Here is a 72,089-nt window from a genome sequence, read left to right on the forward strand (position 1 = left end):
AATTTCTTCAAAACTGTTCTGATAAAGAAACAAACTCATCTGTGAGTAAATTTTAAATAAATTTTCATTTTTGGCAAGCCATTCCTTTAATATCAATTCATCATGTATAATACAGAGGGTTATTGAACTCATGCTTTTTGACTCGTGCTTTTTAGCCTAATTGAGTTTTTGAATGTACTAATTTTTTGTTGAGATCTATATTAATCATGAAATAATTAGAATTTGCACATGATTTAAAACTAATTTGTTAAACACTAGAAGTGTTTTAGTTGCATTTTCCATTTTTATCATCTTGTTTGTCCTAATGTGTCATTAACCCTTATACACATATACATGCATTTGTGAAATTTCATGTATTTATTTTTACACTGGTGCCCAACAGTAGCCTTCCTTCTTTTGCAAATAGATTTACCAACTAATGATTAACAAAATTCCACAACAGAACAGCTTGAACCTTTAAATCTGTGTTTGACTGCACACACACTTAGTTTTTTCTTTTATAACAACACTGACGTTCTTGTCACCATAAAACACCAAAAATGTGCTTGATATATGTTTTTGGAGCATTGGCCATAACAAGTGGAGTTTTTAGCCAAGACACGACAACCTTACTGCCAGAGACTCGAGGTAAGCTTTATTTGTTCAGAAAACCGACTCTTATTCTCTCATGCACAGACACCTCTACACACACACAAACTCCTACATACACACATACAGCGTGTTGGATCTGTCCAAGCCTGTCTCTTTTCCTCCTCACCTCCCTCAATAGACCTGTTTGTAGCAGTGGGTTCATCTGTGAAGATACCATGCTCTGACGGAGAAGAAAAAGGGGTGGAGTGGAGATTCAACAGTTCAGTGCTTGTCTCAAGCCCTGTTCTCTCCATACAGAACAGCAGTTTGAAGGACCATGGCATCTACACCTGCCACCAACCGAATGGAGATCTGATACAAACAGTATCTCTACACCTGGGATGTAGGTTTATGCATATTTTCCTTTATTGCTGTACATGTCAGTATGGTAAAATGTCTCACTATTTTCCTATGAGACTTTAAAGAGCTTTAATTGAAATTTCATCCTGTGTAACGTTTGCTCTATTCAGATCCCCCTTCTCCTCCGGATGTGTATTGTTGGTCTCCAAGTTACCCTAAAAGGGCAATATGCTCTTGGACAATGACTCCAGACCCAATACTTCCAACACTTTATATTGCTACATACAGGTATCTTACACTCTTAAAAATACAGGTTCTTTAATAATGGCATTAATAATTCCATGAAGAACCTGTAACATCCATTGCATCCAAGTTTCCATTGCACAAAATGTTCTTTATAGTGGAAAAAATGTACTTTACATTATTAAAATGTTTAACCTTTATTTTTAAGATTATACAGTATATTAAATGCTTTGTTAAAACAAGTTTGAATTGTAAATTATTGTCTTTTAATGCTACATATTGTATAATAGTTTGATGCTTTAAAAAGTATGTGAAAGCACCATAAAATATCAGTAAATAGTCCATATGACTTGTGCTCTATATTTCAAGTCTTCTGAAGAATGTGCGATAGCGTCTGATTCACGATTGAATCATTCAGACTGGTTTTGTGACCCAAATTGATTCATTGAAAAGATCCATTTCAAAAGAATGATTTGTTCATGAATCAGACGTTTGGATTATAATGAGCATTGTGAGTTTGAATATTGAGCTGTACTTTAAATTGTACACCTGTTGTAAATTGCTCTAATTGTATATGTCACCTTATTTTTGATGGTTTTAAAAATAAAGTATAATTGTTCAGAATATTTGCTAAAGTTCTTCTCAATTCTGATTTAGGAGCTTTTCAGACCCGCTGTCAAGTGCCCGTCAATGCAAGAAATGGGGAGAACAAGACAGGCAATGTGCGTTAGAGGAACTTGAGATCTTTGCAAGTGAACCAGCTCTCATCAACATTACAGCTATTAACGCTCTGGGTAGCACAACACGCATATGGCCAATTATTTTTGAGCAGATAGGTGAGATTTTCCACTGGTTTGTCTTTATTTTTTTAAATGTTATAATATTATAATAAAACCTAATCATATGAATATGAAAAATTCTGACGTTCTAAATAGAAATAAGTATTTACCGCCAAAAATATCAGTTTAAGCTTTAGCTGGTCTATGTCAGAGAACCTTACTGCTGTGTGATGAAACAGCTGCTTTTGCAGTATTTTAAAGGTTTTATGTTTACATCTTGATGCATATGCCATGAGCTCATATTGAGTGTTTCAATTCTTGTCCTTGGCTGGTCTGTAGTGAAACCTGATCCTCCAGTGAATGTGAGCGTGATGGTAATGCCAGGCAGGAAGCTGTCTGTGCAGTGGGGTCCACCACCCACTTGGCCGGATCCTGTCAACTTTCTCCTTAAATACACAGTGAAATTCCACTGGGGCAAACCTGAGACAGCTAGAACAGTGAGTTTCGTGTGTAAACCATGTTCAACGGTGTTAAAAACATTCCTAGCTATAAAGTACTGAAACAAAAGGCACCAAACAGAACGCAGTATTTGAAAAGTCACCTCATGCTACAGGAAGGACATACTGTATGGTGGTCTTTTAATACTATAACATTCTTTGTTTTCTAGCTTGGCCCTTATGAGTCTAATAAAATGGTCTTGAGTGGTCTGGTGGCAGGAAGGACTTACTACATCCAAATATCTGCAAAGGACTTCCTGGATGATGGACAGATCAGTGATTGGAGTGAACCAATAAGTGCCACTATACCCATCAACTGATGTGGTGAATCATTACATTACACTAAATGTGTTAGAATTATTATTAGTTCTTATTATGTCACTAAAGGATAACTTTGTTTATAAAGGCAATGACAACCAATATACAAGCTCAATTAGCAGAATCGTGTTAATTAAAAAAAATAGTAAACACCCAGCATGGCTCCACTTGCATGTAATCACTAAGCCTGTTAAAAATGTTCTTATCTAATCTTTACTATCTAACTGATTTGTGAAACACATTTTCAAGCAGCACAAAATAATAATAATAATGTAACAAAGCTGTACAGAAATGTAATAAAAAATGCTTTAAAAGAGGTATGCTGGTGTTTCTTATTATATTATAATTATAAACTGTGTTTTTTTTATTTATACACTATTATAGTATTTAATGAATTGAATTTGCTTTAATAAATTTTCATTTTAATTTTAGTTTAGGGTTTTAGTAAGTTTATGTACTTTGTATTAGTTTTTGTTTTTTAAATATTTTTTAATAGCTTTAGTTAATTTTTTATTTCAGTTTTGGCTAATTTAGTATTTTAGTTAAGGTATTAAGTTCAGTTAGAAATTCAACATTTCTAATTTTTGTTTATGTTTGTTAAAATTCTTCATCTGTTATTTCTATTTTATTTTATTAATATGAATTGTTATTGTTTTAGTTTTATTAGTTTTCATATTCAACTTTGTGTCTATTTATACTAAGTACTAATAGCCGGCCTTGTTGGCAAAGGCTATTTACACTAACTCCCACCAACGTGTGATTGGGATAGTCAAGACAGAAAAAACGCTCTTTCAGCGTCAGTTTCAGTGGATTAGATGGCAAGGCGCGTGCTTTTTGACGCGATCGGCCCGAGTTCATACCTTTGCCGAACATTTTTCTCCCTTTTCAAATGTCATATCACATCGGAAAGGCATTTATTTTCAATAAAAATGAAGGAAATAATCAAAAAGTTAAAAATAAAGTATGGGGTAGAGTTAGGGTATAGGTGTAGGGAGGGCTTTAGCATCCCAATAAGGTGGCATCCATTTAATAATTTGAATTAAAACTATAATTTACACTCAATACATTATTATTGAATACTGTTTTATAATTACTACAATACTGAGGTGCAGATAAATGCCACTATTTGCAATTAATATAAACAGCAGAAACTCTTGCTATTTTAACATAGTGTAAATAGAATCTATAGCTATTTGCACTTAGTTTAAATAGCATATAGTTAAAAATGCTGCTATTTTCACTTGGTGCAAATAGCATCTCTCACAAAAAAAAAAATGCTATTTGCACTTAGTGAAAATAGAATCTAATTGCGATTTACACTTAGTGCAAATAGCCGCTGTTTTTTTAATATTAATTGCAAGACATTTTAAGTTAGTTGCCAAGGCAACATTTCTAAATTTAATTTAAGTTTGTTGTGGCTAAGGTTTTTCATCTGATATTTATATTATATTTTCATTTCTTTCAGCTTTATTTAGATTAACAAAAAACAAAAACAATGTTTTGTTAACAATAACAATGATTATAGACACATTCAGAAAAGTATTAAAGAAAAAATTAACACAAAAACGAAAGATTAAACTTTTTATTTTATGGGTGAACTATCCCTTTAAAAAATAACTGATGTAAATGAAAGTGAAAAATGCTCAACATCTCTTTACACAAAACCAGATGTCAGGTAATGAAGAGTGTGAGAACTCTATTTTTCCCTTAAAATAATTAGTTTTTGACATACAGCCAAATCTTTTTTATAGATACCCACAAAGCAGTGCATCAAACCCTTCAGTCTAATACGTCAACAATCAGAGGGGTTACAAACTCCGAGTGACGAACACCCATGGAGAAAGACGGTGCACGATGCAGGTGTGCCGTCACCTTTTCTGGGCTGTGTGTGCCTGGGCCAGGCTTCTGAGTGGCATCGTTGGGAATATTACAACGGCTTTGCAGGGAGAAAGAAGGCTGTCTGTTCAGGTAAATGCTCGGCTCTGTGCTGTTGTATCGGCCGGGTCCTGGGGTCATGGACAGGTCCTCCGATGGGCCACCTGCTTTCCTGCGAGCTGACATGGTGAAGCTGGCACTGGCGGGTTTGTGGGGAACATGAGAGCCGAAGAGGTTGGGTAAGGTGTAGCGGTTGGGGGCCGGTACAGGATCCACAATGCGGTAGCGTGTGCGGAAGGCCATGGTGTAAGAAGGAGGTCTGTGGTGAAGGTTCAAAGGTGGAGCTTTCTCAGGACTGTAGGCTCCGGGTCCAGGAGCCTGGAATGTATCAGCTGATCAAAAACAGAGAATCAGCAACTTCTTCATATGATTATGCATCCCCTCTTAAAAGTTAAAGTGAATATGACATTAAATGATGCTATTTACTTTCTGAATACACATTACCATTCGTACTATGCATGATTCATCCAAAAAGTGCATGTGCATATTATTTCAAAAAGAAAAACTAAACTGTTTTTTCAGATGACATTACCAATTTCTCTCAGTGAAGTTTTTAACATTCTGGCAATGCCCATTTTCAATATATATATATATATATATATATATATACAACCAGTCCCAGATGGATCAAATTTAAACCCAACCCAGGTTTTTTTTTCTTATAGAGTGAGACAGTGCCCACTTTTTTTTTCAGCAACCTCAACAATACAAACATATTTGAATATCTGATAAAAAGATAAGTCTGTGTAGTTAATGGCTTTACTGAGGGAAAGAACTACAATCCCATGATGCAGTATAGCTAAAGACAAAATTAAAATAAAAGCAATGGATAAATATAAAACTACTGATTTGAAGATGTTGATTATATATATATATAAAAACAAGTAGCTTGAGAGTGTAGAGAGAGGGACTCTATCATTTGCAGTGCTTAATGGGAGTGAGTGGGCTGTACATTTTTTGATGCAATTTGCTTGTTTCAAATTCTTTGAGGAATCATGGGAAATGCAGCTTCTCACCAAGGAATCAGCTGTTAAACATGATTTAAAAAAAAGTTGAAATAATGCAGTCTGATGGTTCCAACAAAAGCATATAATCTTTAAAAATTTACCTTTAAAAATGAATTCCCCTATGGAGAAAATGAATGAGATTTTTACTTATGGAACCTATTGACTATCCTGTTTTATTAATGAATATGTAACATTACAGAAGTAAAATGTGTTGCGTATGCCATTGCATGTTGACTTCATACACATCAGATCTGTGTAATAAAAAAGGTGAAAACTCTAGCATCAGATCAGATGAAAACCCACCTGTCGTCTTTTTTCTGCCCAGCATGGAGTACGATGGGGTACCGTCTCTGCCAAAGCGTGTCATTTTGGCATCTACACGATATTGCGGCCCTGGACTGGAATCCACAGACACCACTATTCAAAAGCAATATTATGAGAAAACACACAAGTGTTTATTGAATTGCATTTGGCAGACACTGGTATGCAAAGCAACATCACTCTCAGAAAAGAAAAAAAAAACTGGTAGAAAAGCTATCACTGGGATGGTAAAAGGTACCATTTAGGTACTAATATCAGGTAATAATATGTCATTTAAGATATTAATCTTTAAGGTATTAATATGCACCCTTATAATCAAGGTACAAATGTGTATCTTTTTGAAAGGGTAACGTCTCAGTGTCAGGTTTTGTATCATTTTTTCTGAGAGTGTAGAATATTTTCATGCATTCCCTGCAGTCGAATCTCCAACTATCCCGTCACTGTCATGCTCTACTATTTGAGCTAGAGAAATGCTATTTAAATGCTAGTTAATTAAAATAAAACTTGGCTTAAAATCAAGCATGTGGATTTTATTAGCTTAATATGCAAGTGAAATAACATTAATCATTATATTGCATGGTGTTGTTTGTGATATAAAGTCCATATGTGCTAGGATTTTTGTATGAATACTTTGATCAGACTGGGTGTTCTCAGTTCCTTCCATGAGGAAGCAGGCGTTACATGTCACTAATTAGGCGTGTAAGTATTTGAGTGTGTGTGTGTGTGTGTGTGTGAATCCACCTAATATTTCAGTACTGCATAATAGACACTAATTAATCTATGAAATGATCAGTTCATTTGAGTGCCATGTTGATATATATCCATGGTGTTAAAAGCATTCTCAGAAAATCAAACCCAGCATTAGCTGAGTGGATCATGTAATCTGTCAGTGTGAGAAGTGTTTGATTTCATGTGGTGTCACTCACTGTTGCTGCTCATGCGGCTGTGGAAGGAATAGGCCGGGCTGCTGGGTTTGGTGTAGTCGTGGTTGATGTAACCGATAGTGGGTGGAAGAGCATAACGCCCCGGCCCGGGCCCTGCAGCCATAAACAAAAACACAGAGTGTGGAGCCTGTTAGCATTTATTACTGAAATTGTGTTGGGTAATTAATGGAAAATAGTTTGTGAATACAATATCGGTTAACATTATAGGGTAAAAAAAAAATGCTGGTTGTATTTATAAGTAGAATTATTATCATTAACTAAAATACGGTGACCGCGAGGTGACATGTTCGGTTCACTTAGTTTTCGAACATGTCACCGCTCGCTGTCACCATACTAAAACTAGAACTATTAAAAGCAATTTTGTGAATTGAAATAAAACTATAAAATGTAAATGAGATGAAAAATTAAATTAGAAAAGTTGAAGCACTAAAATTACAAACTGAAAATAAATAAAACATTTAAATTAAATGAAAGTAATTAAACACACACATATATATATATATATATATATATATATATATATATACATACACACACACACACACAAAAATAATGATAAAAATGAAAGTATTATACTGTAATTATGGTTATTAGCATTAACTAAAACATTTCTGTTACTTAAAAAAAATATATAAAATACATTAACTTAAACTAAACAAAAATTAGAAAAGTTGCCTTTGCAACTAACTGAAATAATTTAGTTGAAGCATTAAAATGACTGAAAACAAATATAAACAAAAAATGAAATAAGAATGAACAAAACCTAAATAGAATTATTTAAAAAATAATTATAAAAATGACAAAATGTAACAAAATGACTAAAAATGAAGTTAGGGTTTATACGGTATAGTACAGTTATTATCATTAACTAAAACTAGCACTATTAAAACATTTTTGTTCATTGAAATTCAGCTTAAATAAAATAAACTATAAATATGAGATAAAAATCTTAGACCAAACAAAAATGTGAAATGTTGCCTTGGCAACTAATTGAAATAACTTTCAAATTAAAGTTCAAGCAATAAAAAAAACTAAAACTGAAATGCAAATACATTAATTCAATTATAATAATAAAATAAATGAAATTGTAATAAAATTAAAACAAAGAAAACATAACAAAATGACTAAAAATTTAAAATGAAAACCAAATAAAAATAAATAAATGTAAAAATATATAAATAAATGAAAATTCTAAATATGAATAAAACTATAATAGTACATAAATAATACTAAGGGATTGTAATTGATAACAGATGAGAACAAGTATGTCTGCTTAGGCTGATTAGTTTTCTTAGTCAATATAAGGTATACATCTGCTGCTAACTATGTTCCTCAGAGTCATTTCCTTTTTTATTAAATCTAAAATAAAACTATGGAATGTGATTCATGTGAGACATAAAAGGTCACACATGCTGTGCACATTTCTAAAATCCAGGAGAACCTTGGCTGTAAACTTTCATTTGAAATCGTATGAATTTTGCTACATAGTTAAATGTCATACAACCTTTTCAAAGCTTTGGCCAAAACAAGAAAAGAACAGACAAAAGACGTTCTATTCTCAGAATGATACAAGCAGGTGTTGCAATAAAAGACCTAACTGACAGTTTCTTTCGTCAAACTGCCAATCCAGTCTCAAGGGCCAAATAGGAGCATGCAGTGTGTGTTTGAACTACTTACAGAGCCCTGTGCTAAAATAAATCATCAGATCTCCTCACTTTGCTGAATAATTCTTTCCACACAATCATTTGCCCAAATGAATCCACTGAAATGAGCGGTCACAAACTCACCTCTTTCCCTGCCAGCAATGATGGGGCGCCGCCTCACCACTTCCCCCATGCTGCGTATATTTTCTGGCGAGCTTAAAGAGCTGACAGCAAAATCGGCAGCAAGAGTGCTCAAGGAGGTCCAGGAAAGGTTGAAGTTTCAGTTCAGACACACTGGAGAGATACAACTGCGGCCTGAATTATGAATGACTCTTACAAGCGCAAGAAACCTTATCCTTGTCCAGGCTACAAGAACATCCATCTCAATATCTTTATGCTTTACAGATTTCCAAACATCCATCAACGACTATAAAGGACAACTACAGTTAGACCTTGGCAACTTGTCTGTAAACGGCAGCTAATGAACTAATTACATAATGTAAAATAGACAGGCGACAACTATTTGAAATGACTAATATTGTAGGACCACTTTATTCTTTCGAGATAAGATTATATAGGCTATTAATAGCTGCCTCAGATGTAAATACTGAGAGATATTCTGTAATTTCTGTCATCAGCTTGTGATATAAAAATATTTTTTTGTCACATTCATATTTATAGAGTACCTTTTAGCTATAGAAAAGTATATAAAATCGTTTTTCCCCAATGGTCTTTTGTAATGTTATTTTATAAATTAATTTTTATTTAAAAATAAAAATTTTAAATTTACTAGGCCTGGAAATCACACTTTTGAAAGTTCCTGATATTTCTAGGAGTGCAGGAACCCTTCAAAATATGAATTATTAAATGTTTTAAAGAATGAATTAATGTATTTAAGTATGAATGTGGTGGAAATATTTCAAATCACAAGTTAATGGAATGAAGTATAGAATATTCTCCCATGCTCCTAGTAAAATTTATTTTTTTAATAATAATATAATTATATCAACAATAATTTAAAAAGTCACGGAAAGGAGATGGAATATAATATACATTATATATATATATATATATATATGAAAAAAACTTTGCTGTCTCAATCTCGCTGTTCCCATGGCCACCTTCAACCAGTCCTCAAAACAAATGAAACTTCTGGAAAGCTGCTCTCGTTTCTGTGGCATAGTTTTACAGTAGGATGTTCCATATCAAGTTTCTCTGTAACATTAATTGCTCTGATTTAACATTCTGAAGCTACTTTAAACAAACAATGCATTGCTTTAAAACAATCTGTTTCTCTTAGGCAGCTCAAACTGACCGAATACTGTACAAAATGTAATTAGCATGCTAAGAAAGTGTGTCTTGTGAAAGCTGAGACGCCATCCCTGACCAGTGAGCGGACATTAAACATTAACCTGCTCTATCTCTGGACTGGAGGCCGCGTGTAGAAGCAGGTAACACTACAGATGACCTCTGGCATGCAGCCAGAGAGGACTATAAGGAGGTGCAGGTCAAGTTACTCTGGAGTTGAAAAATGAATATAAATTTGCATCCAAACACATCACCTGGTTTTCATATAGCTGCTACATTAACTCATAATCAACATGGATACCTTGACAGCTTTAAATAAAAGCAGGGAATGTTATTCTGCAACTTGATATCGAGCATATTATTGATTTCTGTAGCATGAAAGTGCCTGAGGACTCACTTTACAAACACTTATTCGTGAAACAATAAGCAGTACAGGGATTACAGTTACAGTAAGGGTCATTGTTACAACCCTTAGAAGAGCATAGGCCGTATTTTAAGTCACGTGTTTTGAAATCACAGGGATGAAATGTTAAGGACTCTAAACCCAGTGGCCTAAAGCTTTTTATTTTTTCCTCTTTGTGGGTGTCACTTAGGGAAAAGTGAAATACTGACCGTGGAAGAGGCCAGTGTAAGAGCACTAATTTAACCAGACAACAGCTCGTACACACATTAATCTTTTCCCCTGTAGAGGATCGTGCTCTGGCAAAACACTTCTGCTTCGTGCAATTGTGGGTTTTTTGCTATTTCTGTATCTGTTTGTACTTTTTTCTTGTACTGCACCTCCTAAAACGTCCGAAAATACAAACAATTAAAAAAAACAAGTTCAAAATCAGTAGTTTCCTTGTTTTCATAAGTAATTAAAGATACATAACTGTGAAAAATAGCAATGGAGTTGTTTTCAGAGAATATACTAAATGCTGTAAAAAAAAAAAAAAAAAGTATATATACATATTAAAAAATCCTAATCAGAACCTTTTTTATTTAAGCATACATACAACGGAAAATATATAACAAAAACTCAAATTCTGAAGTATATTCTCTGAAAACAAGTAGATTTATCTTGCTTTAGAAATGCAAAGATATTTTTACAAAGCAACAAAATACAGATTCAGATACCTTTTTTTTTATTTGGTCAAAAAGAACAGTTCATAGGTTTTATCTTAAAGAAGGATTTTATGAACAATATTAGGGTTTAACAATTCAGTCAATAATAATATAATCTACCTACACATAACTTAAGAGTCAAAACATAACTTTAAATTTAAATATGCTGATACAATTCAGTACAAAAATAAAAGCAGTAAAATGTCTCAATATATAAAATTATTTTCAAACAGTTCAATGCTACAAACACAGTTACAGTTTGGTAACTGCAAAACACATATATAACCATGAGAAACAACATTAGTTGGCCAAAACTTCCTCTCTATTTATTAAAAGTCCATTTTCTGAGTCCACTGGGTTCCAACATGTTAACTACGTCTGTAGCTCCTCCTTTACAACTGCAGCGCGACTTATTAAGTGAGAGGCTTATTTCTATGTATTGATATGTTCAGCATTGCATTGCATTGCATTACAACTTTTGATAAGGCATGTACCGGTTACTTAAAGAAACAGGAGACTAAAAAGTGGCAAGATGTTCTATGAGGTATACCTGTCAGATTTTTAGGTAAACTGCTGTAGTCACTCAAACATTCATGAAAGGTACCTTTGGTAAAACTGGATGGTCTTAACATTTATCCAGTTGTCTTGAAGTTATACAAAACGCTGGCTGAAAAAACATTCAGACATTTTCCATTTGTCCATGAGGAACCTCTTTAACATACAGGTCGACTAAAGTTAGCAAGATCTGAAAACGTCACGGGTCCACATATAGACCATGTGTCACGTCGGCTAAGCATGGCTCGTGCATAGTCATCAGTAAATGTGCAAATTATGACCTTTAATTAATTGCTCCCTGACACGATCAAGAACTTGTCTCCATGGATAGCGAGGATATAGTCCACCTGATCTCTGTGGCTATTATCAAAGACAGTTTGTTTTCCTGTATAATAAGGCATTTTAGAGAACTGCACAATTTAATCTGTGTCCGAGGGACAAAATGCCCATCACTTTTTGTTGATTGAAAATCCCGTTTTGAGTCCAGCTGTACTTTAAGTTTCTTGCACTGAGCCAAGCAGCAGTCTGGAAAATGTGAATTCTTCCACAGTGTGCTGTTGTTGTTAAATGTTCTGCCCTCCAGGAGCGAGGTGCTATGATTTATCTCCTTGAAGAACCTGAAAGCAGACAATATTACAGTAATCAGATAAACGCCCACAGAACATGAAAGGCTTCAAATAGCCATTCAAAAACAATCCGAGATCACGGTTTCGCCGCGGATAGTGATGGCAAAAAATTAGAGTTAAAAAGCATATTTGTGACCCTGGACCACAAAACCAGTCATAAGTCGCTGGGGTATATTTGCAGCAGTAGCCAAAAATACATTGTATGGGTCAAAATTATCGATTTTTCTTTTAGCCAAACATCATTAGGATATTAAGTAAAGATCATGTTCCATGAAGAAATTTCCTACTGTAAAAATTTATCAAAACTTAATTTTTGATTAGCAGTATGCATTGCTAAGAACTTCATTTTGGCAACTTTAAATGAAATTTTTTTCAATATTTTGATTTTTTTGCTTCATCAGATTCCAGATTTTCAAATAGTTGTATCTCAGCCAAATATTGTCCTGTCCTAACAAACCATACATCAATGGAAAGCTTATTTATTCAGATTTTTTTTTTTAATTTACACTCATGACTGTCACATTTGCGGTTTAGGGATTTGGATATTCTTAGTGTAATTGCTACGGGTTTATCTCTTGTTGGTCTTGTCATGACATACCGGCGGATCATCCAATATGAAGTCAGATCTTTCCAGATGCTGACAAGCATTTGGGTCGTGTTTTTTCATATAAAGCACAGACCACAACACACTAGAGACACATGAAAGAAGCGAGTATATTCTCTCGAGTGAAGGACAATCCCTGTCATTTCCAAAACAAGATTACTGTGGAATCTGACAGAACCGAATACATATGTTGAATGATACCCAGCGTACAGAGCTTCATTACTCGAGTTTATTTAAATTTACTACGACAGTTTATGAAAAGTTACCTGAAATCATACGAGTCGCCTCATGTTATTTACTTCTGTGGTTCCCGAGCAAAACACAGGAAACTCAGTACAATAACACCAGAAGCACTTTAATTCAATTAGCTCAGGCAACTCCAATAACTCAAGGGCTTGGATCCAGTCTCACAATATTATGAGAGCAAATATTCCTGGCATAACAGTTGAAGAAACTAAAGCTGAAGAAAACCAGACACCTAAATGGTGATTAATGGGGTTTGGGTTCAAAAACAAGTAGAATGTGAATAAAAAGCTCCTTACCTACCTGGTTGCGGGTTTTGTGAGATTTCTGCAGCCAGACCCGCCACTGATCATAAAGTTTGATACTCATCCCGCTGCAACCGTAGGCGTGTTTGCGCACCCAGCCAAAGAACTGCTTCAAATCCCGCCGCAACGTGGAGTTCTGCTGCCCCACCTTCGAGTCACATGACCCTGTCAGCAGCCGCTCTGCGGGGCGAAAGACAAAAATCAACACGTCCATCCAAGGAGACAAGCGCCTATCGTTCACGCATCAAGCTTTTCACAGATACAGGCCGCAGTTTACACAGCCAACCAAACACAAGTTGGGATAAAAATAAATCCTTTTCCATTTGAAATAAACAGCAGGTTTCTGAGGTCTAGATGTGGGCTGCTCCAAAAGAGTTAATGTGCAGAGGAGTTAATCTGTTAATCTTCAAAAACAATCCTCTGAAAAAATATATCCAACACTCCCCCGTGGTTCTCTGGCAAGCCACAAAATGAGGAGATGTATGACTAAAGTAATGTGTTGCATCTGCTAGTTGGTGTCTGCTGGACTGAGCATCGTCTTGGAAATATGTATCTGATTATAGGATGGACTGCATGACACATTTAAAATATGAAAATATGATGAAGGACAGCGAAGGCAACATCTCAATCCAAGTATCGCTGCTACCATCTAACTAGTGTCGCTGGTTATATTTATTTATTTTCTATGTTGCTTTTGGCCTTTCTGCCATTTTTAATAATACAAACATTAAATAAGACCAGAAATAATTGGGAGAGGGATTTGTATATAATGCAAGCTGGAATCAAACTCATGTTTCCCACATGAGACCCATTGCACTACAAGACTGCTAGGCCGTGATTTTGATCAGTCCACGTTTAAAATAATTATACTTTCATAAACTGCATGAATGGATATTCCAATACAATGTAATAGCGGAAAAGCAAAATGCATTGTGAATTTTTTTTCTGAAAATATTATTTATATTACACGAACATTGATTTCACAAAGCCGAAGTGTCTAAACAGCTTAGCCAAGTTAAAAATGTTGGTTAATGCTTTTATAAAATTAACCGGTAACACTTCATCGTATCCCATTAGTTACGTTTTGTTAACTTCAACTAACAATAAGCAATCCTTCAACGTTACTTCTTAAAATTTAGATAATGCAAATCAAATTGTTCATTGTTATTTCATGTTAAACTATATTATCAGGTACAACTTTTGATTTTAATAATGATACAATTAATAAATGTTTAAATTAACAATAAGATTAAAAATGCTTTAAACGTATTTTTCAAAATTTTTATTGTTCACTAATGTAGTGAACTAAGGTTTTAATAATAATTATCAAAATAACCATGACTTTCACCATATAAGATAGTTCATTAGCTACAGGGTTTTTTGTGGTTGCCAAGCATGCAAAATAAATAAATAAAAACATTTTAACAGAACGCGTGATCATCTGTGTGCATTTACATTTATCTGCATTTTACAATGGCTTTGAACATGGATCAGGGTTTATACCAATCAACAAAAAGCAAATTTGGGATGTCTTATTTTTAGAGTTCAAAATTCAGAAATAGTATTCTTTAAGTGTAAACCAAAGCTATGAAACCTTACAAAAAAACAAAGTGATTTCATTGTACTTTGATATTTACCATTGAACTTACAGGGTACTTAAATACAAGGCATTAGCATAGTAAACTTTCAAAATTAGATTCCGCTATGTACCTTCTTTTGCAAGAATCTCTTAAATTATATTTCTCTTACCACTGTGTGGTGTTGAAGCTGCAGTTGGGTGACTCCAGTCACTCCAAATGCCTGCTTTCCTAGATCCCAGAATCCCAACCGGATTACAGCGCACCTGCACGAAATACACCGTACCTGGCCGCAACCCTGCGAGCCTGCAGGAAGTCTGGTTCCCAACATCATCCACCACCTGCAGAGAAAGACACCCAAAACAGTCTGTTACATCAAACACCTACAGCGGCCACATACCACACACACACTGTTACCCTACCGGGCATATTTAATGTTCTCTATAAGAAGAAAAAAAAAAGCCATTCACTTTCAAAATCCTTAAGCAAGTTCACGCAAGCTCATCTACAAAGAAGAAGAACAAAGAAATTTCCCCCTTTTGTGCTCCTAGGGGATATACAACATATATCAGAGACAAAGACAGGAGGTAAATAACAGGGACACACACATAAATAATCGGCCTGCCTTCTGGCTCTACATATACACGACGAGCACCAACACTACCCTGAGAGAAAATCTGTTATCTATTGAGTAATTGCACGGGCGCAGACAGCATCAACGACAGGCAGACAGTGCCATGCCAGCCTCGGTGCTTCTCGATGCCTGTGCATTAAAGCAGAGGTATATGGGATTCGAATGCAGGAATGTTGAAACGGCCTGGGCCCCCTGTAATTATTTACAATCCCAGTACCCCTGAATCAGTCCCTTTCCAGTCCACAGTCCATTTGCAGACTCACATTTCAAAAACTACAAACACGGTTAATATGCATGGCTCAGTAATCCGAGGACCATCATTACTATTGGAACGTGATGAGTGGCAGAATGTTAACATCGTCATGTTGCCATGTAACAGGCATGCTGGGTAATTATTTCCCTTCGCACAGACTGTGTAAGCAATCTGTGGGGTTGAGGACGGCCCGGGTGATAATACAGCTCTCTAAACGCATTTTGAAAACAATAGGTCGTCTTCTGTGATGTGCTTTTGATGGTCACTGTCATATTTTGACTTTGTTAACTATGTAGGACTGTGCATCTGACAGCACAATGATGGGTAAGGGGGAAAAAAAATTATGTAACCCAACTCTGCCCAGCTTCATAAGGAAACCTGCCAACTGATTGGATCCATATGAGCGAAATGGAGACAGCGAAAGCTTAAGTTTATTTGAAGCCCTAAAGTTTAGCCGGACTCTTCCGTGGCCAGAGGACTGGAAACCATGTGCTGTTCTGCTACAGCTGGAAATGACGTTTCGGACAAGTAATACAAACACCCCAAATTCTACTGAAACATGGCTGTTATCTTTAGAACCCCTCTAATTAATCATTGCGCCACTCTGTAAATGCTTTAAAATCGAGAAACTGACACTAACTCAAATGGATACACAGTTTGCATTACAAAAACAAGTGGGTGTGGAAGTGGGAAGATGGTAATAGTGATCAGGATAATGGCGTGTGCTCACTGATCGAGAACGCTACTGTACCTTCCAGTCGCTGCTTTCCTCCAGTCTGTATCTGATCTGGTATTTGGCCTGAAAGAGGAAGTCTTTTAGTGCAGGCGGTGTCCCCCAGCGCACAGTCAGCTGGTCCTCCAGGTCGCCCACTCGGCTCACGGCCACATCAGTCGGTGGGTCTGTCGTCACTGAGAGGAAACGACACAAACAACATGTGATAAGGTTGGAGACGCTGCAACAAAAGACCTCATTGTAACATATTCTTGAAATCTTGAACAGGAATTTGAAACGGAATGACACGGAAAAGGAGTTTACTGAACTGCAATTCGACACGGGGTTCTAGAAAATGAAGTTTTCTTCCACCCTGATCCACAAGTGTTAATTTATTAAATATTACGAAATATCTATCATTTACTCATCCATGCATACATTCAATACTGAAAACCTTTTTAATTTGTATTCAGTTTCATTACTTTATGCATTAATTATGCCTTGTAATGTACCTTATAATGCACTGTACAATCTCATGAATAATTGTATCCATCTATCTATCTATCTATCTATCTATCTATCTATGAATTTCAGCTCTGTATGACAAAATGGTTCAAATAATGTCAAGTCAGTCTCCACAAATAAGTACAGGAAACAATATAATTACTGTTCTGGTCTCATGGATATCTCATTCACTCGCTACAAATTAGTGATGCCATTAACCCTGCACATTTTGTCTTGTGATTACTTCATTACAAAAAATAGGATATTGTCTCAAGTTTGTTATTACGAAAAAAAACATCCTGTGTGGCTTTTGCCATTTTTTGTGTGCAAAATGCACCGGCTGATCAGTGAACGAACTTTGTGTGGTCTGCAAGCCGAGACTAGAGACTTTTGATCTTGTGATTCAACTGAGATTAAATATATGCTGCTTCCCGATATTCTAGCTGACTAACTGTTCTGTATTTTTCCGCTTCGCTTGCATTCTGTTCAGGCTGCTATAAAATGATATAGCATTGATAGTGCTTGAAATTCCAAGTAATTGTAGTCTGCTTGGATCTCAAAGCTGTTGTTTAATTAACTGGCAACATGGATGAGCATTGTCTCTGTTGCTAAGGAGGTGGAGGCACTAGGTGTGGTGTCTGTGTCATAACTATGGCATGTTTTGAGGAGCACCCACCTTCCACTTATTCTTTTTCCATTCAAAATCACCCTGCCTCCCACTTCAGGTGCAGTTACACTGATTTACACTCACAGGATGTAAGAGTTTATAACCTTTCTCATCTCCTTTTTGAGGATGGAGGGCTTCAGTTTGTGTTCAGGCTATTGTAATTTAATTTCAAATACTTTCTAATGTCTTGCCAAGACAAAATGCCCCCCGACTTAAGTCCTAACAATACTAATTCCATTTTTATGAAGATGTTTGTTGTTTAAAAGATTATGGGCAAGCTTGGCCTGCACTCAAAGCACATAATATCTTAAGGATTCAACAAAACAGACTTCCCCCTATTCCAGTCACATTGCTAAACAGTAGCCCCAGGCAGGTCACGGTACTGGGATTAGCGGAAAACTTCATAAAAATTCCACTCGTCTGTAAAGGAGGGGGCTGCAAAGCTTTGCAGGTATGTGTGAGGAGGTGGGTAGATACTGTATGAGGCAAAGGGATACTGATGACGCTGCGATGGACCGCTGCAATTCGTCAGGCCTCCACCCAGTTTTTACAAGGAGTGGCGCTCTCACGTTGCACATGGTCCTCCATGAGGAGAACACCTGGGGCTTGTCCCTAAAAAGGGGTCAAAGGTCAAGCACACTCACCCACGTCTAAGATATCCAAGTAGATGATGTCAGATGTTGCGGTTCCGAGTTGGTTGGAGGCCTCCACCCATATCTCGTAGGGCGTGAAGAGGGCGAGGTCGCGGGGGATGTAGCATGTATATGGTTCTCCCGTGCTATAATCCTCACACTCCTTTTCTCGTCCATACCACCTACAGGTGCGTGAACAAGGTTTATTTTCTGATGCATAACTAGACACAATACGTTTGTACGCCTACAGGTTCCCTATATGGAGGCTTTTAAATTATAGAGGCAATGGATAAGCCATATAGTCTCAAATGTGGGAATGATACCTTCATTAAAACTTATTGCTCCTGGTTTGGGAATGGGGATGTGAAAATTGCTGTGTGGAATTTGCATTCCATCTGCTCACTGGGCATTAAAGCCTATTATTAATTTAAAACAAATATATAAAGAAATATAAAAATAACAAATAAAATATAAAAGACAATACTAAAACACAAAATTATCCTAAATATTTTTGAAGTATTTAGAAGTAAATGATTTTATAGGATTTTCCCTCTGAAAAAAAAAAAGAAAGTGTATGGCATCTGCCCATCAGGAGGGATTAGCACAGATGGTTGGTTTGAGACATCCTTAAACATCCTTCCACTGTCCTCCAAAGAATGGGCATGTAAGAACATGACATATACAAACAAGATAAGGCGTGAATTTGGGAAGAGGCACTGACATGATTGTGAATGACCTGTGGCACTGACCTGAGCTTATATTTGAGTGTGTATTTTGTCTTGATGAAGGTTTCCCCCTGGCCCCCAGGGGCCCATCTACAAGTGAGGTCTTTAGTGTTCCTGGACCAGCAGGTAAGATTCACAGGTTTCTCAGGAGGCACTAAAAAAACAGACAAGGACAATGAGTTTTCACTTAGCTGTCAAAGGGAGTTAGTGCAAAGTGACTCATGCCTCTTATAACATCTCATTACAGGTACATGCTGTAAATGCTCAGTTAGTACAGAAAATCTGTCAAAAATAGTTGTTTGGTTTGAAGTCAACATGAAACAGTACATGAATTACAAGAAATAAAAATTACAAAAATGAAGGAAGAGAATTTATTCAACTGAAAATATATATTAGAATTTTATTTAAAAAAAAAATAAAGAGAGAGAGAGAGAGAGAGAGAGAGAGAGAGAGAGAGATGCATTCAACTAAAATTATATATTCTATATTTTGTATAATATAACTACTCATAATAAGTAATTCTATAAGTAATAATAATAAAAAATTATAATGCTAATAAAAATAAATCATACAAAAATATAAGCAAGAATACATTAAACTGATTCAAAATACCAGAAACAATTTCACCACAGTTTTTTTTTACATTCAATTTCATTTTTTCAAATAATATAAAATTGAGAACCAAATCAGCATTTTGAAATTAATTATTTCTAAATGAGCATGTGATCTGAATACATTTTAAAATAAATAAAATTATATTTTTAAATTGTAACAATATTACTGTTTATACTGTATTTTAGAGCAAAAAATAAATAAACAAAAGGAATTTCAAAACAAAAGAAACATTAAGTTTTCATAAAAGATTATGATACCATTTTTGGAATAATGTGTACAGACGAATCATTCACAATAAGACGAGGAACGTGTATTAAGAAAGTAAATAGGGTCAAATTTGACTTTGTGTTGACTTTAAATATTTTCAATAATGGATGAGTGTCTTCAGCTGTCATTCTCATTTAAGTTCAGGAATGGGGCCAAGATTCCATTGAGCTGAGAACAAAAGACACTGCATCTAAGTGTAAGACTGTGATTATATGAACCAAACCTTACAGAGGAGACCTCAGAGACATAGAGAGCTTGAGTCAACACAGTACTTTACACACACACACACACACTTATCGTAACCACGTCTCTCCATTTCTGGTTTTCAATCTTTTTTCCAAATGACCAGACAGACACTCGCTTCCTTGACTTTGTCTCGCTCGTGTGTGTGTCTGTGTTTGTAATTTTCCATACTGCCACCATTCCATGTAACTTGACAAATGCGGTACATTTGTTCTGTCATACGCGTCATTCGAGGAAAGCGCCTATAATGGACCACACAGGTGCTAAAAGCATAACAGTGGAACAGATAGCAATCTTAAGGGGCTTAAACAACTCTCGAGTTCATTGGCGGACAGGCAGAAAACATTAAATACTGCAACAACTGTGGCTCAGTGGCAGGGGGTCAAATCATAAAGACTGTCTAATACTTCCACGTCTGACCCATATTCCCCAAGGCTCCAGGCTTGCCCACAAAATCCATTTAATTGTATTTAAGTTGGACTGCATGCACATTCGCAAATTAAACACACTCGGTACAGGAGCCTAGAGTAAATACGAACAATATGGTAGACGGACTCACTGCCAACATAGATGCAGGAGCCGGCCAGCACATGACCCCCGCTGTTATGGCACACGAGGTTGTCTCCGGAGCGCTGGCGGGACCCGGAGAGCCGCAGGAGGGTAACGCTGAGCACGGTGGGGCTCAGAATGCTGTACGTGCTGCTGGGAAGACGCTTTCCGTTCAGCGTCCAGTAGAGCGAGCCTGCGTGAATGCCGTGGTCTGGATTCACTGAGCATGTGGCTGTCAGGCTGGAACCGATGGGAAGGGCCGGGTCTTGAGGGTAGATTGTAGCCACCTCTGAGGGAGGGCGAGATATAGCAGGTTAGAGCTGGAAAGAGGCAGCATGGTTATTACGGGCTGTCTGGTTATGGGTGAGCTCACATTCTGTGACGTTAAAGGAGGAGACAGACCGACCTCATGACTAACACATCAAAAAAGTTGATAGTGACAGCCTAAATCAGAGCAATGTGGGATACGCAAGATGATCACAAAAGGAGATAATATCCATTTACTATGAAAGGGAACACGTAGTAAGATGATCCGTCTGACTGTACATTATCCCCCTTATTAGACGGCTACACTAAATTACTAAATAAATGCACATAAATGAAATAAAATGCATATTAAATAAATATATGCACAAGAAATAATGGTTTGAGATTATTTTGTGAGAAAATGTGTGAAAAATATTGCTTGCAAGGGTCAGCATTTAAATACACCTATTGTTTAGTGTTCATTAAAAATGATTTGACCACAGAATGCAAATAAAATAAATAAACTAACATTAAATAAATGTATGCACATAAAATATTAGTTTGAGGTTATTTTGTTATATGAGAAAAAAAAGATGTAAAACTAGCAGTGTAAAAAATATTGTTTACAGGGTCAGCATTTACATACACATATGGTTTAGCGTTCATTAAATTATTTCACTATAGAATTCACATAAAATAAATAAATGGACATTAAAATAAATATGCAAATGAAAAATAGTTTTTGTTTGTTTTATTAATGTATGAAAAAATATATGAAACTAGCAACAATTTTGTTTGTGGGGGTCAAACTTTAAATATACATATGGTTTAGTGTTCAATTTCTTTAAGTGTTTCTTAAATTTGACATAATCCCATATAATTCATATAAAAGGTACTTGCATACAATTATAATTTTGTAAACCCTTTTGGAGTTCATTATCACCCTTGTAACGCGACAACGTGGAATCCCTCAAAAATGTGTCAGTGCAGCACAATTGAGTAATAGAGGTGATGAAGGAACTGCCGTGTGATTACATGTAATTACATCAAGATGGATAGATAGACTAACCTTAAAAGAGAGATTACATATTCAACTCGCACTCAGACCAAGCAGAAAGGGTGAAATTTCTCTCCGTAACAAAAGGGAATGATACAAATCAGTCATTATATCTTACAGCATTAATGAAACAGAATCACGATACGGACTTGTATTACTTTTTAACAGTCTTTACAAGGTGCTGTTTTGGTTTAAGTGGATTAAAAAAAAACTAAATTTCACTTCAAACCATTTAATCGCAGGAGCAATTACAAGTATTTACCGTAGGTATCTGAATAGGAAATGAGCAGTAAGATATTTGGTTTCAGATCTGAAGGTCTCATGAGGTAAGCCTGGATGCACATCTTACCGCTGAGATGGTGAACAGCGGGACCACCCTTTGGACATTTCTGGCCGTGTTGTTAAACCGCAATGATCTTTGAAAGGGTTACTTCTGTCTACACATTTTTTTTTCCTTTTAACTCTGTTTATATTTCACTGAGGCCCAGAAAAAGCCATGCTGACGCTTTTGCGTATATTGTTAACTAGAGGAGATGGAAGTGTAGTCTGTCAGTGGTTGCATTGCACTTCACTTTCTTAATCCCCTGCCTGGCACTGAGGGTGTGAATGAGGCAATACTTAATTAGATGTAATTAGTCTCAATCTTCCCCTCCACCAACACCTGCGAATGTCACGTAAGGGGAATGTGCTAAACGCTTGCATTTTAAATGTATTTCCCAATAGCTATTAATAATTTAGCACCAATTATGCCCTTTGATCCTGATACATTGTTCTCTGCAATTCATTAAAAGTAAATTCAACTTTCACAAACACCTATATTTCACCAACACTATGAACAGAATCCATCGTCTCCGTGATAAGTGTTGATTTGAGGTGAACTTTTTCATTCAGTCACATAATCATTACAAAAATAAGCATAAGAAGCATGATGTCAGGGTTTTGTTGTGGTTCATAAGGCTGAACCCTCCACGTGTTAAATGAATTATGCTCTGACCTTTTGAAATTTTAACCTCTAGCAGACTTTTTCAATACAGTGCAATATGTTGCGCCGATATAGATATCTATAGATATATATTGTTCAATTTGTTAAACCAGGAAATTTACAACAACAGCATTGCTATGTAAATGAATCATTGAATGCTGTTTTCTTAAAAAATTGCATACAGGTCAATGGCGTCTGGATCTATTAAATTTATTAAAAATACATTACAAATGCAAATCAAAACAATTACCTTCTATGATGAACATGTTTCCAACTTTTGAGTTTTTGAACTCGGTTAAAATGAGATAATTTTCACATTTTTGGGGGCTTAATGTAGTGTAATTTTCTGGAGACAGTAAAAAAGAAAAGAAAAGTGATCTTGCAATGTTGGGAAAACTTGTCCACCAGATTAAAGTCCAGGGTGACCAACATGTAAATAACCAATTTTGTTTTAATGTGACATGAAAACTATAAAATAATAAATTGTATCACAGAGAAGATCTAAGCCATCATGCCTGTGTGTCAGGATTATTAAGTTTTTAAAAGATATCATTATTTTTGCTTGTAAAAATCTGTTTTGTTTTTTGCTGAAAAAAAAAAACGAATCCAATAAACATTACATTACAAGAACCCTGGCACGTTTTTGACCTATATATAAAAATATTGTGTTTTGCAGATTCCGAAACAAGCCCCATTCGATGAAGAAGGTACGTAAGAACACATGTAGCACACACACACATATATATATATATATATATATATATATATATATATATATATACATACATACATACATATATATATATAGAGAGAGAGAGAGAGAGAGAGAGAGAGAGAGAGAGAGAGCGCTATAAATGTACTCACGGGTAGAAGACGACAACACGCCGGCAGCACAGTGGAACAAAAACAATAAGCAGATCATCTTACGAAATAAGTTCGCTTTCTTCCTTTTAGTTCAAGAGAGTGTATTTGGACTATGCAGGAATATTTGATCCACGCATGCCACACCGAGTCCAGCTCCAGTGCACCCGAAGAGTTGATCCCAGCGTCAGTTCCTGAGCTGCTGGCGTCTCGCAGATGTTCCAGAAGACTGAACTTTAAACAATATCCTCCAAATGTTCTGTTAATGCGACGGTGCATTCGTCCTCCTCATTTACTTTTGGCATCGTTTACCGTGCTGAGGCTCTCCACTGCTAGGAAACATCCAAGTTTATACTTTGCAAGCTCCTCCCCATGTCTTCCCACACATTTCCAAGTCATTTTTGCCTCTTTCGTTTTATTCCTCCCTTCCTTCTGTCTGTGCCCTCCTCTTGTCTTAAGCAGGTCTTGTATCTAGAGCAATGTAGTATCTCTTTCCTTGTAAAAGACCTGTGGGCCTTTCTTAATGAGAAATCTTACCTTCAACCTTATTATAGATAATCATTTAAAGCTGAGCAATTACATTCTGTGACAATTGACTGGAAGAAGTAACAATTTAACTCACCTTCTGCACCCCTTGCCTCGGACATACTGTCTGTTTTATAATAAATTGGGATATACTCATTTTATCTAAACAGACCTGAATAAAGGCAGATAATGTGATCCTAAATAATATTCTTTTCTATATTCCAAATGTTCCACAGAATATAAAAAGAAAATGTTTGAATATACACTCAAAAAAGTGCACTAAAATATACTATATAGCACTAAAAGTGGTTCTTGGCTCGTAATCATAGGGGAACCACTTTTGGTGCTATATAGCACCATATCTTTAAAGGTGCTATACAGCACCTTTGTCAAATGGTGCTATGTAGAACCATAAGAGGTGCCATTTTGCATTGCATTTGTTCAATAAAAATGGTGCTAAACAGCACCAACAGTGGTTCTTTGGCTCGTAAAGAACCTTTAAAGGGGCTTAAGAGGTTCTTTGGACGGCAGCGGTGCTATATAGCACCTTAATCACCCCAAAGAACCACTGAAGAACCATACAGGAGCTTAACACGTTCTGTATATGGTAGCGGTGCTATATAGCCCCTCAGTCATGCCAAAGAACCAGTGAAGAACCACTGAAGCACCAAGATAGCACCAAAAGTGGTTCCTTTATGATTACGAGCCAAAGAACCATTTTTAGTGCTATATAGCACCATTTTTTTTAGAGTGATATATATTTTATACCGTTTTGCCAACAGTTTCTTGAAAAAAAGTGCAAGAAAATTCTGTAAATGATATAGAATGTAATTAAGTTATAATAAAATTATGTGAAGTGAAAGAAAAAACTATATTCTGTTAACAATAAAATAAGTGAAATAGAGTTATTAAAAATACAAGACAATAAGTTTCCAAAAACATGAAAAACTTTTTATTTTTTATTTTGCTGTACAAAGTTTAAATCAATGGAAAATGATCAATTCAATACCAACGCCTCAATGTTGTCATGACTAATGTTTGACTAATGGTGGTTATGAGCAGATGGAGATGTGGTCCTAGTCATTGAGTCACCCACTCGGTGAGAAAGTATATTTTGAAACAATAACCATGACAGTCAGTTCGCCCGTGGGTCAGCAAGCCACAAAGCGGCGCTTTATCTATTGTTGAAAAAATGCTTGTTAATGCCGGGTTTACCGTTAGTTCCACGCTGCTCTGTCTCATAAATGAGTGAGTGGACTTCCTTTTCAGTTATCACCATACAATGCTATAACAAGAGGGATATCATCCAAAGTCTGTGAATGGGGACAAAGACCATTCATCTCCCAGAGCCCTCAAGGGAAGGGAGAACTCCCACCACATTCATTAATTCTGCCTTTATCCTATAACTTCATGCGTATGTCTTCTACACTTCTAAACACCTTGTTCCTAAATATATTCTACTCTTCCAAACAGTTTACGCATACATAAGTATTATGTCTGAGTCAATGCGTTCTTAAGTCATATAAATAGCACACCTCAGGAAATTTACATTTACAAATCAAGATGTTGTAATCACAACAACCTCAGCAGGCTTAAAATAAATGAAAGCCACACAAATGGATTAACAAGGTATAAATGAGTAGCTGTTCCTGGGAAACACACGGCTGGCGGAACTGACATGCACGTGGTCATTTTACACAGAAATAAACTCCAGATTTCAGAGGAAATGGTCTTACTATCATCTGCCTCAGATCTTTGAGTCTTTAGGAATATAATCCAGTCCATTAAACCACTTTGGATCAACTTGAAGGGCGAGAGTGATTATACTTTTCGCTAAATCCTAAAAGATGGGAAAATAATCCAAAACATTAGCTATGCAGATCAACTACAGGGGAGGAAGAAAAGGAGTTCCTCCAGCATTACAGTATCTGAGTGATGTGTTAAAAGAGTTCTGCTTTGGAGACAGAACAACAAAGATAGTTAGAAACAGAAACGCAAACAAGAACTTCCTCTCGGCAAACGAATTGCAGCGTAAATCTCTCGGCCAATTCGCTGACCGCATCTGATTGGACACATACCCAGCTAGGTAATGCCTATCCAGAACATGACTTACACTTCAAGAAATTGTCTGTATCTAAGAGGACATTTATCCTCCAGAAGCCTGCTCTGAGACAGCACAACACACCATAATGAGACAGGGAAGCATTGATTACCGGGACCCTGTGATTTAGTGGGTGAGCTCTGGCATGTGGAACAAATTATCCCACCATAAAGATTTCAGGGGGAATTCTCTTTGGGACAGAGGCTTGGACTCGCAGCATTCAAGCCAAGTGTGAAAGCATTGGGTGCTTTGTTTTGAAGCACTCCGAGGAACCCAAATTGGACATGCAGTAATATAATGATGATTACCTAAGGGGGGGTTACACCTTAGTCCAACACACCTCAGCATTTTATGTCCAATCAACTTGGCCGATGCAGAAACCCTCTTAAAAATGTCTGGAAAACTGGGAGAGGCTCCAGCTCTGCGAAACATGTGCTGAAATCACTGTAAATCAAGCAATTTCCTCTTAATACACAGAGACAGTCACTGACCCCAGCGGTACAATCCTCACTGATTGGGAGAAAATGTTTGTTTGAAGTAGGGTCAAAGCCTTTCCAGACTCGGTTAAGCTTTGTTTATATTGTAATGTATGTTACAATGTATTATTTCTTTAAAGAATGGATAAATGTGAATTAACATGGAATGAACAGTCAAAGAAATACAAATCAGAACATCATTACTGACGGATACCCCTGACATAGTTTCTAAAGCTAGAGAAGCACCTTTGGCAGCCCCCCAATAATGCATGACAGATGTATATCAGCCATACACTCGGTGATGGCAAGATCTAGCAAATGTGTAGCTAAATTTCCCAAGAGACTCTGAGTTGTTAACTTGCTCTTTCTCCTCATCTCCATCTGGATTCAATGTGCTGGATGAAATGCTTCAACAATCAAACAAGAAATGGGTAGAGAATGTATATTTCACCCTTCATTCTATTTTTTTTTTTGACAATTCTATGTTAATTCTCCAAATGCTGTACTTACTTCCTCTATCCTCTTTAGGTTCCTGCATTACTGGAATGTGTATAATCATGTATTTTTGCTACTCTTTTTGAAAATTGTTCATTTCAAATGCATGACTCAAAGTTGTAAAATAGCTCAACATTCCCCTAAAGATGCCCCTGATATCCTTAAGAAAAAGTTAAACTAAAGTGAGATTTAAAAGTCAATGTATATTATGAACATGTAGGCAAAATAATCTGTAAATAAAACATATGTTGTGGTCATTTACATGCTCTCATTGTTCTGATACTGTTCAGATCTTTAATTATATACAGTGATACTCATTGCTTTTATTTTGCATTACGATCAGCTATTTGAAAGTATAACAGATACAAAGACCAATATCTCTATGCATAAAGCAAATCTAGGCAATGGAGCCGCATGTCATTCAAAAGCAACCATTAGAGGGAGCACAAACACAATGTATTTAACTCAATTTGAGATAGAATTATTTTTAGGATTGAGAATTATAGAAATGAGAATTTTACAACAATTGATATTACAAACTCTAAAATTGTCAGGCTATGCAAATAATCTTAACTAGCATATATAACTAACATGCTATTAAGCATATCTTCTAATGCTAAAAATGTTAAAGAGTTTCAGTTGGTTTCTCTTTCTTCTGCTGACAAATCAATATGCAAATTATTTTGATACACATTACAAATGAATCAGTGAAGCAGTCAATACAATGGGTTTTATATAATAAGAATATTAAGTAAGAAACAAGTAGGGAGGGTTGCATAATGGGAGGGGGCTGCTGTGCATGGAGGGTTATCAGTCAATCTCATGTTCTGCTGTGTCACTGTGCTGTTTCCTTTATTCTCTTGGCACTGAATGTGTACATGAAAGAGCACACCTGATGTCCTGCACACATTTCAAGGAAGCGGATTGCATATTATACAAGCAAAGGACAAAGTCCATTATCTTCTTATGCAACATAAAAGAACACAAAAAACAACACCTGTAATTAATGGCAAATTATATTATATTGTGAATTTAAAGTGCTACTTTACTAAAGTTTGTATGGTGAGCACTAAAAGGTGTCATTTTAAAGATGATTAGATGTTATATTATAATATAATGATTATTATAATCATATCATAATTATCATAATAAATCAAAACAAATTGATTCAATGTGTAAAATGCTTTCACAGAACTAAGAATGACAAATTCCGTGCTAACACTGCCATAAGAAAAATGCTTTGCATATGTACCTGATCTTTCTAACAGTAAACTTTGCTGTCCTGTGTTGGAACATATTTGCTCTTGCACCTCCTGCTCTTGGTGGAATTTAAATGGTAAACAATGTTTGTGCATAAATAACTTCCTTAAGACCATGACAAGGCAAGAATCAGCAAAACAAACCTCACAAATGCTGCTAAGGTCAAAGGCCTGGGTGTAACCCAAAAAGGAATATGATCTTCAGGAAGCCTTGGAGGAACACTTACTGAAAAACAATCTAATTGCTATCTGCCAGAAATCCATAAAATCTGATTGCTATATAAGAACAATAACAAAAGAGAATGGACTCTTAATATTATGGATGTAAACATGCAGCATTTTACACAATATGCATAGCTAGTATAGCATGAGTAAAGCTGTAAAGTAATCATTTAAATTGTTGAAGGTAACTGTAATTTCTGTTAAACATTTTCCAGTCTGGAATTGTACTGCGCAGGTTCGTGTCAACATTGGTAATGACTATGTTTGTAGGGGCAAACGATACTGAAGTTCCCTGTTTGAAATGTGGATTAGCTTGTTCATTACTGTGGAATGCCACTCACAGTTTATTCTGACTCATAGACGCCTCAGTGACAATTCAAATCCCAACAAGCCCAAACAAATACACTGCAAATACAAATTTCATCTAGGATTAGGAAGAGGGTTTCCCAGTGGGTGTCTGTTTGCTTCTTACATAACAATCTTAAGGATTTTTTGGCAAAGAACATGTCAGTTTTTCCAGACCGTGAAGCATTCAGAGATGGATTATCTGAGAGGTATATTTCAATGACAAATGAGATCAACTGATAGTCCTTGATATCTTTGCTTTCGGTTTGTCAGTCAGCCTGCATTAGGTCCCACTGGCGTTCAGCTGAACAGCGGAGTTGCAAAGTCATGCTGATGTCAATGGCACTCTGTGTTTGGACGGCTGCCAGCGGGAGCGCGCGTTGCTGAGCGTGCACGAGCCTCCTTCCACACAGTGTGTTTGGAAGCGCGCGCGAGCGTGAGTGAGAGCGTGTGCGCGCGTTTGCCCTCACAGTCAGTTGACAGCTGGAAGGCGGTGGAGCTTCGCGACACAGCAAACTTTCGATTTTTTTTGTGTGTGTTTTGCTTTGACGTTTTACGCGCCAACTTCTGGAACGTCCTGTTCGTGAATGCTCGCGGAGGGCATTCCCCTGTTCATTTATTCATCTCTTTTTTAATTCGAACAGCATCGTTCTTTATCTAAAGCACCTATAAAGTGGAAGTAAGTGAAGAACTGTCGCAGGTTCCTGAAACAAGGTGAGTGTTTTTAGCGGGTATAGAGGGAGGATTGCGTTACATTGTTGTCGATGGACACCAAAACGCACCGGGAAACGCGCGCTTGACAGTTGTTTAATTAATGGAAGTAATTTTGCTTCTTGCCTTATTAGCACAATTTTATCAGGGGTGCAACAGCCAGCCCACGGGGTGATGATGTCACAACTGTTAAAATCTTGAATTGTGTGCTTCTTGTTTTTCCCCCAAATTAAAGTACTGACAGACTAGTGCAGTTCTTTATCATGCTTAAGCAACATCACGAGCAGTGCTACTGTAACGTTAGTAGCATAGTACAGACTCAGCTGTAGGCACGAGGCCGCAGGTAAATATCAGCTTTACTGATTTCGGACCAGCATGATTGCTAGTGTAATTTGATGCATTAGTTATAAATATCCTGTAACTTACGTTTCACACAAAGTTTGGCGAGTTAGTTCGTATATTTGTCCTCAGCCAACGAAAATACTTCCCAACATGCCAAAGCTTCAAGCTTTGGGTGTCACCAAGCAACGCTCAGGCTGAAAGCCGGACTGGATCAGTGTGTATTAGTGGAGCGGAATGGCCCCTCCCACGCTCAAAGCACAGCTTTCTGCAAGCACTTGGCTTGAGGTCTACTCCGGGTTTTGTATGTTCTGCGCTTTGTACAAGAAACCCGTTTCGAGCGATCGTGGAGCGATGTTATTATGTCTGATACCGAAACTCAATATATTGGAAATTGATTTTGGAGCTGACAACCACGTGACCACAATCTGGTGTAAAAGATTAGATTAGAGATTTTTTTTGAGTATGGTAATACCTATGTGAAACTCACATGAAACATGACAAAATCGACATTGCAAATTTAATGATTTTTTTGTGTGTGTAAATACACCCAAACGACTTATATTGACTTTTGACAATGACTCTTATTAAAAAATAAATTCAGAAAGAATCATTTGCAGAGATAAAATGTAAAAGTTGTGGCTGTAATGGGGCACAGCAGGTGTTCTTTTTGACCACTAGATGGCCACAATGTAAAACTTTGAGTAAAAAAAACTTTTATTATGCGGTTAAGCGAAACTATGCTTCGCAAACCTTCCTTTTGTCATAATCATTACAACTCTATTTCCATTTTTGAGAGACACTGTTGTGCCAGTAGGTGGCGACATGCAACAGTTTTTTTTATTCTGAGCAAATTATTAAATCATGCATTCAGCACAGTGTTGACAACTTAGCTCGTTTGTTGTTAAATTTAGCAACTTTTTAGACTACCCTAGCAACTTTTCTTCCAAAAGCACCTAGTAACAAATTTAGCAATTAAAAAAAAAAAAATTAAAGTCCAAAATCAAAGATGCCTAGCAGTACACACATCACGTGAATTAAGTTAGCTGCTATTTGCAATTGTTAAATTTAATAATAATAATTTAACAATTGTTCATTTATGATACACTATGTTAGTAGCTTGTACTTGCAATTGTTGATCAGTTAGTACACTGTAAGAAAAATGGAAAAGATACTAGTAATTTTCCAGGACGTTATCCATTATCCATTGTAACCCGAAAACACAATGCGTAATTTAAAATGCAGGTAAAAAAAACTTTCATATTAATGCATCTTGGGATGTATACTAACTAACTACTAATACATTGCATAAAGCATCATTTTTGAGAATGTGTAGTATTACTAGTTTACAAGATTAATTGATTGGGGTGGTGATGGCGCAGTGGATAAGACACATGCCTTTGGTGTGAGAGACTCGGGTTCGAATCCACTGTGAGACACCAATGTGTCCCTGAGCAAGACACTTAACCCCTAGTTGCTCCAGAGGCGTGCGACCTCTGACATATATAGCAATTGTAAGTCGCTTTGGATAAAAGCGTCAGCTAAATGAATAAATGTAAATGTAATGTAAATGTAGTGATAAAAAAACTTAAATTGTAAGTTTTTCAATAATTCAATGTATTTAAAAAAAGTTATTTATATTTTAATATTATATTATGCATATTATTTTACAAAAAATTCTAAATTAACATATATAAAATATATATTTGATATTTGATGTGACAATTTTGCGTCGTGATTACGCAATGACGTCATCACGCAATGACATCACAATGTCATTTAGCAACTTTTAGAAACAAATTGACCTTCCTTTAGCAACTTTCTCTGAAAATTAGTTGGCAACACTGATTCAACAAATGAATTAAAAGCAGATTAATTTAAGAATACAACAACCGCTTTGTGTTGACTGTCCCCTTTAACTGCAGCTACTTTTATTGACAAAGCAAAGAGAGACAAAGTAACTGGCAGTATTTTCTAAAATGTAAGTTACTCAACGCTAACTGATTGTTGAAGTTCAGAACAACAGCACTCGTGCTTGTGTGATATTGCTTAATTATATGATTCTGTTCTTTATCATTAATTGTTTCCCTGCTGATTTGACAGGTTAAAGTGCTATATGCACATTTGATTATGTTATAGACTATACTTCTGCAGTAGTTCAGATTTTTCACTGGAGCTACCAAAAAATTTTTTTTAGCAGCAAATTGTAATGCCTATGTCTATGTGCAGCAGATTAGTTTTCATTTATTATTATTTACTCTAGAAGTTATGAAAGGGATAAAGTAAAGTAAAGTGGCAAATTGCAGCACTGGTCTGAATGTTCAGTCAACTGTCCCAAAACGCACTGGCCCTGGGCCATCAGGTGATCCTTATTGTCCTAAGCTAATTGAACTGTTATTAGTCATCTCTCTGTGAGTCACATTGCAGTACATTCCTATAGTGTGTGTGTGTGTGTGTGTGTGTGAGAGCACATCTGACTCTTTCCAAGATAACTAGTAGATTACGACCATTGTGCAAGGAAGTCAGTGTACTTAGAACTTCATCTGAACAAAGGATTTCCCATCAGCCTGATTCTAGGTCAGTGATCACCACCCTTCCATGTACCCAGTGTCTTTATGATTCACAGTTTTCCACGTAGTCATGAACACCTTCTAGACTGCTCATAGACTGACTGGCTCTTTATCAGGGCAATGGGGATGTGTCATGGTGCAGTTATCAATGAGGTGTCTTGTCCTCTTGCTGACTTCAGCTATAAAACTGTGACACAGTGGAACTGCACTCTGCCTCTCTCTCGCTCTCCTTGGAATTCCCATAAGTGATGAGGACTTTGTTTTATTAAAGCCATAGTCCAGCCCAAATTGAAAAAATGGTCATTATTTACTTACCTCATGCAATTCCCAACTTGTTTGTTCTGCAGAGCACAAAAGTACAAATTTTCAAGACTTTTTTTTTTAATCAGTTCATGTGACCACATCTGTCAAGCTCCATAAAGAACAAAAACACTGCAAAACACAGTGGACATATCATATAGTTTTTTATAAGTCTGTACATGAGCAGAGGCTAGACATAATTTTTGATGGAAGTTAAGATCAGTCAATAACTTTGAAAGAATAGGAATACTGCACATAAGTCACAACACATCTTTTTTGTGTTTTCTGTTCTTTTTGGAGCTTGTCAGATGTGGCCACTATGGACTGGCTACGTTTGCATGCACTCCTATAATGCAGTTAGAGCAGTACTGCGGTTAAATTGGAGCTCATGTAAACAGGATACTGTGATTATGCTTATAATCTAAGTAACTATAATTGCAGTAAAATGCACATTTTAATCACACTTATATGAGAGTGTGTCACGGTGCGCACACGAGGACGATACAAGAACACGCAGACGAGGATGTAAACTTCACTTCAAATAAGGCAGGGCAAGACAAGGCAAGGATGACATAGACAGGTACACCGGGGAGTAACGAGTAGACCAAAGAAATCAAACTGAACAGACAGGACTATAATTACACAGGATAATCATAGATAATTAGACAAACACGACTGGACACGAATTAACTAATGATCAAATTAAACAAGGACCGGAAACAAACCAAATAAGGAAACAAGAGGCAGGAACACATGACACACACGACAGAGGTCTGACAGAGTACATATGCTTTAATCGCATTTAATGCACTCTTGCCAAAGTGTGCTTTTTTATTAAAGAAACAGAAATGATACTGTACAAACACTTTCAGAGAGCATTATAGAGCTTTTACAGAAAAGGTCACATGGTGCACTAAAAAAGGAATGAATAAATTTAATGAACATAAAATAAATGATTTATAAAATTCTAATAAAATAGTAAATGAATAAATAGATCAAATAAAATGAAACATTTGATAAGAAGAGGAAAGCAAGCTAAAACTCATTAATTGGAGCATCCAAAAAAACACTCATATTGTTTCAAGAATTTGACACATTTTTATTACTAGTTAAGCAGCAAGTGTACATGTGCTAGTGCTGCATACGAATAAGGTTGGTTTAGTACTCTAGAACATTTTTGCATTTGACAAAACAGTATTTAAATTAAACATTTCATGTTGTAGTTTGGGGAACAAGTGAACAGGTACAGATAGAACCACATTTATTCGCAAGTAATCAAAGTAGCCTTGAAAAGCAGGATTGAAAATTGGGGTTCGCCCTTGTCATGTAAACTTATCTTAATCCAAGTAATTCCTCACTCTGACTAATGGTGTACATGTAAACATAGCCATTGTATAGAAACTGCAGTGTAAAGGTTATTCAAAAATGTCAACCGTTTTGTTCCACAGGCACAGTATGACATGAGGCTTGGCAAATAATGACTATGCATTTAATTGCATCATCTTCCACAGCACAACCTGATAGTTAACCAGGACAAAAGTCTGCTTGGCAGCACCTTCCACAAAAAGTTGCAGCTTTTCACTCTCTGTTCTATAATTTTTCAAATAACCTGACACTCAGCGAGTTAATGGTTAATCCCACCAGAGCCATGGTGCTAATGTGCACAGCGTTGCATGTGAATGCTCTCTTTAAAGTCCGGTTTAGCAATATGGCATGTGGGAGCATAACACAATGAGTCTTTATGAGGGATGGAGGCCATGACTGAAGAAGCTCTCTTAGTTCCAAAAGAAGCTGTGGCTGGCAGCGTTGTCTTGTGATAAACCCTGCTTTAAGACAAATAAGTGTGTCCTCAGCATTCTGGATTGTGCAGTAAGAGCAGCAGAGATGACCTGCAAGTGTGGGACGTTACATAACCCATGAAAAAAAATTAGCTTCTGATGAGCAACAACATCTAGACTGATCAACAACAGAGACTTTGGCCTTCACTAGAAAACCATGTTAGTGTGCACAAAGGTCTTTTAATACACAACTATTCCAGTTGTGCCACAAGCATGGTTTTCAAAGTATTGTCTGTATAATGCAGGAAATCACATTGCATCTGTGAATGAGGGTGTGGCTTGGCTATTTTCCTTTTTTTGAAGTCTACTTGACATCCGTCAAGGAATAGGGAAGTGAAACCTGATTCAGCCAAGTCTGTGCAACTGTCAACATAGACTGTAATTAAAGACAGTTTCTTGTACACATTGTTATAGTAGAAATTGCCTCTTCAGGATTTACGTAATACTGCCATTGTATTCCTTGTATATCGCCTGTTCCATGTAGTGTTTATTTAGTTTTATATCTAAGATATCTTCCTCGATTATCTTGGCTATATTCAATTATGCACTTGATAAACAATGAAAGCACTGGAGGGGATAAACAAAACATTTCTCAATGTTGCATCTCTTTTTTTTCACAGGGTGAAAAGAGCACGAATCATCTCAGAGGACAATAACCTTTTGGAAGAAAAGAAGATTGCATTTTAATGCGTGTGCTTAAAATAATCTTTAAGATAACTTCGCTTGTACATCCTCTAGCGTATAAAAATGACTTTTTAACTCATCTATACAAGACAAATAGCAGCATTTGTTTGATTTAAGGGAAACAGCGTGTAATATTTCAACAATGCCAACTTGGCTTGATACAGAAACTTGGTACGGTGGACTTCTAACCAGGCAGAAGAAACATGGCTCTCTATCCCTAAGCGATCATCAGTTGTGCCTTTATTTCTTCATGACACGTGGATGGATTTAGACATTGTTCTGCTGCAGTCGCCATCCATTTCCTACTTATATCACTGACATTCTAGGTCTCGGAGAATGATATGTCCAAGAAAGAAGAGGCCCATCAAAGATGAGGATTTCTCTGCCATCGTGGTGCCCTCCATGAAGGGTCATGGTTACTTGGATTACACAGTTGAAAGTCATCCCTTTAGAGCCATGCAGATCATGGATGAGCTCCGCCATCATGAGTTGCTCTGTGATCTGGTTCTACATGTAACGTACAAAGACAAGATAGTGGATTTTAAGGTAAGAAATATGGAAGTCGGTTGCAAATGTGCCAGAAAGCTTGAATAGCATGTTTGACAAAAATGTTTAAAAGGATCAATGGCATAAAAAAGCTGTTTTATTCTACTTAAAGTGCCATGAGACCTCCTATTTCAGCACAGGCTTTTTTTTTTTTTTAATTGAAACATTAACGTGGTCATATGATGCAGTTTCAAGTTTTCCTTTCTCTTTGGAGTGTTACAAGCTGTTCATGCATAGATAAGATCCCTAAAGTTGCAAAGACTAAACTCTCAAACCCAAAGAGATATTCTTTATAAAAGCTAAGACTCGTCCACGCCCCCCTAAAACGGCTCATTCAAACACGCCCCCACATGTCTACGTCAGGATGTTGAAATATTTGCATAATTCCACCCAAATGTTCACGCAAAGAAAGTAGGCGTGGTTTCAGTAACCACAGTAGTGTTGATGCAGATGTCAGGGAGATGCTGTGTGTTTCATGCGAAAGCAAAAGCACTTTATTTGGCCTTCCGAAAGTAGATGCAATTAGGAATCATTGATTAAGATTTGTTTACAACACAGCAGCACAACCCAAATGTTCGAATTTGTGCAACGCATTTTATGGATGACAGTTTCGTGAACCTAGTACAGTACAAGGCTGGCTATGCACGAAGGCTATTTCTAAAAAAAATAAGGGTCAATTGCTATGACAATCTGGCGCTTCTGAATCAGCGACTGTAAGTATGTTTTGTTATTAGTTCAAGTATGTGCTATCTGTTCAAATTTTTGCGCATAACGCATCGTGTGTGTGTGAGTGTGTGAGGGGAACATGGTCACATCACAGCAGAGTGTACAGCCCATCAGAAATCGTCTTAACCACGGCTTGTGTGCAAATACATACGAGCATCATCACTGTGTCTGTCACGCGACTCTGTTCCCCTTTCGGGCTTGAACTGATAAAACTAACATGAAAGCTGAAGCTCGCGAATATGGTAAGGAGCGTTAGATATCCGACGCATGCTTGTGGTGTTTGGCCAATCACAATGCACTGGGTCAGTTGGCCAATCAGAGCAGACTGCACTTGTTGGAAGGAGGGGCTTTGTATAAAACGATGTGTTTGAGAGAGGCGGGGCATAGTGGAGCTACAATAATGTACAGTATTTGAAAAATAATGTTATTTTTTTTTTACATTAAAGCATGTCAACATATTCTGTTACACCAAATAGTGATCTTTAAAATAGCATCATGTGAGCGCTTTAACAACTGCATAATGGAGAACAATGTTAGTAGACAGTATTATTAGGCATTTAGGTTTTTTCGTGGGCTATTTTGATTGACTGGGTTTGAGTCAACATTACAGACTTGTTCCATGCACTATAGAGAGCTCGTCTACAGCAGTATCTCAGTTATTCAAAAGACTGTGTGGCCTTGACCTGTGAGAAGGCACTGTCTCATAATTGATTATACATGACTGACAGCTTTGAAATATTTTGCAGCAAATATTTATTATGTAAAGATTTCTAGATTTACAGAGAGGTGGATTATGACACATTTAAGTCCAGTGTGACAAATCAAACTACTTGCGTTTGAGAATCAGTATACTCAAAAGTTATTAAAAATGTAAAACAGCATTCATATACACTAGAGTTCATAAGTCTAAGGCTAGTAAGATTTTATTAAAAAAAATTTTTTTAAGGAAGTCACTGCAAACTCACCAAGGTTGCATTTATTTATTTAAAAATGCAGTAAAAGCAGTAATGTTGTATAATATTATTATATTTTAAAAATGTTTGCAATAAAAGGGCCAGTGTAATTTATTATGTGCTTCAAAAATATGTTTGTGCATTCTTCATATTGTACATTATAATGATGTGATGACTAAATTCATGTGTAGCATTTAGGTTTATAGGTTTAAGTGTTTTATTTTTAGTTTATTTAGACAAAATAGTATAGAATTTTAATATATCCATTTATCAGGAATTGCCCTTAACAATACAAAAAAAAGGTAGCTTATTATATCAGTTAGATATATTAGCACATCCCTAGCACATATTTTTTTTCTCTAGTAATTAGTATGGTAAACTACATAGCGTTCACTGCATGAATATCAAAAAACAGGTCCAGCGTGTAATAATTATTTTTAATATGGTACGTACCTGGCACTGCAAATTACAGTGCACAAAGATAAATTGTCTTCATTACAAGTGTGGAATTATGTTAGTACATGTTAAGGCATTTGATTGTAATTATGAGAAGATGGCACATACAGCTCTCATGATTCCTGTTCCAGGTGTGTCCTGCCTTTTTTTTTAACCCCAGTCTTGAACAAGTGTCTACATTCCCCAGGTGCATAAACTGGTGCTGGCTGCCTGCAGTCCTTACTTCAAAGCCATGTTCACCGGTAACTTCAAGGAATGCCATGCCTCAGAGGTCACCCTGCGAGACGTGTGCCCTCAGGTCATGAGCCGCCTTATTGACTTTGCCTACACTTCCCGTATAACAGTGGGCGAGAAGTGCGTTCTTCACGTCCTCTTGACTGCGATGCGCTATCAGATGGAAGAGGTGGCCAAAGCGTGCTGCGATTTCCTCACAAAGAACCTAGAGCCGTCAAATGTCATAGGCATCTCGAGATTTGCAGAGGAGATCGGCTGCACCGATCTACACCTTCGCACACGAGAGTATATCAACACTCACTTCAATGAGGTGCGTGCCCCGTGGACTCCGTTCACTGAAGTGTCAGTTAGCAGCGATCGATAGTTGCCACCTGCTGTGCTCTCTTAAGTAACTGTACTATTCTGCCATTGACCTGTAACAGTTAGTCTTTGAATGAATGAAGGCTATAGAGAATGGCGCTGTGTGGCTAATTGCTTTGTCAATGGAACTCAGGTCTGTCTTGCAGATGGATATTGATTCGTATAAATTACCCAGATGTCAAATGAATCAGGCATTACAGAAATTGTTCACCCAAAAACAAGCATTTTATCATCATTTTCTCACCTTCATGTCACTAGAACCCGCATTATTTTCTTTCTTCATTCGAAAAATTAAAATAAGTGATGTTCGGGAGAATGTGCAAGCTGCTCTTTTCCATACAAAGAAAATGGATGGCGATTCATACCATCAAACTCAAAATTTACCGAAGTAAATGTGGTCCACAGGACTCCAATCAATGGACCCTTTTAACAGACTGTTTCCTCAGTTATTAACATCATAAATCCATCACTGAATATTTTTATTTTTTCACTTTAAAAAAAATTAAATGTATACTTTTTTATTACTTTGGTGTTAAATTACAGAAAATAAGTGAACACTTTTCTGTATATATTTGTTGTAGTTTTCGTTCAACACTATGATGATTCAGAGAAACCCCGAAATGTGAAAAGGGTCCATTGTTAAAATTCTTTGTTCAGGGTTTATCTTCCCTCCTGCAAGTGTTTCTATATTGTTTATCATGTTTTTTGTTTTGTTTTTAAACATCCTGTTCTTGCTGTTAAAATAGGCTTTGGTGGTTAAAATGAAGAAAAGGAACCCATAACTTGGTGTCAGTGAGGTTAAAGGAACACTCCACTTTTTGGGAAATAGGCCCATTTTACAACTCCCCTAGAGTTAAACAGTTGAGTTTTACTGTTTTTGAATCCATTCAGCCGATCTCCGTGTCTGGCGGTAGCACTTTTAGTTTAGCTTAGCATAGATCATTGAATCGGATTAGACCATTAGCATTTGGTCATCAAAAATGATTAAAGAGTTTCGACAGGAAGCTTTAAACAGGAAAATTATCAAAACTCTTTAGTCATTTTTGAGATGAGATGCTAATGGTCTAATCTGATTCAATGATCTATGCTAAGCTAAGCTAAAAGTGCTAAAGCTAGACCCGGAGATCGGCTGAATGGATTAAAAAACGGTAAAACTCAACTGTTTAACTCTTGGAGAGTTGGAAAATGAGCCTATTTCCAAAAAAGGTGGAGTATTCCTTTAAAACAAAAAGTGTCTATAGTCACAGTTTTTTAATTAAAAATGAGATCTGTTAGCTCTCTAATGATTTTTAGAAATCACATTAGAATTTGACATTACAAAAACTTGCAGAAAAAGGGTCAATTGACTATCACCAATAGTGTAGCAATGTATAAAGCATGTTCACACAGAAGTCACTTTCAAACCAAAATTTCTTTCTGTTGGTCAAAGTGGTGAATCTGCATGACATGAATCTCTTGGATTTCTATTAAAATTACATAATTTCATCCCCCAAAACTGGCCGATCAATAATTAGTTTGACCACACCTTTATAACAACATTTTTGTTTTTTTGGTTTGACATTTTGTATTTATGCAAATACATATGTCCATATATACATGTATATTTTTCCTTGTCGCAGGTAACCAAAGAGGAAGAGTTCTTCAGTTTGTCCCATTGCCAGCTGCTGGAGCTGATCAGTCAGGACAGTCTAAAGGTGCTCTGCGAGTCCGAGGTCTACAAGGCCTGCATCGACTGGGTTCGCTGGGATGCAGAAAGCCGAGCGCAGTACTTCCATGCCCTTCTCAATGCAGTCCACATCTATGCCCTGCCACCCACATTCCTCAAAAGACAACTGCAGTCCTGTCCCATCCTCAGCAAGGCCAACTCCTGCAAGGACTTCTTGTCCAAGATCTTCCAGGAAATGGCTCTTCGAAAACCCCTGCCGCCTGCTCCTCATCGTGGGACCCAGCTCATCTACATAGCGGGAGGTTACAAGCAACACTCTCTGGACTCTCTGGAAGCTTTCGACCCACGGAAGAATGTCTGGATAAGGCTAGCTGACATGGGATCTCCTTGTAGCGGGCTCGGGGCGTGTGTGTTGTTTGGGCTCCTTTATACGGTCGGGGGACGGAATCTCTCTCTGCAGAACAACACGGAGTCTGGATCTTTGTTCTGCTACAACCCCATGACTAACCAGTGGACCCAGCTGGCTCCGCTCAACACGCCCAGAAACCGAGTGGGTGTCGGGGTCATTGACGGCAGCATTTATGCCGTAGGGGGTTCACATGCCTCTACACATCACAACAGCGTTGAGAGGTGAGGCTGAGACAGGAAGAAAACTCAAAAAGGTTTTGTGTTGTCTTTTACGATGTAGGGTTTTTCCCCTTTATATTGTATTTCCTTTCTATTATATGTACGCTAGCGGAATCAAAACATTAGCACAGTGCAGCGTGACAGATTAAAACTTGGTTGAAGGAGTTTGTATTACACTGAAGACTGCGTCGCACACCTGTCCGAACATTCACACACAACGTTTTGTATGAGTTAAAAATGAAATATTAGCAGAAGGGTTGTGTTACACGCTACACTTGTGATACGTCCCTCATCGGTTACAGAAAGTGTTTTGATTTGAAACAAGCACCTTCCATCAGGGTGTAGAGATCATTTTGCTCAGTTCTTTTCAGAGCAGTCACTCTTGACTAACAAACTCCAGGCAAATCTGTTTCATAACGTACATTCCACAGCAGTCAGGTTAGGCCTTTCAGGAGAAACGCATGCAATAAGTGTAATGATATGAATATTTTATATTTAATAGACAGTAAGCACAGTGACAGATCAGGTAAGAAGACCTTACGTGAACTCTACAGTATTTATAGGGTTTCATCAGTAACTCGAAACGAAAGCGACATGTTGTTTGTCAGGTACTGTATGACAGTGCATCTAAATTTCACAATTGAAAGGAGGGACTCTATTGTATTGTGAGAACTAAGGTGGTTGCTATATTTACCTTGAAAAGGTAATCGGAACATTAAAACATTTACGTAAGGAAGCAAACTACTGTGATTTATGTACATTAATAGTCTTGCTAATAATGAGAAATTAGCCAATTATCTTTAATTAGTCTTGGGGGGGAAATGTCTAAATGACTTTGCTGCAAGTTACAAAAAATGGATATTTGAATTTATTCAAAAGGATTGTACAGAATGCAAAATTACATGAATAACTAAGCTATGGAAAACAAAATTAAGACATGAACTTACAACAATGAAAAATACATTTATGTATGGACACTAGCATTCAAAAATGTTTTTGAAAGGCGTCTCTTATGCCCACCAAGGCTGCATTTATTTAAATAAAAGTACAGTAAAAACTGTAATATTGTGAAATATTATCATTTAAAATGGTTATATGTCATTTATTTCTGTGATGGAAAAATACATTTTCAGTGTCACATGATCCACATGAGAAATCATTCCAAAATGCTGATTTTTAAAGAAACTCTTCAGGATAGAAATATTTTCTAACATACTTTCTGATCAGTTTTATGCATTATTGCTGAATATCAATATTAATCTCTTTTAAGACAAGATACATTTATGCCAGAAAGCATAATACGTAAGTGGCATAACCTCATTAACTACATTAATTGTCTCGCTTATAATGATAAGTGAACAAATTATCTTTACTTCTCTTTAATTATTCTTGCTTATAAAGGGGTGAAATGTCTAAATGACTTTGCTGCAAATTACAAAATAATTTTAATTACTTCAAATGTATTGTACAGAATGCAAAAGTACATGGATTACTACATTATGGAAAACAAAATTAAGACATTGAACTTACAACAAAGAAAAATACATATATAGAAATTCATATATGCATTTATTTAATCAAGTCAATGTAATACAATAAAACGACAGTAAAAACAGTCATAATGTAAAATATTCTAATTCAATATTTTGGGATCACATTTTTTTTAATTGTTTTTGCATGGAATTAATTGATTTCTGTGATGGAAATATGAAAGCTCAGCAGCCATTACTCTGAAGTGTAATGTGATCCTTCAGAAATCATTCTAATATGCAGATTGTTTTTTGCTCAAGAAACATTTCAGGATAAACATTTTTGTCACATACTTTCTGATCAATTTTATGCTTTCTTGCTGAATAAAAGTATGAATTTCTTTTAAAAACAAGATCAATTCATGCCACAAACATATGGAAGTGGCATAAACTTCATTAACTATCTTTTATTTCTTATTTTAACTGGATTTGTGGAGTTTTGAAAAGCTTTCTAGGAGACGAGCACAAGTTCATAACAGAGCCACGTGAATCCTACTGAGGATAATTAATGATCGAGTGAGCAGCTCAAACTGGAAAGTTAATCTGTCCAGGAATGCAGGGAGAGAAAGTACCTGTATTCTATTTAGGAATTAGAGTTAGACGCAAATTCAAACAATGAACATCAATAGATCATCTACAATTTCAAAGATGTGTGAAATTCAAGACTCAGTCTGTGCCTCTGCTGTGCTGGGAGACAGAAACTCTTGGGTCAGTAACAGTAGCTGTCTTCACAAGCTTTTTGAATGGAGATATCGCATTGTTGGCAGGTTAAATGCAACCTCTTCTTGCTGAAGGCTGTTTTTTTTTTAAATTGTGACATTTTGTTGGTCATATATCCACTCATGGGAATTGCTTGCAGTTACGATTGGTATTTGGCACTAGATATCATTGTTTGGAACAAAGGAAAACAAATTCTTGAAGTGATGAGCATGAGACATTTAAAAAGAACGATTTAAATCTCTTTTGTATCGACTTCCTCATTGCTTTTTCTAGGAAAACATATTCCTTGACGACAATACATCTTAACTAGTTTGTAAGGATTTCCTGCTGCTTATTTTCACAGGTATGACCCAGAGACAAACCGCTGGACATTTGTGGCCCCTATGTCAGTGGCGCGGCTGGGGGCCGGTGTCGTCGCGTGCGGGGGAAGTCTGTATGTGGTTGGAGGATTCGACGGAGACAACCGATGGAACACGGTTGAGCGCTATCAAGCAGACACGAACACCTGGCAGCATGTGGCACCTATGAACACAGTTCGGAGCGGTCTCGGTAAATATACTGCACCATTTATCAAATTAATGAGTTGGAACTGTTTTCTTTTACTTGACATGTTAACCGCATATGATGTACTGCGTGAATGGTGCGATTATATAAAAGTGACTAAAGGGAACAATATGAACATATAAGAGAACAAAAGACCACTTCATATCTAATCAAGTGGCATTTTACAGCATGTTGTTACAACCTGCAACAACCTAAAACACCATTAAAGTTGAAATATAATACTGTACTCTTCTAGACAATGATTGATACTTTGTATTGTCAGCACTTCCCTTGTTATTACCTTTTATTTGATTTAAACAAATTAAATAACATAAAACTTTCTAAGTAAACAAATATACAAATATCTTTCCATTCTTAAGTTAATAAATAAAAAAGATGAATGAAACTATTTTTAAAACTGGCCATGATGGTGACTGCACTTCTAGGAATGCCTACTTCCCAGAGCTGCTTGACCCTGCAGCTAACGCAATAATCTGTAATTGCTAAAACAGTGGCATAGTCACTCAATAATCCATATCAGAAGAATTAGCTGTGCAGTCAACATAACGACGTGCAGGATTCAGCAGCTGTGCATTGTGCAATCCATGTGGGAATGAAAATTCTGCCACGATTTATAAACCCTTATATGGTTCCAAAACTGTTTTTGTTTTTCTTCTATTTAATAAAAAAGTTACGTTTTAGAGAATGTTCACACTGCTGATTCCACGCAATGAACGTGGATGGGGACCAGGAGCTGTCCAGCTCAAAAATAGTCATCATAAAAGTAGTGCATACATACACAACCAGTCAAAAGTTTTGAATAAATAAGATTTTTGTAATGTTTTGCTGAGTTTGGTGGTCAATTATTATTGGGACTCAAATTGTTTTTATTATTACAAATGGTGAAACTGGATGTTGATGCTTTATATTTGACCAGCATTTATTTGAAAGATTTTATTTATATATTTGAAATATTTTGTGACATTATAAATGGATTTGGTGTCATATCACATGAATGTAATGCATCCTAAAAATCCTAAAAATGTATTAATTTTTATTATTTTTTAAATCTTACATGCCACAAATATTTGAATGCCAGTATAACATTTTCCACAAAAATATTAAACAGCAAAAAACGTTTTACAACATTGATAATAATCAGAAAGTTGTCTTTAGCATCAAATCAGCATATTAGCATGATTTTTGAAGGATCATGTGACCCTGCAGACTGGAGTAATGATGCTGAAAATTCAGCTTTGTCATCAAAGAAATAAATTACATTTTGAAATACACTATATTGCCAAAAGTATTGGGTCACCCCCTTCTAATGAACATGTTTGACTACTTTAGTCATTTCTATGAGTACAAATCTTAATGTTAAAGCATATAATGATATTCTAGGGAATTGTGTGCTTCTAATTTTATAGCAACAGTTTGGACAGGACCCTTTTCTATTCTAACATGACAGTGCCTCTGTGTATAAGGCACAGTTCAAAAAGACATGATTGATTCAGTCAGTGTGGAAGAACTTGACTGGTCTGCAGAAAGTCAAGTAATAATCCCAGCTCAACACCTCTGGTGTGACTTTATATGCAGACAAAACCTCATCACCAAACACCAATGACTTGTACACAAGGGTACTGTCATTTTAGACACGTCCAAAACTGTTGCAACGGAGATAGAATTTTTAAATACATGAATTATGTTTCCATCTTTGTTGCCACAGTTTTGTTAGTGCCTTTTTCTGTTCTAAAGAACACTTTTGTCCTTATAGTGTCTATACAAGTCATTGGTGTTTGGTGATGAGATTTTGGCTCAAGATCTGCATTTAAAGTCACACCAGAGGTGTTCAGCTGGGATCAGGACTTGGCTTTCTGCAGACCAGTCAAGTTCTTCCACACTGACTGAATCAATCATGTCTTTTTGAAGCGTGCCTTATACACAGAGGCACTGTCATGTTAGAATAGAAAAGGGTCCTGTCCAAACTGTTGCTATAAAATTAGAAGCACACAATTCCCTAGAATATCATTATATGCTTAAACATTAAGATTTGTACTCAAAGAAATTACTAAAGTAGTCAAACATGTTCATTAGAAGGGGGTAACCTAATACGTTTGGCAATATAGTGTATATTAAAAAAGAAATGCAATTTCCAATTGTAATATTTCACAATATTACTGTTTTTACTGTATTTTTGATTAAATAAATGCAGCCTTGGTGAGCATAAAAGACCTCTTTTTGACCACTAGTGTTTATTCCAAGTTTTCTGAAGCTATATGGTAGCTGTGTGTGTGTGTGTGAGAAACAGACTGAAGTGTAAGTTGCACAATGAAGATACTGCTTTGGAATTCTTGACATACTTGGTCACCATTCACTTTAATTGTATGGCAGGGAGCTCCATACCGGAATGTACTAAGAAAAACGAAAATACTTTTTTAATCCAAATTTTTTGTATTAATGAAATAATCACTAGTTGATATGCACTAAGCTGTCTGGTGTTTGTTCTGTTTGTAGGGTTGGTGTGTATGGATAACTACCTCTATGCAGTTGGTGGCTATGATGGTCAAACCCAGCTCAAAACGATGGAGAGATATAACGTCACTCGAGACATGTGGGAACCCATGGCCTCTATGAACCACTGCCGCAGTGCACATGGAGTCACGCTCTACCAATGCAAGATTTATGTGTTAGGTGAGCTGGATGCATGAATTAATACAATGTATACCTTTAAGGCAATGGAAGTTGCTTAGGATGAAAGCATCTGCTAAATGCATAAATATAAATATTATTCCATTTCAGGTGGGTTCAATCAAGGGGGTTTCTTGTCCAGCGTGGAGTGCTACTGTCCAGGCAGCAATGTATGGACGTATGTAACAGATATGCCCATTGGACGCAGTGGAATGGGTGTTGCTGTAACCATGGAACCCTGTCCTGGAATCCTGCCAGAGGAAGATGAGGATGAGGAGGAGATGTAATATAGAAGTTTGACCTGTGAACTTGTGCCATTTTGAAGACAGCACATGTTCAATTTCCTTCAAACTTCTTAATGCATGTGATGCCAATAAGGACATTTGTATGTAATTTAGCTTAATTTGAGTTTTTGTGATAGATCTTCCTTCACTACAAAGTGTGTGTGATTTAAAGAGAGAAACGTTGCTAATCACTGGACTAATGAACCTCCGATCACTTTATAAGGACTAAATTAATATCCTGTGACTGAGACGCACACAATCATTTTGTTTAACTGCTAAATACGTAATTTTTTGAGCTCATTCTATAATACTTTTCATGCCTGTAAATGCACTGTTCAATGTGCACACCTGATAAAACACTGAAATCTTAAGAAAGTTTGGGTTTCGTTTCTGACAACTTTAGGATCTCTGCTGTCAGGAGTTTTCAGTAACATTTTTTTAAAGCCAGGATATATAATGCATTAAACAAGCTATTTTAAAAGTGTTGAAATTAATCTGTAGTGTTTTATAATACACCTTATAATCAGTTGAATGTTCTTCTAAATAATTATATTTCATGCTACAATACTTAATAGTCTTCATTAGGGTTTAACGATAAATAGGTAAATATTATATTACATATAATTTAAAGAAAAATCACAGATACCAATAATTCATTAGAAATATCTTTATGTACAGCCTATAGGCAACAGGCTTCATAAAAGGTGTTACCATAATTACTTTTCACCACTAGGTGGCGGACTTGTACTTGCAAATGCAATTGGAGCACCTAAGGGCGTCCCAATTCCAACACCTGTCTTTGCATTTGATCACTTCTCTATTTGCATGATGCATTTCCTGTATTTGAAGACCCCAAGTCTTTGTAAAACTTTTGATTACCCAATCAGACATACATACAAAATGCATGTAAAGTTTTACAGATCTTTACTTACACATTTTGATTTTCAATACTTTGCACTTTAAAATAAGCTTCTGGATGTCTGTTCACCAGTGTATATGTAACAGATGACGCCACAACATTTTAAATGTGCTGCTTCTACAGTAAGTAGTTACAAACAGTTACTAGCATTCTGTACCAAAAATGATTTACTGCCAAATTATATGTAATATCTAATTAATTTAACTTTTATTATAATGAAAAGTTTTCCTCAAAATCTTTCAGTTGCTGAACATAATGAATGATGGGATAGGCTTAGCCTAGATATCTAGTGTATTATTCAGACCTGGGACAGTCTTGTGCACTTTGTAGTGGCCAAGAGAGCAAGTGTGGGTATTGGAACAGGCCCTTAGTACTGAATGAAGTGATGTACAGTAAATTGACATGATTTTAATGCAGATGTTCTATATCTTTTTTTGTTTTGTTTTGTTAATTACAATGATAAACAGTGTTAATTCATACGAGTAATTTAATCATTCAAAATCTTTAGTTTGATTAAATCTTTCAGAGATTAGTTTAGAAAAATAATTTGTCCCTTTTTTGAATAGTTATTTAAGACAGTTTTGTGTGGGACATTTTTTTTTATATAATAAAGAAAATTATTGTTGTGATGTCACAATATTAGTCATCCGTTATGCGTCAAAGGCTTGTTTACAGAAACTGCAAGAGCCTTTCCTTGCTTTGCCTCATCCACGTGTTTCAGTGCATTTTTGCTGGATGGGTCTCCGGAAACCCAGCAGACATGGAAACTTTTGTAAATCATAATGTGTTAAACATTTGTATTGTTATAGGTAGGTTTGGTGCTGCAGTGTTAGAGCAAGGTTTGTGACTCCTACTCACTGTCTCCACATGTTACAGTTTACAGAGAGAGGGCTCGTTACATTTCCATGGAGCGACTCAATGGTTTGTTTACCTAGTGATAACTGTTTAATCCACAAACACAGGGGCTCCACTTTATTTCTGCAGGTTCCTGGCTTTATCCGTATCAAATCATGAGGTGTCATGTCAACACTGGCATACTGAGCAAACAGATTCCAGTCCTTGGGCGGGCGGCTGGCTGGCAAATCCTCACCGTGTGGCAGGATGTGAGATGTGTGATCAGCGGACAGTGGATCTGTCACACACAAACACACATGCTGAGAGACACATAAGAGTGTGAGTAAGAACCCAAGGCCTTGTTTTGGCTCATCCTGAAATCTGATTGGACGGAGAGCAGGGGCCGTCTCTTCCCCGAGCCTAACAATATGTGTGATGACTCACACAGCAAAGTATGACGCACTCTCCAATACACATCCACATCCACACTGACATGTTCAACAAACCTCAGCCCCTGAATTCAGGATCCGGTTTGACACACAGCTGTCTTCTATAGAGTGTAAGGGACTTGAGACAGCATCACACTGCTTCAAATTAACTGGTCAAAGCAAAGAAAGCTCACTTGCATGAGGAAGATGCAACATATTATGAATGCAACAGTGTGAACGGGCTGTTAGGATGTTAAGGGCCACACTGCAAACATATTAATGTATATTGTCAGTTGTCACATCCAAGAGAGTCACATAAAAAGGTAAAAACCACAAGTTATCATTACACCCAGCAATATAACTGAACAAAAGAATTGAAATACGTAGTATGCATACTGACTGAGGTTTTTATTTGTACAAAACAGTCCTTTATGCTGCTTGATGTTGCAAACAAGTATTTATTATATTATTTTAACCAATTATTATGATTGTAAACACACTGGTTTAATGCAAATACTTGTATCGTTTACTGCACGTTTTCTATCGGCTAATGAATCGGAAAACACATTTAGCCTACAGAAAATAGCTAACTTCCGCGTTGGAAATAAAAATAAATTGGTTTACCTGTGCTAAAGGTACTTCAACGTTGTGTGTTAATCTTCACATTCACACATAGGAGGCGCTACGATCCTTTGCTCTCTGGGGCTGACAGCATTTGCCGCTGCTGCTCTTGTCCTCATGTGGAAAAAATCAAAAATAAAATAGCTATAATGTCACCCCTTAGTTTACAAAGAAATATAATATAACACGTCAGTCCTGCTCATGCATCAATTGTCATAAAACTGAATATTTAAGTTCTAAACTACTTTTTAAGACTTAATGTGCATTTGTCGTTGCTGGCTTAATGTTGAAGTCATCTTGAGTTGTTGACAACACATCCAAATGACCTTGACAGATGTCAGTCATAAGTGTAAAATGTAATATTTCTGTATGCTGTACATGTATTTACACGTTGCAACGTTTCAGTAATCACATTACAGTGTACGCTCGCGAAGAAATCGCGTAACCATAGCAACAACTGCTAGCTCTATCTGTATCTGAGCCTACATCGTTAAAATACTGTAATTATTTCTCATGTACACATAAAAAAACATATCCTTTAAATATATATTCCTTTAAAAATTTGCTCCGTGAAAGTCCCGTGAATAATTCGCAAACTAAATCTAAGCAACAGATAATATGTCTATTGTATAACGTATAAAGCATGCTAGTCGATTATACGATATCTGTCTGAATGTCCTTGGCCCCTGACTTTGGGATAAAAACTGCTGGGGTTTTATGTAAGTGGTCCACAACATTCTTTAGCATATCAATTATAATACCAGATAAGAGCATATTTTATGTATATTTAATTAGGTATTTTAATAACATTCTGAACATGGACTTGAATGCATATAATACAGTCGAGGATGACCGATGTCACGTAATGGCAACTATAACTTAACTCTGCGAAATACCAGCTGCATCATCTCTAAACGGTGTTAATGTGGAGGTCGTGTGAAACAGCGAATGGCTGAATTGCTGCAAGAACGTCGCAAACCACACCGTACAACTTTGAAATCCAAACTGTGTTCAAGACTTATTTTTCCAAACTAAGCTGAGAAGCATGAGTGGACGGTTTCAAGCTCCCCACTGTGTGAATTGATTCTACTATGGGTCTGCCTGAAAGAGGGCTTCCGGAGCCGGGTGAAAATGTAGACATTATTCCTGTTGACGCATTCAGTTGTTCAAAATATATTTGATAAACACTTGGATTGATCACTACATATATGTTCAATTAAGTTCAGTCTTTAGTCACATACATTTCAGAACTCTACGTTCTTATTCATGGCATACAGAACCTTACGCATCCCTGCCTGAAAAAATGGAACATTCCACAATTTATTCCAGGGAAAGACTGACAGTTTTTTGGGTCATGAAGCAGCTGTTCAAGTCAGCGTCTCACCCTCCCTCCGCGGGAATAAGAAATTAGTACATTTGAAATTAGATAACCAAGATTTAAATTTGCGGAGCGCAAGCAAATACAAATATCGGAATGCAACATACGGATAATACTAATAATAAAGGGTTATTTTGCATATGTAAAGCAATGTTTATTTATATTTTGTAAATTGTCAGTATTTCAAATAAAAAAATTAACTATTATTAACCTAAATTTACTTTTTGGCCAATATTTGTAAATTGTAATTAATCCTAAAATATTTAATAAAACCATAATTTGTATTTTCTTTGGAAAAGATAAAACTTAAAAGATGTTGTTTGCGTTGCATGGTCAGTTGTTTTGTCATTTATGATGCATTGACCATTGCTGAACGACTATGGGCACATGCCACCTCTTATGCCAATCATTTCTCATCAGTTATTCAGATGGGAATTACTTCTGCTTGCAAGATTACAGTTATTTGCCTCTGGGACTTGCAGTGAGTACCAGCCACAAGATATGCATATTTCACTCAAGATAATGGCACAATTTTATGCATATTAGCGTATCTGTGCAGTTATTACTTGGTGGTGAGAATTGTAAGGCACTGTTGCATGCTGATACTGTAGAGTTTGGCATGAGAATGAATGAAAAGTGCATGAGAATCGAAAAGGATGAGGGATATAAAGATGTGAATTAATGTGAGAAGAACTTTATATTAATATGAAAATGCAAGGCATTTATTTAATATTAATACAGCAACATTATGAATCACAGTGAAACAAATGCTAAATAAATTAGGATTCCTGCCTAATTCTCTCTCTCTCTCTCTCTCTCAGTCCCTGCCACTGTCTCTGCATGAGAACAGCTGCAGATGCCCACTCTGCGTAAGTGGATAAAAACTATAATGCAATCCCTAGAGACATGAGGACATTGGTCAATTGGAGTTAGTTTAGATAAAGATTTAACCTGGATAATCGCTGCTGCTGTCCCTGTTGACGTCTTCTCTCCTGCAAACTTTCTCTTTGCTGTTTACTAGTAATCAAATGAGTTATATCAGAAGAGAGAAAACAGATATTGGTTTTAAACCAGGTTGTGGTGTGACATCATCTAACTTATATGACATGTTTCCTACAAATAGAAAAACCCCTGAAGATAAAATGTTCTTGTAGAGCTCTTTTATTTTATCCTCATCTCCTTTAATCTTTTGATTCTTTGAAATTTAAAAGTATAGTAGAATCCACACCTCAACTATAACAATGATGACACAGAGCAATATTATTGCTGGAATGACTTCCAAAACTATATTTTTCCAGCTGAAGAAAGATGAAAACAATGACAGCCAATCATGGTCTAATTAGTTTGCTTATAATAAACATAACGTTATCATGCATTGATGTAGGCGCTAATATATTTATTGTTATAGTTATTGTTCTTGGTGCGAATGGGCCTTAATGTTGGGTTCCATTTAACATACTTTGGAAATCGGATGTCGGAGCTGACGTCGAACCCGTGTTGACCATGTTCCAGTGCACAAGTCAGAAAATCAAGATGGACGCATCCATTGTTGGCAATATCAGTCGATAAAAACACATAAAATACTGCCATGTTCACACATAGAGGTTGGGTACTGTATGCACTGCAGAGTTTATGCTAATAAACAATACTAGTACTTTTTCACTACTACTGATGTGCTGAGCTGCCCTTTTGGATTCTGAAGGTGGGGTTGATGTGGGTTTGACTTGAGGTGACGTTCCAGTTAAAAGCTCCTACTGGGAACTCGGAATACGAATTGAATGCATTTGGAACGCTCTGCAAAACCTGCTTAATTCTGCAGATGCTGGTCATCAACAATACTGATTGAATTTGACATATAAATCAAAGCACGTAAGAAATGACCTTGACTAATTTATACCCACCGTGGTCATTTCCAAGATAGATATGTGTGCGTCTAAACACTGCTGCCAGAACAGTACCTGTTAACACTTACATCGCCCTCAGTCTGTGTAAACCTGCTCTATTAGACAGTGAGGGGCGTGGGGTGCCGCAAGGCCCTAATAGGGATCATATGTGGAGTCAGCATGTAGACAGAATCCAAGACCTCTGGCCGTGCAGAAAAACCCTGTCAGCAGCGGATCCTGGCCAGCCGAATGGCTAAAAGGCTGAGATTTGATTTGATGACTTTGCACCTCTACCTCCTCTTTGCACTTAATCTTTTTTTCTCCTCTGTTGTCTAACCTGTGGTGCCGAGGTGGTCGAAGATGAGCTGTCTGCTGCAGGGTCCTAATCTAATATAATTATGGCTTCTCACCAAATCATCCCAGTGGAATCATCCGCAGTCTTTGGTTTCTCTGTGTAACGGCAAGTGAGATACGGTAATGGTGAGTGCTCGGATGAGGAGGCTACTAAGAAGAGACAGAATTGGTTTTGAATGTCCACATTAAGTGTCCAAGCTCTTTCCAATAGAGACAACACACTCAAGGTGCGTACGACACAAAGTCCAGCCTCAGATATTGTTTTAAACCAACTTTCTTGCTTTTCATTGGCTGCTCTTTCTAAAGCATCGTGATACCTAAAAGACATTTTAAAGGCTATTGTTGAGATTCATAATACATAAATCAATACATACAGACATGCTGTGTTCACCAGCAGCTTTGTTGTTGTGTTTTGCTCTGTAAAGGCTGTTTCTCACATATACTGTAATGCTAAGGGTCTGCTTTGTTTGTGTGGTATTACAGACTATTAAACAGATTTGTATGACAGTCATTTTGATTAAACTTTTAAAAATATGCACACTTATCACATGTGATAAACACTAGGCTTAGTAAACACGACAAAAAAAGTTCCTTGATTGTTGCAGGTAAAATATTCTGTGCTGCAAACTCCTCGCTTATTTGCGAAAATCGCCCCTTGAATCCAAAATGTTGCTTACGTGATTCAATGAGGTATGGCTGTCCCTCCAAAATATTAGATATTTAGAAAACCTCAGTTGTAAGCAGTAGAGTTTAAGTATTTATTGTAAATATAAGGCTTTATATAAAAATATATTTTGCTTTGACCATCGCGTGCAAAGGGAATTCACGCAGCATGGCGTATTTTTATGAAACGCTACAGATATTGTACTCTGACGAAAAAATAAAAACTTCCGAACACAGAGGTCAGTGTACCTTGCTGATGTTTTAATACAGCCGTCACTGTATCCACCTTATTTTTCCTGTAAAAGCGGGCTCGGTCATTTGTAAATTTTATGTGCGAGGCTTCTGGTGCCATCCACTGCTTGATATTGCAAACTGATGTGTCTTACCATATTATTTTAATGTATTATCTTAATTATGAACATAGCAGTTTGTAGTGCAAACAGTTTTACCATTTACTACACTTTGTTATTCTTCTCGCTATTCCCCTACATAGCTAATGAACCGGAAGTCTTGCACATTCACAGAAAAAGGCTGAAAAATAAGGTGGATATGAACTACAGAACACTCTGAACATGTTAAAATGTTGGGAAATAGTGTTTTAGTCGGTGAATGAAAAACATATGATCTTGCTTGTTTTCATCTTTAAAAAAATGTATAACTGAGCTTGTAACGCAATGTAATATACATACATGCATATATATGTGTGTGTGTGTGTGTGTGTATGCGTGTGCACACATGACACCTCTGACTGAGTACACCTTTAATAAGACCTGTTGTTCATCAAATCTTCTCAAACGGATGCCATTCAGATGATGGGTGTCTCTACCAGGGTAGAACGTTTACAGAAAGGATAAACAGTGGCTGAGGCTATAATCTAGTGTCGAAAGAGTAGGACATGTGTGGATTACTGTCTCTCTATCCCTCTCTGAATCTCTTCTCTGCTTTCTCTGCACCTCATGACATTTCTAATTGAGTTAAATCTCATTATTCACGGCAGGCTTTGGGTCTGACACCACAGGCATCCGTATGTCTCAAAACAGATCACCCTTACTTGCCACTGTGGTTAACGCTCTGCCTGTCGGTTGAAAGAAGAGAGGGATTGGTTACTCCGCTGAGAGTGCTTCCTTTACTTTTCCCAGACTTCTCTCCCCTCAGCATTCCATTGAGAATATGTCCTCAAGTGAGTTTTGACACACACTAGAAACACTCTGAATATGTGAATGTTTTCCAGAGAAATCTGTGAATGAAATGCACCCCCCCCCCCCCAAACACACCCAGAGTAAAACGAGAGCCTTTGGGGATGCACACATGTTGAATTTGTTTGCATAGTTCTGTGTTAAGTTTTGGCAACGGACAGAGTGGACAAGATCCACAGCTGCAGCACAAAAGAAGTCTCTAAAATTACTGCTGTAGTACAGCAGAGGTGCAAAGAGCTTGCAGTCAGCAAGTTTTACATTTATGATGATGTCGTTGACCATAATGAAAAAAAAAATTTGCATATTGTTTGGGACTTTTACTACAGAGGCTGCTTTGAAATAGTTCTCTTTTAAATATAATTTTAATGAACCCTTAGAAGAAAAAAAGACGAGAATGACAAATATAGAGCTTTAAAATTATAGTTGATCTTGAACAAATAAATTGAGAGAATTGTTTGATTCTGTACTTTACGTCTTGTAATTTTCTCACGTTTATGACTTTACTCTCACAATTGCAGATTTATACCTCATAATTATAAGCTTTTTTTTGTAATTGCAAATTTATATCAAATGAAAAAAGATAACTACTACTTTTTATCTTACAATTCTGAGAAAAAAATTAAAAATGGCGAGATATAAATTCAGACTTTTTTCTTTGTATTCCGAGTTTACATCTTCTTGTTTTTTTTGTTTCCACCATAGAATAAAAAATAAAAAAGGGTAGTTGCAACTTTTTCTCACAACAGACTTTATCTCAGAATTGCAAGTTTATATCAAGACAATTCTGAAAAAAGACCGAATTGTGAGATAAAAAGTTGCAATGAGATTTTTTCTTATTAATTGTTTTAATCCTGTGCTGGAAATGGGCTTCCATAATATCTTACATTTGCATCTTTGTATCGCACACGTGCAACCTTCTTTTTCGTAATTGCACTCTCACAATGTAAGTTTCTCCGATCTGCAACTCCATTTCTCATAACTATTTGACTTTTTTTTCTAATTTAATGTTCATACAAATACTTTAAATGCTTTATTATTTACTCTGAGGCTGAAACAGACGTGCGTAGAGATTTCTTATTCTGAGATATGAGAAGGAAGAGATATATGCAATCATCTCCTTTTAATCTCATTGCTATTTTAGGGAAGCAATTGAGAAATTAAAGAGATCTCATTTGTATTTTTCATTCTTGTCTGTTTAAAAAAAGTCCAGAGTGTTTGTGAGTTTAAATCACTCAGGCAAACGGACACGATTTCTCTCATTAGGGTTACGCCGCTGTTTGTTTTAAAATACGGCTTTATGTTTGAACGATGAAGACTCCTGTTTGTGAGGAAAGAGCGTATTGTAGGGTTTTTGTGAAGTGCTGTCAGGAGTACTCCAGTCTTAACGGCTGAAGAGACGAGACCTGGCCCTTGTACCTCTCGCTGTCTGTAGTTTGTACACATGCTGTGTGTGTAAGGGAATGGGGGCGGGGGGACCACAGAGGCCCTGAAAAGGGTGGATAAGGAACTCTACAGCACTGGCTCAGGGCAAGACTGTCAACAATGTGTATTTCACCCCATTGAGACAAAACACACAGGCCTACAGCAGGGAACTTCATTCAAATCACTTCAGAGACATCTGCTTGTGATGTTTGTCAGTGTGTGAACATGTCACACCAAGAACTGGTGGAAAATAGTCTAATGTTTCCTTAAGATAGCATGAAAGTTTGTTTGAATTTATTAGATTTTTTGACAATAGGGTATTTTGTTTTTGCATTAAATATTTTATGTTAATGTAAAACGTGTTCAACTCAAACAATATCACATAAAATAATATCACAATATTGTACAGTACAATGTCTTGATTTATTCAACCCAGGGTTGTTATTGTTAACTAAAACTAAAACCATAAAAACACTTTTTATATAATAAACTGTAAAAGCCAAGACAATGTTTCTCATTAACATTCAGTTTAAGCTGATGTATAAAATGAATAAAATCTACATAGACACATAAAAAAGTAATAGTAATAAAAATGGCAAAAGCACACAAAAAATTTGACTACAATTAAATTAAAAAAAGAAAATAAAACAGAATTGAAAAAATATCTAAATGATACCAAAATATCACTGATCCAGCCTAATTAAATAATTAAATGACCAGCTAATCAAATGATATTTGTGCATTTTGCAGAGCTGAAATGTAGGTAAATAAAATAACTACTGTCATCTCCTTTGAAAAGCAGTGACTCTCTTAAATCTGTCATTTCTAGGTCTGTGTGAGAGAAGGCTGTAGTCAGAAATAGGCCAGGTTAGGTCGGGCTTTGTTTTATAATCTCACACTGACCTCTTTACTCTGTACTCTCTCTCTCTCTCTCTCTCTCTCTCTCTCTCTCTCTCTCTCTCAATCTTTCCTTCCAACCCCCAACTCTCTATTTCCCTCTAATTCTCTTTTTCTCTTCCATCATCTCCCCCTCTCTGTTCACTCCACCGCTTCTAAAGGCTGTTTATTTCAGACATAGTTGAGATTTTGTGCAAAGATACAATTTTTTCATACTAAATTCACAAAACCAGGCCTGTTTTTATCTCAGCCACCACAAGTCCCTTCACCGACGACTCCTGGTACTGATAAATAAAGATGCAAGGCATTTTCTGGCCAGCTAGTCACCATACAAATTCACTGATCTCATAGAGAGTTATATAGTAGATGCATGAAATTGTGAGTTGGATTGTCCATTGATACTCAGCCTGTAACCTTTGGAAAAAAAAATTATATTTGCTTTTTTATAGGTCTAGTCCGACAAGAGCCACTTTATTGATGTCAGCATCCAAATTCTGTCTGTTGCAGGCCTACAATTTTTATGAGGTCCTCAGAATTGGCAGGCATGGAAAACAACAGGAAAGACCGGCAGTGCAAACATGTTCATGTGGTGTAGAGGAAAGAAGAAAGATTTCTGTAAACATGCATACAACACACACACACAAGTTTGTTTTTGTATTTTTGTAGGGACTTTCCATTGACTGTTTTATTCTACTGTTCGTTTTACTCTAGCCAATTATTTTCAGGTTTTTTTTTATTTGTAGTACTGTTGTTTTTGTTTATATAATTTATATAAATGCAATTTTGCCATTTTAAAAATATCTATATTATTATCTTTAAAGTCATTTTCTTGACTACAAAAAAAAAAAAAGATACAATTCTTTATGTGAACTCATTATGTGTCATTTGTGACAGTATGCCAGCAGATTTTCATATTATATGGGTGAGTTGAAAGCAATGGAAGCCAAGCTAATTAAACAGCCCTTTTAGGTATTTCAGCTAAGTTTGAGCAGTAAAAAAAATAAAAAAAAATAAAACTTTGTTTTGAGCAACAAAACTAAAGTGTACAAAAATACAATGTTTATGTTAAAAAAATGTAATTTCAGTTTAGAAGGACGGAATTTACAAATACTGTATGTTTCTTTTTTTAAAGTTTTTTAGCTGTTTGAAATAAACTACTAGAAGATCATTTGTGTAACTGGACTTTTGACTCAAAACTTAAAGACCTTGTGATAATTTCCCCACATGACAATTCCCTAATTTATATTATTGTATCTTTTAAGTAGCTATAATCATAGAGAGTGTGACTTATTTTCTTTTTAATATATTTATTTTATTATAAAGGATTTTGCAAATTCTTTCACTTCCCCTAGAGACAGCCCTGTTCTTCAAACTGCTCTGAAGGTCAGCAGCGATGCTCTGGTTCTCTGTGTGGGACTGTGATTGCATCCTCTGGAAATTCATTAATGCAAATACACAGAACTCACAAATAAGCTGATTGACATGCAAACAAGTCTATTCAATTAGCATGAAATCTGAATAAAAGCACTTTGAAAGTGCAGTATTGGGGCTGATGAGAGATGCAGGTCTGTAATTGAGCATGACCTACGAGGAAGTGCTGAAGAGGGTCTTGCCCTAATGCTGCTGGAGGGCTTTTGTTTTTGTTTTTTTTCTGGCATCTGGGCAGGAGCAATTACAGCTTTGCCATTTAAATAAATCAATCTAAAGAGAGCAACAGATCAACCTCCGTTTAATGTCTAATTACTTAGGCTCCTCCCCTAGAATACAGGCCCCAGTTAAGTATGCAAATGAACCGACTCCTAATGATACTCCCACCTAACACTGAAAAATCTCCACACATGACAAAAATGGCAAACTAAAAATGGTAACATCTAAATTAACCGGTTTTATCCAAGTCTAAAATATGATTTTATAATATATATTTTTTATTTTATAATATATTTACATCACTGAACTAACTTATTTGCATTAAATTATATTAACAAAACAAAATTTTATGAGTTAAATCTGGTACAAATAGCTCTTTAAGGTAACAATTTCTTAGCATTCAGAATTATACAGACCATGCAATTTATTTATGTATGGTTATATTTTTGGAACTCTTATCATTAATACTAGATTCAATGTGTATACTATATTTTTGTAGCTTGTGTATATATGTATATACAGTGTGTATTTTTATACATTTTAAAAATGACATTTAAAAATCATATACAATTAAAAAATAATTTAATATAATAGTTTATTTTTAATTACTTTTTACATAAAAATATTATTTGTGTTATATATAAAATATATAGCTACCTACAAAAACTACATTACAATTATATCACAATTATATTTAGTTTCCATTTCTTTATAATGATCATCTGTATTGTATATTCTGATCAAAAAATGACTAACTCAGTCCATCCTCATTACTGTCACATCTCAGTAACCTGTCACTTAAGCATTAAAGTGTTGCTTTCCTCTTACTTTTCCTTTTTTTCCCCCATTTTTGAGCATTGATTTCAATATTTCCATGGCTGATGATACATGTCCAGTATGATTGTCTGTTTATCTCACAGGCCATAAGTAGAAACTGCTGGATGAGTAAGGGTCATAAACTCTCCCTGATCTCTGTCATTGCTGCTGTTACACCCAGCCTCCACCAGCCCCCTGCCCCCACCGATAATTGGATGCAACAGTGCTTTCGCTCATTATTCTACTAGGTGCCGGGGACCACATTCAATTAAAATGAACTCGGGAGATGGGGGTGATTGCAGCTGATGTCTGCTGTGTTGAGTTCAGCCTAACAGAAGTTTCAGAGTGTTAGTGCACTGGTGATGGTGTGTGTGTGTGTGTGTGTGCGCGGCGTGAGGGTCTGAATATCTGAAGTTAAAAGTCATAGACTCCTTGATGAACAGATGCATCCTTTGAAATGTAAAAAAAAATCAAACATAGCTGATTGTGCAGCAATCGATTCCATCTAGTTACACATCCTCTTAAAGCATCAGCACGTATTCGCATGCAATCATGACTGGATGGCGTTCTGATTACAGAGCTCTGAATTTCACAAATCTTTTAGGAATATACTACTGATTTTCAATGGCAATTCACTAGTTGTGGTAAAATACATAACTTTACCTAGTTTCTGCATATACAGCACATTTTGGTCTCATAAAATCCATTAGAATTGGTTTATTGTTTGTTTTACCTTTTTTATTTTCATGTTATTATTTATTATTCCGTTTATTATTTTTTCAGTGTTTTTTAAAGTTAATGTATACACAACTTGATCAGTTCTTATATATACAATTATGCGGATAAATTTACATACGTTTGCAGAATGATTCACTTATCATTTGTTTAATGTATGTAAATATGTCAAATAGCTGCATCAGGGCAGTACTAAATTAAAAATGCCTTTCATCAGCACTGCTCTGATGAAACTATTTGACATATTCACATACATTTTAAACAAATGGATCATTCTTTTCAGTGAATTGGTTGATCAGTTCATAAAATCAATCAATTAATTTCTCAGCGATTCACCCCTCATATTATTTTGTATTGTGGAATATATTAAAATATCTGTTTTGCCAGGACAGTGCTTTAAAAGACAGACACACACACAATTTTATCTTTTTTCTTTCTTTTTTTTTCTATAGAAAGAAAGCTAAATAGACTCTGCAAAGGGTGGGTTATGAGAATGTGTTTGTTGTTTGTGTGCTTTAGATGTTTTGTGCAAAACAGTGTATTATTGTAGTGTGTATGTGTGTGCACAGAAAAAGCTGGAGAGAGATAAAATGTTTGTGTGTCCTCCTTGAGCCAGCACAGAAGGTTATTTCTGCATGCACGGTGCATCCACTTATTCTATGAAAAACATCTATCATTTTATCCTGTGATTAATGGCTGTCCTGAGCCCGGCTGCTACTAACGCAAATGCACTGAGAGGGAAATGACGGCGAGAAATACCACCAGCTGCATAACACACACACACACACACACACATTCACTCTCACCGTTCTCTTTGAAACCACATTCTGGGAACTCACTTTTCTGTAGACTTTGGAACAGTAATAATGAATTCTGCATATTTTAATCAGGTTTTATTTTGTCATGGAATAAAAAGCAGAGAGATGTAGTTTAGGCATCATTATATATATCCTTAGAGATCCTTAACAATTGGTTTCCGTCACGTTAAGCTAGTTTCTCAGGTTCTGTTACCTGCTAATAGCACCATCGGTGAGAAATACCACACGAGCGGGCCCCACCGCTCTTGGCCCCTGAGAGCGGCACAAGAGGCCCACCCATCTCAGTTTAATTAAATATTTCCCTCCTGAGTCGGCGAGGTGATGCCGTGAGCATTATAAATCAAGAAAAGGGCATCTGCTGATAGGCAAATGAAAACAGACTCGCTGAATAGGCAGCATGGGATGAGCGCAGCAGATTAAAATAAACAAAGAGGGTGACGTAAATAGCTCTCCATCCTCTCCCCGTCTCAAGTCACTGCCTTTTATTTGTCGTATACACATATGTGAGTTATGTTAATGAGATACTGGGAGTGTGTGTCTGTGTGTTTGCGTAAGGGGTATGTAGGTCACGTTTCCCTGTTATACCCCCCACCTCTCCTCAACCTCAGCTGGGGTTGTTGTAATCTGGATTGCCCTCACCAGACGTACACGAACGATACTTATTGGACCGCTAGCATACTCTTTAGAATGCAGAAGTACGTACACATGCAAATAAGCACACATTTGCATGCATACATGCACACACGTAAACTCTGGTGTCATTTATCAAAATCTTTATATAGCAAATATATACACACATGCTGCAATATGGTACTCCCAGTTCACAATATGCTAGTGTTCTTGTGTAGCTCACTTCAGGGTTATTATAGTTAACTTAAAAAAAAAAAAGACATATATCTATAAAATATTTAGCTGGGTTCCAAGGCAACATTTCTAATAAACTAATAAAAACTATATAGGCATATTAAAATAAATAGAAATAATAATAATAACAAAAGCACAATAAAATTTATAAAAGTTTAACTAAATTGAAAATGGAAAATCTAAAAATAATAATTAAAATTTAAAAAATAAAATAAAACCTATAATAGTATCTCAAAGATATTAAAATACCACTGGCTCACTTAAACTCCTTAAAAGTCATCTTACTGAGGCAGCATTTTAAAGGGATTGTTCAGATAAAAAGAAAAAAAAAGAGAGAGAAATTTTGTGATCATTTACCCTCATGTTGTTCCAAACTAGCCTGACTGTTGTTCTTTTGTGAATCACAATAGAGGATATTTTGAAGCAAAACTTAGTATCCTAAAAATATTGTTATAGTGATCCATAAAATAAATAAATTCATATCTGTTTGGAATGGATTGAATGTGAGTAACTGATATTCAGAGTTTTATTTTTTTTTTAGTTAAACAGTGTATTTAATTGTGCTGCTGCCTACTATGATATCTTATTTTGGCCGCATGGCATGTATCCAGATTATGAATTTAGTCCCATAATCCATTACAATGAGCTCAGTGAAAAAATTATTAGAAAATTGAAAAATTTGAAAAAGTGAAAAAACTGAATAATTAGCATGATTTTTGGAGTTTTGGAGTGCTATTTATACCGTGACGAGTCGGCTGCCTCCCCCCTGTCCATCATCACCACCCCGTCCCGTATTCGCCGCCCTTCACCAGGCTCCCGACGGGAGTGGGTGTGTGAGAGAGGAGGGGCGCTGAACACGCAGGGCCGGCGGCGTGTGATGAGGCGCACCTGACGTGAATAGAGCCTCATCACCGCCGCCGTTTAAACGCCGAGCGCGCCTCTCCTCGGGAGACCGGTCTCTTCCCCCGTGCATGCACGCTGGTGTCCTCGTGGGTCCAGGAAGGGTGCGTCGAGCAGGACTGCCGCACCCGTTAGGCGGCTGACGGGCCAGGATGCCGGGCCGTCGAGTCCCCCAGAAGCGCCGGGAACCAAGGAGATGGAAGGAGCCGCGCACGAGACGCCGCCGCCACTCGCTCCCGGCCCCGAGAGGGGAGCGCGTGCGGCCACCGGACTCCGCCCCTTCCCTGGACCCTTCCCTTCTGAACTCTACCTTCCTGCACAAGCCCCGCAGCACAACGAGGACACCGGATTCCCCGTTTATTTGGACACTTTTTCCCCTTTGGACACTTAATTTTATCCCTTATGGTTTAATAAAAACCTCTCCGAGGCTTGACGCCACGCTCACTGTGTCTGTCGTTGGCTCCTCCCGCCACAATACGCAGAAATGGACTTTGCTGTGCATACGATATCCAAGTGTTTGGCATACATATAATACGCCATTTTCGCATGCATATGATACGCATTGTGCTGGCGTGCATATGATACACAGTTTTGGCGTGCATATGATACACAGTTTTGGCGTACATATAATACGCACCTACCCCACACCTGAGTCTGGTCTCCCATGTGTTGTTTTGCATTTTATGTGTAGTGCTCCAAATAATTCACTTATGAGTTGCTAAGATGGTTAGTATGCTGCATTAGAAGCCACCTAAGTAGGCAGTACGCAGTGAGGCAGCTCAGTATAGGTTTTGAATCTGAGCTACTGTCTCTGGTATCATATATTACAATACTGTATGCTACAGTACTGCATCCCTAGTTCACAATGTGTTAGTTTTTTTGTCTAGCTCACTTAAACTGTCTTTCTCCCCTTTTCTCTTTCTCAAGCATACACTCACACGCAAACATTCATCCCCCCTCCTACTCCTCCAACACCCACAACACGCAACCAAGAGCAAGGAAGATTTCTCGCTGGCACTAATAATGAGATCCTTTTCTCGAAGGCTACCCCGACCAATCTAATTCAAACCACAAACGCATTATGCACAACCGTCGTGACGAGAATCTGGCTACAGTGCCCACACTGCGGATGTCAAAAATGAGGCACATTTCACAGAGCACTGAAGACACTTTGAGCAGCTTAGCATTATATCTTCAGGGTACATTTAGTTTTAATTCTTAATTTTCTTCATTACAGTGCTTCCAAGGCAGTGCATTGATAATTCTTAAACTTTCTGGTCGGGGTTATTCTAAATCTTTAACCTTAAGTGAACATATGAATACCTCTCCTTCCTGAACTGCGTTAACATTACACACTCATAATTTCAGTGTTAAAGGGATAGTTCATATTCTTTTATGTTCCAGAAGAAAGAAAGTAGGTATGGAAGGTGAGTGAATGATGACAGGATTTCCATTTTTGGATGAACAGTCCCTTTACGTGTACTTAAAGTGTACTGAAGTTTGGGGTTTTGGAAACTTTATAATTTTTAAGAAATGCAAGATAACATTAAAAATTTCATTAACTTACACTGATAGCAATCTGTGTCTGTGATGTCATCACATTCATTGTGATTTGTCTTTTATTTTTATAGCTTTTTTTACAAGAATTTTTTTTTCAGAAAAGCTTTACAAAAAGCTTGATGTTAATGCTTATATAATACCCTAATATCTTTATGCCTGACTATAAAAAAAATATTTTTAGTTGTAAATAAAAAAGATTATTGGAGTATGTTTATGAGAAAATACTATTTCAGTTTTTCTGCTTCAAAATTTCATGTTTAATTTAATGTTATATGACGACACTTTGTAATTGTTTGTCAAATTTACTAGCAATTTGTGAGAGATTTTTTTTTTTTTTTTGAGTGCTTATATACACATTTAGCAGATTAGAGCTGCATACTTGTATTTGCATACTAAATTTTGATTGTTATTTTCAACTATTTGAAGATGCCTTTAAGTTCCATTCCCACCGCCAGTTAGGGTTAGGGATATTATTAATTGTCATACATTTCATTAATTGGAATGTTCATAATGATTATTGGAATGGAAACTGTAGCATTTATGTAAGAGTCATCACTTATTTTACACATCAGGAAGACAGACTGACCAAATTAATATTTACATAAACCACTCTGATCTCATCCGCATCTCTGGAGTTGTAGCATTTAGTTCAGTGAACACTTACAGGATTCAGTTACTGATTACATTGTGAAGTATGTGGCATGCCCACCTCACTTCCATGTATCTTGTGGTAGGGATGTTTACACAGGAAAGGGGGAAATCATGTTCCTGTTTATTGACTGCAACAGTGCATTACAGCAAACTCATAAGCAAATGACGTATTCCCAAAAATAGTGTTAACATTGATCATTAGATTCATATTGAGTCATTTTTCACTTTAATAGAGAGACAGTATGTCTGTGCTGGAGGGAGAATTGTGTGGATTGGGTGATGAAATCATGTCTGCGTGTTTGTGTGGTATTATCTTCTTTACTCATGAGTATAAACAAATCCCTATGAAGGCTTATAATAACACCTGGAGAAAGCTATCCATTAGCATTCCTATTAATCTCAATGGCAGTTGCTCACTGGTGCATCACAATCTTTGCTGGGCATTTAGTTCTGGACTCATTACGAAGCCAGTCATCCGAACCATAAATGCCATGTGACTAATTACTCTGGAGCTTTTGATTGGCGGAAGGTGCCATAAGAATGCACAGTCCCAAGCCTTTCATTTATAACTATCATGACCTGTAATGACTTGTACAGTATCGTTTAAATGTTTGGGGTCAGTATTCTTTTTTTTTTTTAAGAATTAATAATTTTAATCAGCACATTGGCATTAAACTGATCAAAAGTGACATTCATAAAGATTTCAGTCAAATAAATGCTGTTAAATTAACTTTCTGTTCATTAGAGAACCATGCATCTTTTTAAATATTAATTCACACAACTGTTGTCAACACTGAAGAGTTGTTACTTGAGCAGCAAATCAGCATATTAGAATGATTTCTCAAGGATCATGTGACATTGAAGACTGGAGTAATGATGCTGAAAATTCAGCTTTGCCATCACAGGGGTACACTGTTTTTACAGTGTTTTTAATCAAATAAATGCAGCCTTGGTGTGTGATAAACAAAACATTTAGTCAGAATAGGCTTCATGGCTTCTTCTGAAAGGCCATCAATGCATACATTTTCCCAGCAGAATGGTATAGTTCCTGCATCTACCAGCAGGGGCTTACCTATCCATGCTAAACACAACCGCCTCGGTATGAGGAATCCTAGAGAATAAAATAGACTGAGCAACATAGAGTACTATCAGGAATTTTTAACTCTCATTCTCAGTGACTTTGCCACGGTTTAACATACTGAAATACTGAGCTTCTGAGGTTTGGTGTATTTCCATGCAATGATTTTCCACAGACACTTCTGCACAATCTGCCTTTACTCCCCGGGCAATTCATAAGCAGAGGCACTTTCTCAGTGGTCAACAGTGAATGTTGCGTCAAAAATGCAACTGCACCCCTGATTGCCATTTAACTGGTGTGTCTGTTTATACTTCTCATTACATTGCATGATTAGGAACATAACTCCATTTTACGTGCTATTTCAGGCTGAAATACTCATCCGCATGTACTCTTTTGAGCTTTTTGAATCTAAAACATTCAAGGATAGATGAAGATTACATTTTGCTTGAATTTTGAAATGTTGGATGTTTTGGGGCTGGTTGTTGTGGCAGTGCTGCAGAGGTGGAGAACGCAGGTATTTGCTATTCTCAGAGTGTCTCACCACGTCGCTCTCTCCATCTCCCTCGCCCTCCATCTTTTGCGTTCTCTCTATCTTCACCTTACCCTCCATCTCTCTCTCTTTATATCTTTTCCTTTCTCTTTCTTTCACCCACCATCTCTCTCCCTTGCCCTCTTTCTCTCTCTCTCTCTCTCTCTCTCTCTCTCTCTCTCTCACTCTCTCTCATCGGGAGACGCCTGTGGAATATAGTCATCAACATGAATTTTTTTTCCACTCTTTGGAAGAGGCAAACCCTAACAAACATGTAGTCAGCTGTGCAGTGGCTCTGCCTTTCCCACAATAAAAAACAGCATGAAAACATCACCTCGCCTTCGGTATCCCGCTCTTAACTCTTAAAGAGACACTTAACAATCAGTCGTGACTCTACTTATGTTCAGTTGAAGCGAGTGACTCATTTGTAACAGGTAAGGCGTACATTATCCAACATGTTGCCTGCCTTACATGTATTGGTATTTACAAGATGTTGCCGGAGCTATTGCCATAAACATGACTCAGTCATGCCTCATGAACCACAGGAGGAGGCCGGAGAGTGTGGAGGAACATTCTGGGTAAACACCACTTGTGTAATGGAGACGATGTGGTTAGCTGTCCTCCACTGGTGTCCTCGCTGACCTAGTATCATAATGGGCACTGTACATGCTGTAAATCAATGTATTTCAAAACAAACATCACTTTTTCAAGACTGCTCTGTTCTGAATAAATGTATAGCACTTGGAATAAATCTATAAATAAAAATAAATGTGTGTGGAGGAGAAAATGGTTGATTTAAATTCGTGAAATTATGCCAGTGAAGTAATATGAATATCAAGCCTATGCTTCATTGATTTAACTGAACATTGACTCAGCATAATATTTTGACTCATACTTAAATGGGTAAAATTAGAAAAGAAAAATTTGAATGAATCAAATGGTGGTGTAAAGCCTAGGAACGAGCACTGTCTAGTAATGTTTAACAATCTAAACAAAACTGATTGGTTATTATTACCTGAGTGTTTAAATATCCAGTGCATTTGCTTGATGAGCACATTTTTTCCTGTGTTGATGTACTTCCTATTGAAACAGGAAGTTTGGGTGGGGCGTATTAAAGTTGTAATGAAACAGAAGAAGCGGCAGATCTCTTCTTCCATATTGTGTGACACATCTGAGTGTAACTGTAGGCTGGGGACTTCAATTCATTGATTGTTGATTGGATTTTAAAATGTAGGCACTGTACTCAAAAATGAATGTGAGATTAGCATTTAGCAGATTAACAAGGATTATAAAAGTAAAAATTACAGAAACACTTTCAAGAAATGATGCAGCCTCAATGACACATGCGGCCCACAAATGTGACCTCCGGAGGGCACAGCCTTTGAAATGAGACACGGGAGTCAATTGTGAATGTGGGTTTCAAGTCTGGAATATGTAACCAGAGAGATGTTCCCTTTTTATTTAAAGAACCGATAGACTTTAGTTATATCACAGCCAAGAACTACGATTGGCTACTTTCAAGACAGCTGCAGAGAGTTTTGGAGTGCGGGAAATTTAAATTTTTAGATATAATTTAATTAGACATAAATCAGTAGTACAAAAATTAAAAAATAAAACTTTAAATGTGTATTTTTGCTTAATATTAAGCTACCAGACAGACTAAAAACTGATATTTTATGGTCTTTAAAATGGAATTTTAGAGAAACAACAAAAAAGATAAATAACAAAAAAAAAAAAACAGAAAAAATTGTCATAACCTTGCTTCTTCAAACATTATAAATAAATATAATTGAAAAACAAATCATATGCACATTAGTTTCAAACCCGACATGAAATGGTACTCATAGAGGGTTCTTTGTAACCTTGGTCTGGTCTCTTCTTTTGATAAACAAATGTATTTATTGTTGAAACATTTTTACAATGATTTTTTTTCATTCTACTGAGAATCTAAATATTAATATCCAGTAACAGTAATTTTCAGTTAAATTTGTTACTTGATTTACACAGGTCTAGACAGTACGACAATCCAACAAATAGAGCGTGCCTTCCCCTTTAAGGAGCCCCCCCTTTTCTCCACAGCAGGGGGAGGGGGAGCTCAATCCTGGAACAGCGATTGAAAAAAAAAATCCACCAGTAGACTGTTTCAAGTTCCCCCAACAGAAACTGTGCCTGATTTGTGGCCAATGCTGGAGATGTACGAAAAGGGAGGAAAACACTAAGCGGGTAGCTATGGAGATAGACCGTTTTCCTGGCCGCTTCCTTTGACAGGTGTTGAGTAGGTTAAAAGTCTTCAAACAGAGTCCACCATGTACGCCAAAGGGAAAGGAGCTGTCGTTCCATCCGATAGTCAAGCCAGAGAGAAGTAAGTGAAGTGCATTGTCAACATATAGAGCAAAAACCTGCACGTTCTCTGATGCCTGCGCTGTATTGCACGAGACGGCTATCGGCGACCCCTAACACTTTACTAAGTAGTTTCTTAGCAGATTCTGTGCGGTGTGATTGTGCAGTGTTCATCTAGCTGTGTTGCACAGCTGTTTTGATGTGTTTTTGCTTATGCATTCTACTTGTGCTTGCTTTGGAGCAACTTTATCGTGCATTCGTGTAGTAGATGTTACATGAAGGATTGTACCGTGCAGATGCAGATGGAGAGTTTGTGGAAGGCTTGGATCAATGCATCAGATGCTTCTTGTGCATGAGACATACAGGAGTCCCGAGATCTCCTCTTTGAATCATGTTAGAGCAGCTGTACAAACTAAATGTAATGAAATAGCTTGATTTGCTGAGTGAGTTTGTTACAGTAGAAGATTTTACTTGGTTTAAACCCCCCAGACTTGCTCATTACTGTTGTTATAAATTCTCAGTTTCTTACCTTTTGTGTTTGTGACTTTTTTTAGATTTGTTGTTATAAATACAGGGTTTGTATTTTGTGCAAATACGGGAGTTGCAAGACATGCAAGTTATGATGCTTTAGCATAGTATGTGGGAAGTGTAGTTTAAACAAGGTTCTCAAGCACTGAAAACCTGGAAATATCAGATGACTTTAAAAGTATGATTTCCACATAGAGATTTCAATAGGAATGTTTAAGCTCTGCCACGTTTAAGCAACCAGATATTGGTCTTTGTGGAGTAAAATAAGTTTAACTAATGAGTTTAATTGTTTACATTATTCATTCCAAAGCTTATTACCTGTAAATGGAAATTTATTACTGAAATATCTATGATATATTTTTAAAAGCCTTATGTTGTGATTATGAATAACTGGAAAGGTCGTGGAAAAGTCATGAGTCAAAAAAAAAAAAATGCAGAAACCCTTTAAATGAAATGTGTATCTTGAGTATATCAAATCCCAAATTATAGCATATATTCGTGTCAATAAAACTTTTAGTGGTTTGTAAGGTTGTCTAAAATTTTCTTATTCAGTAATGGCTGATAAGTGTCCTTATGGCTAGTTTAAGACAGTTGTTCTCATAATCTGCATACTTTTTTAAATAGTTGCTTGGGTTTGATAGACTGCACCTGTGATCAGCTTCAATCATTCTGTTGAAACATCTGAATTCAGGTTGTGCTGATAGTGACCACTCAAAATGATGAGGATCAGAGTTAGACAACACATTTTAAGGAGCTTAAATGGACAGTACGAGATGCTTAGTTTAAGATAATGAACTGAAATCTCATCCACAGTTTTATACTGGTCATTCACATTTGTATTATACTGAATTTTCAAGGCCTTTTGCGTGTCCAGAAATGGCTTGAATGAATGATGCACCTTAGTGAACGTAATTCTAGCTGAGCTCACATTTATGCTCAGTTTGTATTCTCAGGAGTGAGGAGTTCCTACACCTGGTATAAACTTTAAATTACAACTTGTGGAAGAGCATTAAAGCACTTTAAAATCCAATTTATGAAAAACGGATCCATCGGAAGCACACCGTCTCTAGCCAAAGGAGCAGATGGATTCTCAGTTTGGCAGAGCTGATGCGAGGATGCAGCGCTTTGGTTTTTGTCAGATAACTTTTTAGGAACTTGTCATTTTCACCCTTCTCCCTTGTCTCGTGCGTCTGTGCTGGGTGAATAATTGATAGGAGAGTTGAAAACATGATTTCCTAACGGTGCCTTTGTAGGACGGTTATGTGTGATTCATTCATGTTTAAAGATGGTTTTATCAGAGAGCCTCGGGCGAGATGTCAGGTGTGCTCAAGGCATACATTTGGCAGATTTCTTTGATGTGAGGACTCCGTGTGGGCTCTGTTGTGATGAGAGCGGAACAGGGGGACCCATTTATCTCTGGTGATACATTTTAGAGATTTTCCTTTGGAGCAGTCATAAACTGTCATCTGATTTGTCCTCACCTTGGTTCATGTGTAATGAAAAATGTCACACCCCTGAGTGAACACTTCTAAAGGGAGGATTCATCCAAAGCTTATTTACCCTCATGTCATTTTAAACCGTTATGCTGTTAATAAATATTTATGTGGAACACACAGTGGGACATTTGGAATAATTTCCAATTCCTGTTTTCCATATAGTCAGTGGCATAGTGACTAGTCTGTCAAGCTTAATAAAGGTTGTAAATGCACCATAAAAGTAGTGCATATGTCTAGTCCAGGATTATTATTTTTTTAATATTATTTAATTTTTTTAAACTATATTTGTCAAAAAACTATTTTTGTTCAAAACATGTCAAAGTTTGTGGTTGGTAAGATTGTTTTAATGTTTTTGAAAAAAGTCTTACATGTCATTGATCAAAAATACAGTAAAAATAGTAATATTGTGAAATGTTATTGCAATTTAAAATAACTTTACTATTTTAACA

The 72,089-nt window shown here is 36.6% G+C and overlaps 5 protein-coding genes across 7 annotated transcripts in view; 3 read left to right on the forward strand and 2 right to left on the reverse strand.

The window, feature by feature from the left end:
* The first annotated feature begins 470 nt into the window (after window positions 1-470).
* LOC306846266 (interleukin-27 subunit beta-like) lies at window positions 471-3,086 on the forward strand. Its single transcript, XM_079379513.1, has 6 exons — window positions 471-627; window positions 770-973; window positions 1,101-1,218; window positions 1,831-2,009; window positions 2,292-2,449; window positions 2,620-3,086. Exons 1-6 carry the CDS (start codon window positions 540-542, stop codon window positions 2,767-2,769), a joined length of 897 nt encoding a protein of 298 aa, XP_079235639.1. The 5' UTR covers window positions 471-539; the 3' UTR covers window positions 2,770-3,086.
* Window positions 3,087-4,429: 1,343 nt separating this feature from the next.
* On the reverse strand, window positions 4,430-8,810 carry LOC306845990 (protein CIMAP1D-like; the record flags this gene model as incomplete). Its single annotated transcript, XM_079379028.1, has 4 exons — window positions 4,430-5,034; window positions 6,013-6,126; window positions 6,957-7,067; window positions 8,762-8,810. 4 exons carry the CDS (start codon window positions 8,808-8,810, stop codon window positions 4,547-4,549), a joined length of 762 nt encoding a protein of 253 aa, XP_079235154.1. The 3' UTR covers window positions 4,430-4,546.
* Window positions 8,811-11,028: 2,218 nt separating this feature from the next.
* On the reverse strand, window positions 11,029-24,260 carry LOC306846042 (cytokine receptor-like factor 1). Its single transcript, XM_079379119.1, has 8 exons — window positions 23,890-24,260; window positions 20,751-21,029; window positions 19,091-19,220; window positions 18,354-18,523; window positions 16,578-16,735; window positions 15,112-15,280; window positions 13,361-13,542; window positions 11,029-12,201 (listed from the first exon to the last, which is right to left on the reverse strand). The coding sequence occupies exons 1-8, from the start codon at window positions 23,945-23,947 to the stop codon at window positions 12,178-12,180; spliced, it is 1,170 nt and encodes a 389-aa protein (XP_079235245.1). The 5' UTR covers window positions 23,948-24,260; the 3' UTR covers window positions 11,029-12,177.
* Window positions 24,261-29,688: 5,428 nt separating this feature from the next.
* Window positions 29,689-48,478, forward strand: LOC306846043 (kelch-like ECH-associated protein 1A). Of its 3 annotated transcripts, none has more exons than XM_079379120.1 (7): window positions 29,715-30,023; window positions 35,688-36,297; window positions 38,620-38,976; window positions 40,646-41,322; window positions 43,912-44,117; window positions 46,626-46,802; window positions 46,911-48,478. In XM_079379120.1, the coding sequence occupies exons 2-7, from the start codon at window positions 36,088-36,090 to the stop codon at window positions 47,084-47,086; spliced, it is 1,803 nt and encodes a 600-aa protein (XP_079235246.1). In that variant the 5' UTR covers window positions 29,715-30,023; window positions 35,688-36,087; the 3' UTR covers window positions 47,087-48,478. The 3 variants fall into 3 exon arrangements, with proteins under 3 accessions (XP_079235248.1, XP_079235246.1, XP_079235247.1); XM_079379121.1 differs by having other exon boundaries at window positions 29,788-29,988; window positions 46,911-48,429; XM_079379122.1 differs by lacking the exon at window positions 38,620-38,976 and having other exon boundaries at window positions 29,689-30,023; window positions 46,911-48,429.
* A 20,958-nt stretch (window positions 48,479-69,436) lies between these two features.
* Window positions 69,437-72,089, forward strand: part of LOC306846340 (single-stranded DNA-binding protein 3-like) — a 76,976-nt gene continuing 74,323 nt past the window's right edge. Inside the window, exon 1 of the mRNA XM_079379655.1 lies at window positions 69,437-69,638. Within this exon, the coding sequence (XP_079235781.1) occupies window positions 69,583-69,638 (56 nt within the window). The 5' untranslated portion in view covers window positions 69,437-69,582. The remainder of the gene's footprint in view (window positions 69,639-72,089) is intronic.

Source organism: Barbus barbus, assembly GCF_936440315.1.
Source record: "Barbus barbus genome assembly, chromosome: 26".
In the NCBI taxonomy this organism is placed as follows: Eukaryota; Metazoa; Chordata; class Actinopteri; order Cypriniformes; family Cyprinidae; genus Barbus; species Barbus barbus.

What these genes read in the sequence shown, in the direction of transcription:
- LOC306846266 (XM_079379513.1), top strand. Translation starts at nt 540, where the DNA reads ATGTGCTTGATATATGTTTTTGGAGCATTGGCCATAACAAGTGGAGTT. An exon ending in CTTTATATTGCTACATACAG is followed by an intron (nt 1,219 to 1,830) that starts GTATCTTACACT and finishes ATTCTGATTTAG; the next exon opens with GAGCTTTTCAGACCCGCTGT. An exon ending in AACCTGAGACAGCTAGAACA is followed by an intron (nt 2,450 to 2,619) that starts GTGAGTTTCGTG and finishes TTTGTTTTCTAG; the next exon opens with CTTGGCCCTTATGAGTCTAA.
- LOC306846043 (XM_079379120.1), top strand. Translation starts at nt 36,088, where the DNA reads ATGATATGTCCAAGAAAGAAGAGGCCCATCAAAGATGAGGATTTCTCT. An exon ending in ACAAGATAGTGGATTTTAAG is followed by an intron (nt 36,298 to 38,619) that starts GTAAGAAATATG and finishes TACATTCCCCAG; the next exon opens with GTGCATAAACTGGTGCTGGC. An exon ending in CACAGTTCGGAGCGGTCTCG is followed by an intron (nt 44,118 to 46,625) that starts GTAAATATACTG and finishes TTCTGTTTGTAG; the next exon opens with GGTTGGTGTGTATGGATAAC.
- LOC306846042 (XM_079379119.1), bottom strand. Translation starts at nt 23,947, where the DNA reads ATGATCTGCTTATTGTTTTTGTTCCACTGTGCTGCCGGCGTGTTGTCG. An exon ending in AGGAAAGCAGCGACTGGAAG is followed by an intron (nt 15,281 to 16,577) that starts GTACAGTAGCGT and finishes CTTTCTCTGCAG; the next exon opens with GTGGTGGATGATGTTGGGAA. An exon ending in CTCACAAAACCCGCAACCAG is followed by an intron (nt 12,202 to 13,360) that starts GTAGGTAAGGAG and finishes GTCTGCTTTCAG; the next exon opens with GTTCTTCAAGGAGATAAATC.